Here is a 72,089-nt window from a genome sequence, read left to right on the forward strand (position 1 = left end):
CATTCCATTGTCTGGCTTTGATACAAGGAATGCTCACACCAATGTGCCAAATGGCACTTACAATGACAGTCACTTAATCTGATTACAGGATGAATTTGAAAATAAACAAAGCTCCTCAGGCTAACAAACTATTTCACTGACTCTTTTGACCTGACTGTCACCTGTACTATTTCTCCCATACTAGGCAGCTTTGCTTTAAGATTGTTTGTTTAATTAAGCACTTAAACCCAGCACAGCCTTGGAGAAGTTTGTGATGCAAAGGATGAAGTTGACAGGCTCTGTTCTGTCAGGCAGGTTACCACCCTGTTCCATTTACTGCTCCTCGGCTCCCATTCCCATTCTATAAATTCACTGACTCCCATGCCCACATTGACTATACTTCCCCTAACCTCACTTCCTCTCTCCCAGTTCATTCTCAGAGTTTCTCTATCCCATTCCCATCTCCCATCCACCATGACAGAGGTAGATAGATAATCTGTGAGGTGGTCCATTTCCTCCAATGCCTATGCAAGGCATCTGTATACTCTCAATACACAGCCTCGAGGTTCTCAATACAATCCCGAGCACTCCTTCTCCACTTTGAGTGCTCATGGGCCAGAGATGCCCAGAACTCAGTGGGAGTGTTTCTTCAGACTAAGAATGAGCTGGAGGACAACGTGAGGAGCAGGGATCAAGGAACGGGTCCGTGATACTGACGGGGACAGTCAACAGGAGACTTGTAGACCGTGGATCACAGAGCTGAAGCACCCTATGAAGCTGTGAGTGAGGGCCACTGAATATCAGAGAAGGTTTAATGCTGCAGATTGAATCCTCAGCCAGAGTTTGTGTGAATGAGCTGGAGCTGCAGGCAGGAGCTGACCACACAGAAGAAGTTACAAAAACAGGATTCGGCGATTAGACTCATTAACAAGACAGGAAAAGGAAACAATTATAAGAGGTTGATGAAAGGAACGAACAATAAAGTGGTGAACTTTCTCAGACTCACAAAGAAAATAGCAATGCTTCAATCTGTACAGAAAGAAGCAAAGAACAAGTGCTGGGATTCCAGGTAAATAACTCTGAAAATACCGCAGAGACACAAGGGATTCTGCAGATGCTGGAATCTGGAGCAACGCATGCAAAATGCTGGAGGAACTCAGCAGGTCAGGCAGCACCTATGGAGGGAAATAAACAGTCGATGTTTTGGGCCAAGACCCTTCATCAGGACTGGAGAGGAAGAGGGCAGAATAAAAGGTGAGGTTTCTCTAACTTGCGGTAACCCCTCCCCTCTGTTTCTCCCACCTTCACCCCATTTGTTTTCCCTCATTCCTGTGGCCCCCTCACCCCTTCTCTTTCCCCTCCCCCGCCCTCACAACCTGCCCATCACCTCCCTCTGGTTCCCCACCTCCTTCCCTTTATTCCATGGTCGACTGTCCATCTCTATTGGGTTTCTTCTTCTTCAGCCCTTTGCCTCTTCCACCTATCACGTCTCAGCTTCTCACGTCACTCCCTTTCATCCCTCCTTCCCACCCACCTACCTTCCCCCTCTCACCTGGACTCACCTATCACCTGCCAGCCTGCGCTCCTCCCCCTCCCCTGACCCTCTTATCCTGGCTTCTGCCCTCTTCCTCTCCAGTCCTGATGAAGGGTCTCGGCCTGAACCGTCGACTGTTCATTTCCCTCCATAGCTGCTGCCTGACCTGCTGAGTTCCTCCAGCACTTTGTGTGCGTGTTGCTGAAAATGCCACAATTAACTTTCAGGAGTTCCTCAACAAACAACCCAACCCACTTTCACTAGCATTTCAACCCTGCCATCATACTGAAGTATCAAACTCACAACCCATGTGACTGAGAACCAGGTGGAAGATCCCAGAGGTTTGTTATTACCTTCCTGGTTTGCCAGCTACCCACCTTCTCTGGTGAACAGTGCTGGAGACAAAGGCAGTGCCAACCACAACAGGCTAGAGGCAGCTCACTGGCCTCAAGGGGCACCAGCTAGGAGTGGCAACTGGAAGGACCCAGAGGAGCTGAAAGGAAGCATCCAGGCTCTGGGGGCATGACCCAAAGTCATGGTGAAAGCAGCAGCAGGCAGATCAAACCCTCCACCACTCTGGAGAGACCACTGCCACTGCTGTCACTGGGCTCAGAACGAGGGATGCTGGGGTTCCTGGAGATACAAGAGACTGCAGATGCTGGAATCTGGAGCAACAAGCAATCCGCTGGGGGAGCTCAGTGGGTCGAGCAGCATCTGTGGAGCTGGGGGGGGGGGGGGGGATGAAATTGGCGACGTTTTGGGTTGTTACTTTTCATCATGACTGGGACAAGGTTTCGACCCGAAATGTCGACAGAGGGTAGTGATGGCCAGTGTTTCCCTGACTGGAGGTCTGTGACCAGTGGTGTTCATCAAGGGTCAATGGTGGGACCTCTGTTGTTTGTAATATATATTAATGATTTGGATGAAAGTGTAGGTGGAGATAGGTTGGATAGTTTGAGTCTTTTTCCCATAGTGGGAGGGTCAAATACCAGAGGGCCTAGTTCAAAAGTGACAGTGGGAAAGTTTAAAGGAGATTTATGAGGCAATTTTTTTTACACAGAGTGATGGGTGCCTAGAATGCGCTGCCAGGGAGGTGGTAGCAGCAGATACAATAACAGTGTTTAAGGAGCACTTAGAGAGACTATGAACAGGCAGGGATAGAGGGATACGGACCATATGCCGGCAGATGGGATTAGTTCAATTTGGCTTCATGGCTAGTCCATACATTATGGGCCAAAGGGCATGTTCCTGTGCTGTACAGTTCTATGTTCTATGTTCTAGTCCCTTGGCTGTTCGTCCCTTGGCTCTACTTAACACAAAACCTGGGCAATTAACTCAACTTTTTTCTCCATCTCTGCTGCCCCCAATATCACCAAGTTTACTGACTACATTGTTGTTCTTGATGAAGGATGTTGCAACTTCTAATTAACCACCCCATGCATTGCCAGACAGATGATCCCCGCAACTTGTGTTGAACAAGTCCATATTTCCTTATGATATAGAAGGAAGCCATTCAGCCCATCGAATGGATGCCAACTCACAGAGCAACCCCATTCCTCCATTAATTTTGCTTATAACCTATGCTCCCAACATTCCCATCAGCTCCCCCCACCTTCTATCATGTACCTGCACACTAGGGGCTATTTATGGTGGCCAATAAACCTACCAATTCATACATTTTGGAAAGTGGGAGTAAACCAGAGCACCAGGAGGAAACACACACAGTGACACAGAGTGTATGGAAACTCCACATAGATAGCATCAGAATTCAGGATTGAACCTGGAATGCGGGGACTCTGCGCTACCACCCCTTTGTCAGCACCCTTGTTTGGGTCTGTGAACCAATTGGGTGCCTTGCAAGCCGATGCCCTGGGTGCTGGCTCAGAGCTGCACATCCTCTCCAATTATAAACTCCCAATAAACATATTCTAAAGATAAAAGAACTGAGATGTTTCGGATCTGTCTCCTGGAAAGGAATTAATGTGTGATTCATATCAAAAGCAGCTCATTATCAGTAATTCTGGTAACTGACCCCTCCAAAGACATCTAATCTTCAAGGCAACATAATATTAATTATTTCAAATAACAGGAAGGCTGAGATATCTGTCAGTGTTTGATAATACACAAGCAAGTGACCGTGAACTGTCACTTAACAATGTCTTGAGCCAAATGCTTTGATGTTGGCGTGTGTTTACTATTGGTGCAATGTTGAGAAACCTTGAGATGTAATCTTACTGATTCTCAGTGGGTTTGAAAAGATGAAGACACGGGCCATTTCTGATCGTGGGACCAGCAGGCAGAGTTTCTATAAGGAGCCGCTCATTGAAGAAGGAAATAAGGACACAAAACATAAAGGAAAGTTTGGGTTGGGGACTTGGAGGTTGTAATTGGGGCCTGAGGGCACAGTTGGTTGGGCTGTGAGGGTGAGCGAGATCATGGTTTAGAGCCTGGTGGGGGCTGATTGGAGGCTGAAGATGTCTGCCAAGGGTCATCACTGTAGGTGAGGTGGCGGGTGTTAATACAGTTGGGAGAGGGTGGTGAGAGGGCCCAAGGAGAGTCAGGAAGTAATTAAGGAAGGCTTACCCAAATCAGGTCCCCACCTCCAGTCTGGGATGTGCACAGGGACATCCCCTTCAAATGCTATAGTTACAGAAGTTTATTAGAGAGTGTCCAGTGACCTCAAAATAACATGAGCTAATTTCCTAGCTATGTTCCAAAGCAGCAATGCATGAGGAGTGCACATTTGATGCAGAAACGTGTGAGAGCCATCGGCCAGGAGAATTTCTGAAGTGTTACCACTCAACCCAGTAATGGTCACAATCATGTTTCAATAATAATAAGAAAATCATTTGTATAATTCTGGAGAAAACAGTGCAGCCTCAGGTCACTGAATTTCTTGTTCTTACTAATATCAAGTCGTCATTCTCATTCTGTCCTTATTGCATCAAACACATTTGTTGTATTGCCTACAGTGAAGAAGGATAGAAAATATTTGTTTAAATACCTCACTCATTTACTTATTTTCTAAAATAATCTCTTCTGCCTCTGGCTGTAGTGGAACCAGATTCATTAATTGAAGAACCTCATACAATGCCTTTTTTATATATTTGTTGCTATTTTTTGCTGAATAATGTTCATCTATCTTTTTTTGCTCATAAATTATTCTTTTTTTAGCCATACATTGCTGGATCCTAAATATTTTCCAATCATAAAGCCTACTACTTTTGACATTGTAAACCTCTTCTTTTAATCTGTAATGACTCTTAATTTCTTAATTGGCCATGTATTAATTACTTTTCTCTTTGCCAATAGCTGGACTAACAAAAACAATTTTTGATATCCAAAAGCAAAATCTGAAATAAACCCAAAATGCTGAAAATACTCAGCAGGTCAGGATATCAGAAGAATTCTGATGAAAGGTCATTGACCTGTTTTGTTAACCTCCACAGATTAACCTGTTTACCAGTGTGTCATGTGAGAATGCTAACACCTGGTTCTGGAAACAAGCAAACTCGTACCAATACCCAGGCATGACCACCAATACCTGGCGTGTCGATCTCAACACTAAGACTGCACTTCAAGTCAGTTCATTCAATTAGTTCACAGCTGATCCACACTCTGCTCCAATTACATGCCTTTGCTTCATATCACTTTATATTCGGACTAATAAAAAGATCCAGTGAGAGTATAAACCGTTAAATATTTACAGAATCCATTGTACTGATACCAGATGTTCACAAACAGTTATCACATTATGTGATGGGGCAGTAACAAAACCACCAGAGTATTGCTATATGTGATGTGCTAAGACTGTCCACCAACTCCAATAGCTGGTATACAAACAACAATATCAAATGGGCAACTTATAACTACCTAATGTACCAGTGTCAGCAGTGGTACCAAGCATGTGAATACCTTACGTGCACCAGCTCCTGGTTGTAAAACTACAAACACTTTTTGCATCACCAGTAAAGCCTGCTACTTCTACCAATGGTTAGTGTACTAGAGTTCATCCCTTGTATGCTAAGTTTACTCAAGTATTAAATTGCTTCCATTAAAAGTCAAAAGAAAAGAACAAACTCCTGAAAAGCCAATCAGTCAAACCCTTTAAATCAGTCCTTTTGGTGGCTTTTGGTCTTCCAATTGACAACACTACACACCCTTCAAAGTAGTAAGTATATGAAAGGTTAAATCATTATCCTAACCATAGTCAAAATATGCCCATTGTTTTATTGAACCTCCACACTAATCTTCTATCCAAAGACTTCCTCCACAACCCACAACCTTGTGGCTTCCGTGCAGGGTGCCAGCAGAACTTGCCTTTGCTTTCCTTGCTGGTATTTCCTGAGTTCAGTACATCACAGTCTCTGTGCCTTCAATGGCTCTTTTGAGACCATTGCAAATGTGTAAGATACAACGAACACAGGCACTTCACATAGTAGTAGCCTGACTCATCTAATTCCCTTTACCTGTTGCCAGCAAAGACAGAGAGAAAGAGTGCAGAATGAAACCATCAGAGACACCCCTGCAGACATGGATGTGGCTGATACAACCACTTTGGAGAGTCCACATTCATTTTTCTCAGAAAGCCAACAATAACTTTATATTCCTTCTCAACCTTAATTCTAGATGGATTGTAATTTGACATATGGATCACACATGAGAGAAGAATGTACATCTGAGGAGCTGAGAATAATTTTGGTAACGCATAGCACACCTAAAGAGTTGGTGTCAGATCACGTTATATTTCTTTGAATGTTCATGGGGTGCCGTGTCGTCAAGTTTTTGTTAATTCTCCAAGATACAGGAGCCTGAGGGCACATATCACCAGGCTCAAGGACAGCTTCTATCCCACTGTGATAAGACTATTGAGTGGTTCCCTTATATGATGAGATGGACTCTTGACCTCACAATCTACCTTGTTTGACCTTGCACCTTATTGTCTACCTGCAATTCACTTCCCTGTAGCTGTGACAGTTCACTCTATATTCTGTTATTGTTTTTACCCTGTACTACCTCAATGCACTGTGTAATGAATTGATCTGTACAAATGGTATGCAAGACAAGTTTTTCACTGTACAAGTGACAATAATAAACCAATACCAATACCATACCATACAGCCTCTAACAGTCCATGCACTGGAAATGTCGGTATGCATTCTGAGGACAAATCTATTCCAGGAGTGGAAGTAGAAGCAACTGCCAAAGGGGAGACAGATGTCAGTAGTGGGTTAAGTCAAGATGTTGCACATTCATCAGACCAAGACTAGCTACAACACCAAAGACCCAAACACAGCTAAAAAGGGCTAAGCATCAGTGAAAGCCAGACTGAAGATGTCATTGTTGCCCATACACACAAAAAAAACTTCTTTAAAGAGGTATTTGTAGGTTAATAGGTAAATAAGTTGTGAGTAGGTAATGTAATAGTATAAGCACAAGTGTTAGTTGCTGTCAGACGTTCCAAAGCTCTTGGTGTCTCCCGGAAATTATTATGGACAGTACCAACCAGAAATACAAAACTCTCCATGGACACCTCCAAATGCATTACAATCAATGAAGCAGAAGTTAAAATTATTATTTTTAAAATGCCTATCATATTTATTTCCTAAAAACTGCCAATATCCAAAAGCGTGCCAACAGCTCAATGAATGGTGAAAGGACCTCAGATTACACAGAGCCAGGAGATCACCTAATTCCCATTAAAGGTGAATCTGATTACTGGCAAAATTCCATATATTTGCAACTGGAACTTTCCTCAGGACTGGAAACATCTCAAGTGTTCTACATATCCTATTAAAGAGAACAGCACACTGATTACGTTGGATATCATTTTCAGTATTGATGCAGTTGATAAATACATTTAGAACTGTGCAACTGGTAACCAAGAGTGCTGTAAAAGACAAATTACAAAATACAATAAACACAGTCAGCAATAATTTTCAGGCAACTTTGTGATGTCAGCAATTGTACACAAGTTTTCATTCACTCTTCAGCTAACTCCAAAAACCAACTGCTTTTAAGCAATGGGTTTGATATTTCTGGGGAGTCATGGAACCGTGATAGACTGAGCTACAATAATTACATTGGAATTAGGCTCACAAATGTACTACAGAAGCCTTACTTAGTTGTGTTATTATACTTCACAGGTTGGGACCTGTTCTGCAATTTTACATTCATCACCCACTCTCCTGCTCTTTGTGGTGACCTAAGTGTTAATATGCTCATGTTTCCAGCTGGCTAAATTACATTTCCCTGTCTCCCTGCTTCATATTGTCGACCCACACTTAGTATAAAATAAGGTACGGGGAATGGCAGTGATTGAGGGAGGTATAATCTGAAACAAGGACTTTACTAATGCAGTTGTCAATATCCTTTTGTATTTATTGTTGTTTTATATTATGCTACCTAATTGGAGGAGTTTTTTGTAATTCATCGTTTCCCTATATCATTTCACTCCTTAAATTTGTTTACGTTATGATATAGGAATGAAAAATTATGGTTTTGAAGAAACCCAAAATATTAGGCTTTGTTTAATGGAACATGAAAGGTCTTAGAGGATTTATTAAAAGTTTTAATGATTTTGAAAGATTTTAGGAGGATAAGTGAAGGGAGACTTTCCAACTTCTGCAGTGATGACAGGAAATATAATAATGTTGACTATGATTTTCAATCTCATGATTTTGCAAAACATATTTACAATTTTATGTAAGGACACTATCTGGAATCTCTCATCCAAAGATTGGAGTGGGATGCAGTTGGGATAGAGGACAGTCTTCACCCAGAGTGCCAAAAATGAGACAAAAATGTACACAAAGTATTTATTGAATAAGGCTGTTATTTTTGGATGAAATGTAAAGAACTGCTGCAGTCTCCCAGTGGCTAAAAAAAGACAAAATAATTCATCCCAGAATCTCTTGGGTTCAAAAATTACTTCCAGAGGTTGACAACAAAACAATAAACACATGTCAGTCCTTCAACATCTGGCAAATGTACTTTACTTTAGTGTGGAATTGAGGAATGACACCGGATTTCTGCTGGGCTAACTGAGTCACAACCGTATAATTCACCTTCAAACATGGTCCTTTCATATTTGTGACAGGACCTGCTTATTCAATGACTGAGTGAGGTCTGTGGGTGTATATGAACCTGACAGCTCTTAATTCAATTGGATCCTCAATGGAAAACTTCTCACAAGAATGGAATTCTTAAATTAAAAGAACAATGATGTGACTTGGGTGTGGTAATGCCATTTTACCAAGGGAAGTTTTCAGGAGATGCAACTGTAGACTTGCCTACCATGAAAGAAAGACACCCATTTCTTCATTATTTCCAATTATCCCAAAGCACTTTAGTGTTAGCAAAATATTTCTGAAAGGTGCTCACTATTTTTAAGTAGAAAACCTGGCAACCAATTTACACAATGCAAGCCTATACAGGTGGCAATGTGATAATCTATTTTTGTAGTGTTGACTGGGGGATAAATATTGACCTGGATTCCAGGGATTATTCCTCATCTCTTCTTGGAACTAGATCTACGGGGTCCACAGGAGAGGATAGACAGGGCCATAGTTCAACCTCACATCTGCAAGATGACAATCCTAGCAGTGCAGACCTACTAGGCAAATGTGCAAATCCAGCAAGTCTCTGAAAGTACTGATCCTGACCAGAAGTGCAATGCTTGGAAGCATAAAGTGGAGTGATGTGCAAGGCTAAGTGATTTGCGGTACCTAAGCATTCAGTTTTTTAAGGCATCGTTGTTGTTTCAGTAAGACCAGCCAACAAAATAAGGCTACTGGTGGATCTCTAAACTAAAGTAGGAAACTGTGAAAGCACCCATTGTCAAATCCTATAATGAGAACAAATATACAAGGACAAAGGAAACTTATTAATCATCATTCCTCATGGCATGGGAGGTCATTCTGTCCTTCAAGTCTATACTGGCTTTCAGGTCATTTCCATCATTCTCATTTGCTGACTTATTCTTCTGTAATCTATTCTCTCTCACATGCCTATTGACTGCCACCCCCCCCCCCCCCCCACTGATGCTCCTACCACCCACCTACACTAGGGGCAATTTATAGTGGCCAATCAATCTGCCAATCAAGCACATCTTTAGCATGTGGGAGGAAACTGGAGCACCCAGGGGAAACCCGACAGAGCAATCGGAAGACAAAATAACAGCCTATGAACCACCCCTAGCCTAACAAACCTAAACACAAGAAGGAAACTTTTAAGTGTTTTAATTGTCATATTTTGTACTGTTATGATTTCAGTGATTAAAAAGGGTAAATAATTTGCCATAATTAATGCTATGTGTCAGTTTCATTGTTCATCGGCCTTGATGATAAGACTCCAGTTTTCTGGTGTTATTTGGGAAAGTACATTCTTGGAACATGATTGAAATCTGACTCACAAAGGTTATGTCATAAGAAATAGGGAGTTAACTGTAAACGCATTAAAATGTTACCACCAAAACTGATTTTAACAGTGGAAAAATTAGACCATTCTTGAAAAAAATGCAGTGGGTCTACAGGGTAAAATATAAACAGCCATTGCAAAACTATTTGGACAAAGTTTTTGCAAAGAATCAAACTGTTGCTCCGTGGATGTTATTGCAGATCTACAAAACACATCTTACTAAAACAAATTGAATTCCAGATTAGGTTCATTTCCCTTTCCAAATAGTTTTGATGTCTGGAATAAATCATTTTATTCCAAAGGCAGCAGGAAAAAAATGGACTATGGACATTGATCTAAAATAAATAAATTCAGGCAGCACAGTGGTGCAACTAGTAGAGCCAATGTGAGAGAACTGAATTTAATCCTGACCTTGTGTGTTGTCTGTGCGGAGTTTCTGTGTGGAGTTTGCACGTGACTACATGGGATTCCTCTGGGTGCAATGGTTTCCTCCCACATCCCAAATATGTGGTGGTTTGTAGGTTAACTGTCCACTGTAAGTTGTCCCTAGCTGAGTAGTAGAATCTGGGGGAAAGTTGAAGAGAATGTTAGGGAGAACTTCAAAAAAGGATTGAGGTAGGATTCGTGTAATTGGGTGTATGATGGTTGGCACAGACTTGGTGGGCCAAAGGCCCTGTTTTTGTGTTTTATTTCACAATGACTCTATGAAAAGATAATCTAGTTAATCAGATCATTTTGAGCTGGCCACCTGGTTGATTAAAAGAACCTTAGTAATTCTAATCAAGAACAATTTTAATGACATGAAAAACAACCACCATAATTCCATGTAAACTTGTTTCAGTAAGTCAAAAGGAACTTCCTTCCATTCACAAAGAGGGAAAATTTAGAAAACAATCAGGAGCTAGAGGTGGGGTATATGTGTTGTAATATATATACGTATAAAGCCCATGAAGGCAGGGCTCAAGAGCTGGTGAGCCACAAGACCATGCTGGACAAACCCTCAGGACCATGATCATGGCAGGTCAGTCTCAAGGAATTGCCCCTGGTAGGTAGGGTCGAGGAGGGTTCCTTGGTACAACAATGGAATAGTAGGCTATTCAGCTTCTCAAGCTTGCTCTGCTATTCATTTAGATCCAGGGTGATTTTCACCTTGGCTCCATTTGTCACTGGATGTCCTTATTAAACAAAATACAGCTGCTGCTCATCCTTTGTATGAAGAAATGTTTCTTGACACTATTCCAGATATTGCCATTTTGTCATTGCTTTTTATTGCTTGCCCAGCTCCTCTATCATTTAGGGTTGGGTTATTCCAGATTTAAATATTATGTTGCAATCGGGCAGGTTTCCTGCCCAATCTGCTGAACCCATGCCCTGCCCCACATACACAACAATCTCCAATATAAATCACAGTTAGCATTTTCTGGTCCTTTGTTACTCTGTAAAGTATTTACTCCACAGAAGAGTTTTACAGGGAGAACCTACAGAGTATAGTGCATTTCAGCAACTGCAGAGTATAGCACCAGAACACATTGATCAGAATTCCTAAACCCAAATAATATTTTTAAGTAGAACAATTAAAATTATCGTAACTAAAAATAATGGTGACATGGGTTGCTACTTTTCAGACAATATCATGAAATGGTGTGGAAGTAAACAAATATTTAATTTCCTGTAAGTGATTAATGATGAATGTGTTTTGTAAAAATGGAAAATACCCAGAAAAGATGACTGAAGAATCTCTAATTCCACTTTTTGTGAGACCATTGGAACACAGGAATGTTGGCAGTAATCTTGCTATGTCGGAACTTTGAGTGGATGACGGATTTATCAGGAAAATCTGTACCAAAGGAGAGATCTGAATAAGTAAAAGGATTCTGAGAATCAAAGAAATTATCAAGTTTACAGCCCATTTGCAGCATGTGTATTGTTTGACGATTTCCAATTTATCATTTGTTTGTGTAATGTGCCGCCAGAGAGGAAAAATCGGGTCTCAATTTAATGCCGCATTTGAAAGAACTCACCTCAGATGGTGCAGCATTTCCTCAGTCCACTGCTTCAGTATGACATATCTTCTTGATTCATAATGACATCCAAGCAAACAAATATTGTGTTTGTTCCCTAAAAGGGATTGATTCAACAAGAAACAGTTTCCAAAAATCCAAGGTTGCAAACTTTGTGTTAGATTTGTCAATGAGTAAGAAATAAGTACAAGTAAAACTGGTTTCCCTCAAGCTCTGAGAGAGAGGTCAAAAGGACCTGGTTATATGAGCCACCTTGAATTTGTCTGCCCACCAATGAATGAGGGTCTAACACTATATCTCAAGCCCCAGAACAGAGCAATACATCACAGCAAACTACTACCAGGACATGAACAGAACCAAAGCTCAGCTTGATGACACAGATCATACCCTATTCTGCATCCATTGGGAAATATCTGTTCCTGCACTCCAAACCCTTACAGGTTACTGCAGATGCTGGCAATTAACTGCACTGATCAGACTGCCATGCACAGTCTGTTATTCTTCCTGTATTAACTTCCACCTGACTTAGTTCTTCCAGTGCATTCTGTTAAGTCAAAGCCACTTCTTTCCTGCCTGCTGCTCCTCCTGGTGGTGTATCAGTTACAAGCATGATTAATGGGGATTGAATTTCTGAATCAAAACCATCGATGTAAATTAAGATCAGCTGTGAAGCCAGCCCTGGCCCTGTGGTAGTCCTTACTTGGAAAGTCTAATGAGTTTGTATTCATGCTGTACTACTGAACTTTCTTGTTACAAAATAGGACCTACTGCCCCTTCATATGGGTGCTTTGGACTTACAAGTGTTAATGGACGGTAAGATTAGTGACCTCTATTACTGCCATATTAACAAAAAACAAAAGGAGATAAAATTAATCCTAGGTGGTTTCTATCCTTCAGTCAGTTTGTTATCCTTTCCCATAATTTAAGTTGAATTGCTATATTGAAATGCCTTCATACAAATGCCTGTAATACAAAGATTATTCTACTATCCTTCAGAATGCCTTCCATAACCAAATAGGTCTGAAGTTGTCACATCTGTTTCGTTCTTCTCCAGCATATCTTCCCAGTCCTAACGATTCATGATTACAACCAGGGGCTCATAAATTTACTTATGAACATCGTTCATGGAGTTCCAGTATAGTACCGCACACCTTAACTTACAAAATGCCCAGCCGCCACTGGTTGGAAATCCCCTTAGAGAGATAGACAAAAATCAGACAAAAGATAACACTACTCTCTGTTGTGAATACTCTCAGAAAATTTTCCATTAATACAAGCTTTAAAAAATATAATTTTCTGTGTACTATGATGGAAAACATCACTTCAAAGACCAACAGAGTGAAGCTTTTGGAAGTGTTCAATTTGGCAAATCCCAGGCCAGATTCTTAAGTTTGTGATCATACATAAGCTTGTTCTTAAACAATACTGCACTGTGCTGTGTGCATGGAGTGATGATGCTAGAAGGCAAATACATTAGGAATATCACATTGACCAATGCAGTGTTCAGATAAAATGTTAACGTGAATGCTAAAATGTTAATGTACCATAGTGTTTTACAATAAGAGCACTGGCACAATGTATGCACCAAGGAATGGGAGGAGAAAATGATGGTTGGCTGATGCATCATATTGGTCATGAGCCAGTAATAATGATGGATGTAGTAGAATTAGAGCACCCACAGCTCTCCACACAGCAATGGGAATGGAATGGAAAAAGAGCATTAAAATCCTGAATAGTCTTCATTCAATTTAGACTAAATAGTCAAATATATAATTTTTATTTTCTTACAAGAAAGAAGGAAGGCACTCACCTTGATACCAGAGATCATGAAGTCTCACCGCATCAACTCAAGCATAGCCAAGGAAACTTCATTATGACTTTTATCATATTTCCAACTACATTGAATGAGTCTGTTCAGCCCTTTGAGTCTATGCCAGTTCTCAGAGCGTTCCCCCACGTATTTCCTTGTAACCTATTCCCTAAAATGTGCTCATCAATTCAGAGAGAGAGAGAGAAAGAGAGAGAGAGAGATCTTTATTAGTCACATGTACATCGAAACACACAGTGAAATGTAGTGCTCTGGGGGCAGCCTGCAAGTGTCGCCATGCTTCCGGTGCCAACATAGCACCTAGCTATGGGTGGGGAAGTGAACTAGGTCCAATGAGATCCAATCTATTCTAACAGTTCCTATATTACAAAAGTGGTTAAACTTCAAAGGATTTTAATCAACCTTTGGGCATCCAGAGGTTGTGAAAGGGATGATAGAAATGTACATCCTTCTTTCTGCAGCGCATAAGGACAGAAGATAGAAAAGGAATGGCCTTCTGTCTCTCAAGCCTGCTCTACCATTCCATAAGATCATGGCTGACCTCCCTCACCATTTTCCTGACCAAACCCCATACCCGTTGATCCCTCTAAAGTCCAGAAATCTATCAATCTCTGTTTTGAATGCAGACAATAACTGCCCTCTGAGGTGATGGATTCCAAAGATTTCCCACATTTTCTCCTCACTTCAGTCCTAAATGACACCTCCTATTTTGATTGAGACTCCTAGTTCTAGATGCTGTAGTCCAGTGAAGCATCCTCACCATATCTACCTAGCTGAGCTCTCTAAGAATTTTGTATGCTTCACTAAGATCACATCTCATTTATTTATTCAGTTTTTTCTGGGATCTGGGCATCAATGGGAAGGACAGCGTTAATTGCCTATCCTTAATTACCTTGGACTGAATGGCTTGTTTTGCCACCTCAGTGGGCATTTAAATGTCAACCACATTGGTGGGTCTGGAGTCATATACAGAATGGATCAGGGAAGGATGGTAGTTCCCCTCTCCGAAGTATTATAGACTAAAAGAACTCCTACCTATTCTCTCGGTCAAGGCAGCAAGAGTTACAGTGTGGTGTAGAAAGAGGAAAGAAATACTAATTTGTTTTAAGTTGTTGTGAAAACAAAAAAAAGGCAAATGTTCAAACACATGAGCGTAAGAAAATAGGGAAAGGAGTAGGTCACTTAGCCCTTCAAGCCTGCCCAACCATTCAATATGATCACAGCTGATCTTCTGCAGGGCCTCAGCTCCTCCTCTGTGGTAGTTCCATTTTGGCCCCCAATTCCCCAATCTTTCAAAAATCTACCTCCTATTTCAATAACTCTACTGATCTAACTACCTTTATGCTCTGCGATACTAAACTCCATAGATTCACCACCCTCAGTAAGAAATAATTCCTATGTACCTCTGGTTTGAATGATGGCCCCCTTATATAGTAACTACATCTCCTTGTTTGAGACTCTCCCACTGGTGAAAACTTCTCAATTTCTACCCTATCATGCCCCTAGCTCCCTTAGGATCTCATATGTTTCAATAAGATCTAAACATTCTAAAAAAAAAGATTCTAAATATTAAAGAATACAGAGTATTGATATTATGTTTGTCACCAAAGGCTTTGGTGAGTCCAAAAAATCTACCTGTTGCCACCAAAGGACTATGATCTACTCCTCAAGGAGAATTTTGTGTGATCACTAGGTCCAAATTTTTTGTCTGTGTGCCTGAGAGAGAGGACATTTTTATGGATTATATGTTTTGTTCTGTCGTATCAAAGTGACAAATGGGGCATGGCATATTGCAAATGACAGAAGTTTCTGAGCAGCCAAGTGTGCAGCCTGAGGTATTTCAGTCAAGGTGACCACAGCATTTGACATTGTATTCTGCATTATATCATCGGTCCAACAAGCCAAGCCATTTCCTACAGAACTCTTGCTGCCCTGGATTGTTAAATTAATCCTTAAACCCTACAAAGCAGCAAAAATCAAAATCAGCAATGTTCTGAAACACTACAACAGTTCTTAAAGGATGTTAATATTTCACTTTACGTGGCTTTAACCATCTTGTGAATTTGAATTGCTATCTTACATTTCCTTCTATATTTTTTCTTCTATTGCTATGCATCTCTGTGTGTGGGGGAGAGGGGGTTCTGTGTATGTTGGGGGTAGTTTGTGTATGTGAATAAGTGAGTACACGTGTGTGGATGCAAATGTGTGTGTATGCATATCATGTGCGTCTGTGGGGCAGTGAGCAAGAAGGGTTGGTCATGTGAAGCTCTGCTGCAGCTGTGCATATAGGGGGAGTTTAGCATGTACATGTAATTTGCATGTGTGAATCTGTGTGAGAGAATGTGGAGATTGGATATGGCAAATGTGTGTTGTCTGTGATTGTATTGAGGATACGGTGAGGGTGAGGTGAAGCTTTGGGCAGGTTTGGTGAGGGTACATGTTTCATTACAAAAGGGTTTGGGGGGATACTACTCACTTGTGTACAGAGTTACTCAATGTAGTGATGGCATTAAATGTAACAGTTAAAATTGTAGGTTGGTCTATCAAGTGGCGCCGAGATAAATGTGAGGCCAATGCATAGACGAGATAACATGGTTCAACTGAACTGCTGATGTACTCAAGGCCAGGTGGTAGGGAGCTGTGGTAATCAGCAAGCACAATTTGCAGTTTGTTGCTGAGAGAGAAAGCAAATGACGAACAAAAAGCCATGGAGACAAATGAGACACCAGCAGAGATGGACGAGCTGCAAGCCATTCCTTAGCTTTAAAAGAACGGATTCTCAGCTACAAAGACTCAGATAGTGTGAGCAGGTCACTCACCAGATGGGTATATGACCGCATCATTGGTAGAACCCAGTCGGAGGCTCTGAGATGGAAGGGTTAAGATGGAAAGAGAGAGCGAGAGAGAGAGAGAGAGAGCGAGAGAGAGGGGGGGGGGGGGGAGAGAGAGAGAGAGAGAGAGAGAGAGAGAGAGAGAGAGAGAGAGTATTGGAGGTCGAATTGTTACCTCTCAATTCAGGAAGCAGAGTAATGAGTCGGAGGAGGAGGAAGGATCTAGAAAGAGGTCAGAGGAAGTGCATGAGGATGACAGGGAAAATGGGGTCAGCTAGAGACCATGTTAAGTCAGTCTGTGAACAATGAAAATGATGGCAGTCGGTATAAGCAGGAAGAAACCAAGCAGCGAACTAGGGTGGGGATAGCTGAGCAAACAGCAGAAGATTTAAAGGCTGCCACCAGGTGCCGCAGAAACAGAACAGGGGGGAAAGGAGCAGTCACGCATGGAGCAGGCAACAGACTGGGGATCAGCAGAAACAGTTCAGGGTGCAGAGAAGCTAAGTGTTTGTTTTCGGGCTGAATTCAGTGCCAGTCATGTGACCTGGATGATGCAGAGTCTGGGGCAGAAGGATGCAGCATTCCAGGGAGATGAGGTCCATAACATTGTGAGTGTGCCTTTCCATGCAACATGGTGGAACCAAGACAGGAAGCAGTGACCATGCCAAAGTGCATTATGGGGATGGATACTATTGGACACTTTTTAGATGTTGTTAGGTAGAAGCACTGAACGAACTTGAGGAGGAAGAAGGGAATAGGCTGCCACTGACTAACACCTATGCCTGATACATATAGGAGGCTGCTTACTGACACCAAGTTGGAAATAGGAACCTTCAGAATATAGAGGATCAACCTGAGGGTGTGCATTGAGGGTTTGCTGAGGTTAGGGATTGTGCTGAGGGTATAGTGAGGATTTGATGAGGGTTTGGTGGGGTGCGTGTGGTGAAAGGAGGGAGTGTTATGTGTGACCATGAGTGGTGTGAAGTCAGTACACTAGTTGTTACATGGGTTTGTATGAGGCATGTGTGAGTGAACGTGGAGTATATATGGACAATGTTATGTGGGTCTGCTTGGTAGTATTGTGATGCGTATCTCTATGTATCTGTACATGTGTGGGTGTCTGTGTGTGTGTGAGGGGCATATTTGTGTAAGTCTGTGCATGTGTGTGTGTGCTTGCATGAGAATGTGTGTCTGTGTGTATGTGCATGTACTTTGCTGGCATCTATTTATTTGTATTCATGTGTCTCTGTATGTGTCTGTATGCATGTATACATTAGTGCGTCTGTGTACATGTCTGCAGCTTTGTGTTAGTATATGTGTGCCTGTGTGTGGTTGCATGCATGTGTGTAGTAATGTGTATGTGTTCTGTGTGTATTTGTGTGACTGTGTGTGTGTGGGAGGGGGGCCAGGGGGCATGTGTGTGTGTGTCTGTCTCTATGTATGTGTGTGGACAGTCTATTTCAAATGTACTCAATGACTGAGCCTCCACAGCCCTTGGGGTGGAGAATTCCAAAGGTTCACCATCATCTGCCTTCAGAAATGTTTCCACACCTCGGTCCTAAATGACCAACCCCTGACTGTGATCACTTGTTCTAGATTCCTAAGCCATCTTCCCAACATCCACCCTGTCCCAATGACAACCCACATATTGTTTTCCCATCACCACACGTGTGGCAACGGTGCTGTGTTTTTTGTATATAAAAAGGTTGCACTAAGAATTGAACTGTGCACGAATGTAAAGGTTTGAAGAGTTTTATTATTGTATATAGTTTCTTTTATTATGAATAAAGTTTATTTTGTATTAAAAAAATCACCTTTAATGTTGTTGCGAAGGAAGAAATTTTGAATAATCCGATCTCTGTTTAACAGAACTGCTTCATGAAGTACAAATAAAACAGAATGCTGGAAGAACTCAGCAGGTCAAGCAATATCTGATGCAGGGTCTTGATCCAAAACATACCCCTTTTGCCTCCACAGAAGCTGCTTGACCTGCTGAGTTCGTTCAACATTCTGTTTGTTATTCCAGCATCTGCGGTCTCTTTTGTCCTTGGCTTATAAAGTATATTGTAAGCTTTAGAATATGTGGCTGTAAAGGAATGTGTCAACAATAAAATAAGGTAGGGAAATATAAGGCTTTGATTTTTTTAAAAAAAGAGCAAAAACTATAGCAGATGAAAGGTTAATACAAACTTTTTCTCGGTCAAGCTTTTCTGCTAAACATTATTTTGTATTTTACATTTTATATTGATGCCTGTAGAACTCTTTTGACCTTCATTATTATTCACTGTATCCTGATTGAGAAGATTAGTCAAGAATGAAGAATGGCTTCAAGAAATGTTGTGCACAAACAGGAACTAGGTGTCTGTGTCTCATGAATTTAAGTGGTTACGCTTCAGTGGGAATCGATCTGTGAAAGACTATAAAGTTTTTTCAGGCCTTGTACTTGCAGAAGTGGGTGTTAACTTCTTATTACTTCTGCCTTTATGTTACTTTAATTTGGTACCGTTAATTTGGTTTCCTGAATATGATAAGTTCTCGCAAAAGCTGGAGGTAGCACATTCCAGACAAGTTAGAAGTTTACCAAGCCAGTTTTTAGTGTGGATTGCTGTTGTACTGGATGTCATACTTATACAAGTACTCGTCATTGTTGACTATTGAGACACTGATGGTATGTGGTATAGTGATTTGGATTCTCATTGATTTCCAACTTCAAATTCAGCACGATGCAGATAACCTCAATGTTATACCACTCCAACCCACCAGTTACTGCCCCAGCCAGTCACATGAAGAAGTATAACTGTGTGAAGGAATGAGTTCCTTTTCAAGTTCCTCTTTCCTGGTTCCTGTTTCTCACATTCCAATGGAAGGGAAGGCATAAAAAGACTTGAATTTCTCAAGCACTTATCATAACCTCAATGTATTCCAAAGCACTTTACAGCCAGTGACGTGGTTTAGAACTGTCATCAGCAGCTCCAGTGTAGGAAACTTGGCAGCCAATTTATACAGAGATTCCACTTGAGGAAGTAAAGGGTTAAAAACTGTAACCATACCTATAGATGATAGAAAAAATACCTCGCAAGCAAGAGCATGCAAGCTGCTGACTCAATGGATAAGGTGTTAATTGCTGTGTCCGGGACCTTGGTGGCAGACCAATATAGGAGACGATAAGGGTGGTGGGTGCAATAAACTGACTGGAGGAAGCTTGTTTTAAACAATGTTTAAAACAATTAAATTAAATTTAAAATTAAAAAATGTTTAATACCTGTCTTTGAATCTCTTGATTATAACTCAGTTATGTTGGACAATAGGTGCGATGTCTGTCTTTGGTTCTCTGAGGTCTGAACGAAACTCGTGGAGCCGAATTCATTAAGTGTGTGTGACAATATCTGTATCAATCACTGCCTGCTGCTTTGGACTGCAGAGAGCACCGATAAAAACACTGCATGAGAGTTTTAGGAGAATTCTCCCGTAATATACTGGTAAAAAACGCGTTTTAACAGAATTAATCTGTGGCACTGTGTTACTTTGCAGCAGACAGGAGTGGGAACTTAACATCAGGACAACACACTTACAGCAACTTTAGAATAACCAGATAAATGGAGAGATAAATATTGGCCAGGAAAATGGGGGAGAATGTCCTGCTCTTACTAAATAGCACCAGGAAATCTTTGTTTTCCAGAAGGACTGCAACCTCGCTTCAAGTATGCAGAACCTCCAACAATGCAGCAGTTTCTCAGTGCTGCATTGGAGGGTCAGCCTAGACTTTCTTCTCAAATCCCTGGACTGGTTGAACCACAAACGTCTGACTCAGATGTGTAGGTACTAACAACTGAGCCACAGGTGGAGCATAAAGGTCTCAAACCGAAGGTCTGAAACCAGAGTCTCAATAAAAAAGTTAAAAGCAATTCTCAGGGGCTTTTTACCCTGCTTCTGTGAAAAGAATACAATTAGTTAATGCTGTCTGAGCAAAAACCAGACATTTAATTTCCTCATGAGTAAGTAAAAGGCAGTTTATCACCATTTAGTAATCTGATGCCAGGCAACCGAGTGGAATTATTATGGGTGTTTTGGGTAACAGTTCTGTTAACTTGGACTACTGGAGCTTTGGGCAGCTGTAACATGGAGAAGGTCTGAATAACTCAAGGCAGGAATATTTTATTCCTTAATTCCAACAAATTTTGGAAACTGTTAATTTGTCAATATATTAACTACTTAAGTCAGTTTCCAGGATTCGGCATCAGTGGCAAGGCCAGCAGTTATTGTCCATTGCTAACGGCCGTAGAGATGGTGGCAGTAGTGAGTTGCCTGGAGGAGGGATCAAAATATAAGGTTTCCAAGGCTGCTGATGATATAAAAGTAGGTGGAAGAGCATGTTGTCATGGGGACATCGTGATTCAGCAACAGGGTACAGAGAGATTGAATGATTGGGCAAAAAGTTGGCAAATAGAGTTTAATGTGGTGAACCACAAAACATATACCATTGGTCATGCACTTTGATAGGAAGAATCAAAAGGCAGGTCATTATCTAAATGGAGAGAGACTGCAAATGAGTGAAGTTCAGAGGTTCAGAGGGATGGAGGTGATTAAGTGTATGAATCACAAAACAGCTAGCAGGCAAGTCCAACAAGTAGTTAAGAAGGCAAACCTTGGAGTTTAGAAGAATGAGGGGTGACCTTATTCAAACATATAAGATCCTAAGGGGGTTTGACATGGTAGATGTTGAGATATTTTCACTGGTGGGAGAGTCACGAACAAGGAGAGATAACTACAAGATAAGGAGCCAGTGATTTAAAACTTGAGATGTGTAGAAATTTCAACTCTCAGGGGATAGCGAATCTCTGGAACTCTCTGCCCCTGATGGTTGTGGACGCCACATGATCAGATATATTTAAGGCTGAGATCAGTAAGTATTTGAAAAATTGAGGAATTGCAGGTTATGGGGAACTGGAATAGGAGTTGAGGCCAGTGTAGATCCTATTGAATCGTGGGGGCAGGTTTGAGGAGCCTAGTGGCCTAATCCTGCTCCTATGTTCTTGTGTGCTCTTGTGTAAAGTGAGAAATATGAGAAAAATAAAATAAGGTTTCCTTGTCTATGTTTGAACTGATGTCATGAGACTTATGGGGCCAGGAATCAGGGGGAGGACTCCCAGTGATACACCTTCCCACCTGTATACCACCACGTCATCCCATCTGGTGGGTCTGTCTTACTAGTGGGACAAAACATTCCCAGGAAGTGTTAAGCAGCCTGGCTTGTTGGCCATAAGGCACAATTCTGTGAAATTGACTATGTCAGACTGTCACTTGACTAGTCTGTGCAACAGTTCTCCCAATGTAGACACCAATCCCAGAAGCTTATGAAGAGGACTTTGGAAGGGTGATGGGCTGGGAGTGACATGTCCAACGTCAACGCCTAGGTCAATGTTGAGGGGTCTGTACAGCTTCATTCTTCCTCTGTTTCAACAGAGCAAGTCTCGTTGCTGGTAAATTTCACTTTATCGGAGCGAGAGCAAGAGAGGGAAGCCATTAACAGAGCAAGTCTCGTTGCTGGTAAATTTCACTTTATCGAAGCAAGAGCAAGAGAGGGAAGCCATTAACAGAGCAAGTCTCGTTGATTAGCTGATTGGCCTAATTGGGCAGCAACAGCCAATAAAAAGGTAAGATCAAGTGAAGCGGCCATTGTAGAGTGGCTCAGTGTAAGAGTGGGACCTTGAGGCTTTGGATCAAGAGGCTTCAGCGTGAAGAGGCGGAGGAAATGAGCAGAGGCTACAGTGAGGTTCTGGTAAGTTCTCTTTCTTTCTTTGTTATTGCACAGTTAGGGCAGTGGGATTGACAGTCAGAGCAGTAGTATGCTCCTCTTGCAGGATGTGGGAAGTCCTCCAGTGTCCCTGATGGCTACACCTGCATGAAGTGTATCCGGCTGTAGCTCCTTACAGACCACATTAGGGAACTGGAGCTGGAGTTGGATGAACTCCAGATCATTCAGGAAAATGAGGAGACGATAGACAGGAATTACTGGGAGGTAGTCACACCTAGGTTGCATGATGCAGGGGATAGTGAATCTCTGGAACTTTCTGCCTCTGAGGGTTGACAAAAGAGGTGAAACATTTAGTCAAGATGAACAAGGAAGCGTTCTTAAGATTTAGGAAGCAAAAATCAGGCAGGGCTCTTGAGAATTATAAGGTAGCCAGGAAGGAGCTTAAGGAGGGACTTAGGAGAGCTAGAAAGGGACATGAGAAGGCATTGACGAGTAGAATTAAGGAGAACCCCAATGAGAAACCCACAAATGTGAAGAGCAGGAGGATGACTAGAGTGAGGGTAGGACCGTTCAGGGATAATGGGGGTGCCTGGAGGTGGAGGAGGTAGGGGTGGACCTTAATGAATATTTTGCTTCAGTGTTCACCAGGGAGAGGAACTTTGACAAATGTGATGTCAGCGAAGAGCAGGCTAATGTGCTGGAGCGTGTTGAGGTTAAGCAAGAGGTAGTGTTGGAGCTTCTGAAAAACATTAGGATAGATAAGTCCCCGGGGCCAGACGTGATATACCTCAGGTTACCACGGAAAGTGAGGGAAAAGATTGCAGGGCATTGACATTGATCTTTGCATCCTCCCTGGCCACAGGAGTGGTACTAGAGGACTGGAGGCTAGCAAATGTCATTCCATTGTTCAAGAAAGGTGATAGGGATAATCCTGGGAATTATGGACCAATGAGTTTTACATCAGTGGTGGGCAAGCTGTTGGAGAAGATTCTTAGGGTCAGGATTTACAAGCATTTGGAGAAGCATAGTCTTATTCGGGATAGTCAGCATGGCTTTGTGAGGGGCAGGTCATGCCTCACAAGCCTAATTGAGTTTTTCGAGGAGGTGACAAAACAAATTGATGAAGGTAGAGCGGTGGATGTGATGTATATGGACTTCAGTAAGGCGCTTGACAAAGTTCCCCATGGTAGGCTCATCCAGAATGTCATGAGTCATGGGATCTGTGGAAATTTGGCTGTATGGATTCAGAATTGGCTTGCCCACAGAAGGCAGAGGGTGATAATAGATGGAGAATATTCTGCCTGGAGGTCGGTGACTAGTAGTGTTCTGCGGGGATCTGTTTTGGGACCCCTGCTCTTTGCGATTTTTATAAATGACTTGGATGAGGAAGTGGAGGGATGGGTTAGTAAATTTGTAGATGACACGAAAGTTGGAAGTGTTGTGATAGTGTAGAAGGATGTCATAGGTTACAACAGGATATAGACAGGATGCAGAGCTAGGCGGAGAAGTGGCAGATGGGGTTCAATCCGGAAAAGTGTGAAGTGATACACATCGGAAGAACGAACTTGAAAGCGGAGTACAAGGTTAATGACAGGATTCTTAGCAGTGTGGAGGAACAAAGGGATCTTAGGGTCCAAGTACATAGATCCCTTAAAGTTGCTGTGCAAGTTGATAGGGTGGTTAAGGTGGTGTATAGTGTATGAGGCTTCATTAGTTGGGGGATTGAATTCAAGAGCCGCGAGGTAATGTTGCAGCTCTATAAAACGCTGGTTAGACCACACTTAGGTATTGTGTTCAGTTCTGGTCACCTCATTATAGGAAGGATGTAGAAGATTTAGAGAGGGTGCGGAAGAGATGTACCAGGATGTTGCCTGGATTAGAGAATACTTCTTATGAGGAAAGATTGAACAAGTTAGGGCTTTTCTCTTTGGAGCGACGCAGGATGAGAGACAACTTGATAGAGATGTATAAGGTTATGAGGGGCATAGATAGAGTGGACAGCCAACACCTTTTCCCCTGGGCAACAATGGTCAATACCAGAGGACATCAGTTTGTCAGAGGAGGAAAGTTTAGGGGAGATGTCAGAGGTAGGTTTTTTACACAAAGAGTGGTGGGTGCTTGGAATGGACTGCTGGGGGTGGTTGTAGAGGCCGATACAAACGGGGCATTTAAAAGACTCTTAGATAGGCACATGCATGTAAGTAAAATGGAGGGTTATGAGCTGTGTAGGAGGCAAATTTAGATTGATCTTGGAGTAGGTGTTTATATAGGTCGACACAACATCGTGGGCCGAAGGGACCATACTGTGCTGTACTGTTCTATGTTCTATAATACAACAAGACTCCATTAATCCAGCATCCAATTGTTCACAAATCCTGAGTAAAACATCTGGTTCACTCTGTAATCTGAAATGTGAGCCAGGTCCAGAGTCCAAGTGGAGTTTCAGCCAGAGTTGTGGATCTGGATTGTAGCCGGGGCTGGAATCCGGACTGTGGACTGAGTATGCGGCCAGAGCCAGGATTCAGATCTAGAACACCAGGGGTCAGGAACGTGGCTCGGATTGTAGCTTGAGCCGGGGTCCAGAGTGATTGTACATTTCCCACTCCATTTAAACTCATGGGTTCACTGTAAAATTTTTTATACTACTGTGTAACATGTAAAAATAAGTGAAAGAGAAGTGTGTTTTGGTATTAATTGGAGTCGTCTGGAATCAACAAAATCCCAAGGGTGGATTATCAGAGTTTTACTTAATATGGTAGAATTGAGGGGCTTACTGGACCTGTAAGAGGGCAGTCAAGGGCCAATTCTAGCCTCCTTTCCTTCACACCAGGTTAACAGTGAACCAGTAATACTAGTTATATTGCAGCTGGTGTCACAGTTTTCTTCAGAGACTCTCACCATGCTCTCCTCCGGATCACGTCAGGATTCTATTCCAATTATAATATTCATTGCTGCATTGCCACCTGCGTATTAGAAACTGCTTCCTAACAACACAAATGTTGCATTGAAACCGTACCCTAATTGAAAAGTATCACTCATATCCCTTAAGATAATAAAAGAGCATTTACTTTTATGGGCATAATGCGATCCTCACAGAAGTACATGTATTTATATTCCTTTTTATTTTCAGACCTTTTAATTAAAAACACAGACACTTTTTTATTAGCAGTCTTTGGGAGGTAAAGTAATTGGAGAGACTCTTCTTCAGGTTTCGTTTTCTCTCTTTGAGTTAAGCTGTGAACAATTCAACACCTCTCACACATGGAGCCATGAGCATAATCTACAATCACTTGATTAACTGGCATTTCAAGTTCCAGACTAATACTATTTGACATTCTATACATCCAAGGAGTCTCTCCTTTGCTCCGACATACCAATCACACCGGATAATTTATCACCAGCTAGCTACTGATGGACTGTGCTGATTTTGCCCAGTGATGCCAGTCCTTAGATGACTTTGAGCAGTCCTATATCAATCATTAGTCTACAGACCATAACCCAATTACCACATGAATAAAATAAATTCAAATGAAAACCATTTCGATGGCTATTGGTACAAAACTACATAAAATATGAACAGCAATCCATGTTAACGTGGTGAGATGAAGTAAGGTGGAAGGAGACGCACGCAGAACATTAACACGGGACAAAAGCCCTGTTTCTGTTCTCTAAAAGTACCATGCCACACCAACAGAATATATTTGAGGTATTTTCAGTACCAAAAGAACTTACTGCCTCCTTATAGAGTAAAACCTGACACTAATTTAATGCAATTTTTATTCTTTTCTTTGGAAAGTTTAGAGCTTAAGTCAAAGAGAGTAAATGAAATCTGGAATAGTCTCTCCAAACTACTTACTTACCTCCTAAAGACTGATAATTATTGCCATTCACCCAGACACATGGAGAAGGTGGCAGTGAGCTGTTGCAGTCCTTCTAGGTGAAGGTAATCCCACAATACTGTGGGTTACGGAGTTCTGAGGTTTAGAATCAGCAACAATAAAAGAATGAGGGAGAAAAAGTGATATATTTCCAAGTCATGATGATACGGAACTTACAGAGGAACCTACAGGTGGTCCCCATACATCTGTGGTCCTTGTCCTTCTTGGTGGTGGAGGTCATGGGTTTGGAAAGTACTGCTGAAGTAGCCTTGGTGACTAACTGCAGTATATCACGTAGATGGTACAGACTGCAGCTGTTCTCTACTTTTGGTCGAGGGAATGAACGGATGGTGGATAGGATACTGGTCAAATGGGCTGCTTTGCCTTGGATAGTGTTAAGTTTCTTGAGTGTTTTTGGAGCTGCCCTCATCCAGGCAAGTAAGAAAGTATTCAAGCTCCTGTCTTGTCTCTTGTGGAAAGGTTTTGTGCATCAGGAGGAGAGTCACTTGTGAGCTGTCGCTGTTTACTCTTCATGGATGTAACAAAAGAAACAATAGAGACACATCTCCAGCAGATTATCCTACAAGAACCTCTACTTTTTAAGGCAACAGGTAATTTAAAGTCATTTTGATGCTCACATTTTGAATTACCCAACAAATTAAACACATAATTTATAAAGAAATGTGGTAATTAACTACTAATTATGATATGCTGTTTAATTTTTATTAAGCAATTTAGTGGTATGTATTCAAAAAACATGAATCTTTATATTGTGTAAATGTGGGTTGCTTTTATGATTCATCCCAATATATAAATGAACTTCTGATGCCACCTAGTGGTGTGGCTTCATCAGTAATAAAATTAATAGGATGTAGATTACAACAAGAAAAATGTAGATTACACCCTCAGGTCATTTATTCATTTTCCACTAAATGGACATTTTAAGATTCATTTAATGAAGGCAGATGTTAAAGTTTTAATCATCATCAAGTTTAATATGTGGTTACCATCTAGCCAAAATATACCTTGTTCAAAACTTTTGCAGTGTTTGAGCCATTGACACCCGTCATCTTCACACTTACACCGAGAACTTGAACGTTAAAATGTCACAATTTGTTAGTTATTCCTCTTGCCAAGGCAGTGCTCCAAAGAGAATTCTGTTAAACTACAGCACTAGAATGTCACTATATGCTACTGGGAGGCACTGTCATTGTTTACCCATCGGGTCATTGTTTACCCATCATATCACTCAGCGCTTTTAAACAACGAGATGGATCGTGTTGACAGGGAGCTGGTGGTTTCATTGAACACATATGTCATTGAGTTCTGGATCGATGCACTTGTGCATTGCAGCATGGAAGATGCTGGAGATTAGGTGTTGACACATCTAATCTCCTGCTCTACCCCTGGCCTCACCATAAAGTTCAGGAGCTTACTGAGCCGGGGACTCAGGTACCAACTCATATCTGGTCCCATCAGCTTTTACACCAACCATATGTAGCATACCTAGCATTTATTTCTCAGTACACTTATGTGCATATTTTAAATTAATTAATAGTACTTTAATGTGCATTAAGTATATTTTTTCTTTCTCTATGAATAATTATTAATTTTATAATTACTTAAATCAATTTCAGCTTGTGCTGTTATATCAGAGACATTTAAAATCATTGATACAGGCCTATGACAGCACAAGCCAAGGTCCATCAGGACATTGCTTCACCCTCTTCCTCTCACCTCTTTATATTGGCTATCTCCCCTCTACTCTTTCAGTCCAGATGAAGGGTCTCAACCTGAAGCATTGGCTGTCCATTTCCCTACAATAGATGCTACCTGACCCATTGAGTTCCTCCAGCAGTTTGCTTTTTGCTTCAGCATGTGTTGGTTTGCAGCCTGGACACCAATTTGCTGATAGAACTGAGGTCTTGAAGTTGTTGTCAGCCTCAAGGCTAGGGAATGAGAGCAGGTAATAGTTCAGATTAAGTGCAATCCAGTCCACTCCACTCCTGATTACATCTTTTTCCTACTAACTGAAATTTCTAATGTTCAAAAAAAGGCTTCAAACAAAAATTAGAAAGGAATATTTCATAATACATGATTAAATGTTTTCATTTTTTGTGCTTTCCAATGCAAGAACAACATAGCTATGAATTTTGTCCATTTTATTTAATATTCTAAAATCAAATTAGATTCTCTGATTTGTGAAGTGCTTTTATATCAGGAACGTGTTTTGATAAATAACGACATTGCTGAAGCTTGTTATATATACCCATTGAAAAAAAAAGGGAGGAATCAAAAGGATGGCAAGCAGTTTGATGGAAGTGGGAAATGTGAAATAAAGAAAATTAATGTTCATTAGAAAGAAAAAATATAGAGCGAGGAGCAGATAGATGCAGATGGAGTATGCATGGAGAGAACAGGTTGGAAAGGATAGGAATGGTGGGATTCTACCTTATAGCAGCCTTAAAATAGAATTATGGAATGTCATGGCACGGGAAGGTGATTATATTGAGTCATGATGGATAAAGGAGCAGTTCTGGAGGAAAAAATAGAGGAATGTGTGTAAAAAAAGAACTTCTTTACACAGTGTAGACTTGCTACCCGCAAGGCTTTTGGAAACAGAATATATCAAAGATTTCAAGAGGAAATTGGATAGGCAGTTGCAGGAGTGTATCTTGAATGGACTTTTGGGAAAGAGTGGGGGAATAGATTACACCATAGGGAGCAGCATTGGCATGATAGGCTGAATGGCCTCTTTCTATACCATGCCATGTTATTTCCTAGCTCTCAGTTTAGAATCCTGTACGTCACAGCTTTTCAAATGCTCATTCAAGCACTTTTTAAAACATGGTGAAGCTTTTAGCTTCTACCACCCTTTCAGGCAATAGGTTCCAGATACCAGTTGAATACGGTGTTACAAAAAAATTCCTCTACTCCCCTCTAATCTTTCTACCAACTTTATTAAATCCATATTCCTTAGATATTGCCCACTCTGCTAAGGAAAACAGGTCATTTCTGTTTTCTTTGTTTAGGCTTTCATAGTCATAATCAATCCTCCAGGTCTCTTTCATTCCAAGAAAACCACCCCAGCCTGGACAGTCTTTCCTTGTAACTTTAAAATTCTTCAGTCTTGACAACACATTTGCAAATCTGTTCTGCACCCTCTCCAGTGCGTTCATATTTCTCTTGTAGTATGGTGACAGAGCTCTACACAATATTCCAGCTCTTGCTCCACCCCTTCCCTCCACCATTTCATTCTGGCTCTCTCGCCCTTTCTTTCCAGTCCTGATGAAAGGTCTCAACCCAAAACATCAACTGTCCATTTGCCTCTATAGATGCTGCCTAACCTGCTGAGTTCCTCCATTGCCTCTGTTGTATTGTACAATATTCCAGCTGCAGCCCAAAAGTTCTAATTGGACCTCTGTGCTCAGCAGAACCCATGATTTCTCCCCCCCCCCCCAAGAGAGGTTCATGAGTATTTGGAGCTCTCTACTCCAGAAAAAATAGTGGAATCAGTGTCTTTGAATAGTTTTAATTAAGAGTCATAAGATACTTGATAATCAAGGGGTTGAATGATAGATGGGAATGTGGAGTTGAGGTTACCATAAAAGCAGCCAGGATCTTATTAAATGAAGGAACAAGCTTGAGTGACCCAGCAGCCTATAACCTATAATTTGCATATCCAGTGGTGCAGCACTTTCTCAACATTGCATTTAAGTATCAGACTTGACTTTTGTGCTCAAGTCTCTGGTGTGGGATTTGAACTCAAATCTTCTGATTCAAGAAAACACTATCAATTGAGGTATGGCTGATACAACTGTTTTAGAACCAGATTTTATTTTTTTGAAAACTTTTCATTTAAAAATAAATGGTATTGCTTTGATGTACCTTTGCATATGAAGATTCGCAAACCTACTACTATCCCCATGACACCCTAACGCACTTTAAGGTTGGAACTGCTATCCATAGTACATGAACATTGTAACAATTATACAACCAATGGCAATCAAAATAATAATTCATCATGTGGCAGTTGCTATAGAAAAACAACCAAGAGTCAGTACCATAGGTACCTATTTTCTTTCTGATCCCTTCAACATTAAATTCAAGTTGTATTCTTGCAGGTAATTTTAGTGCTAACACTTGCACTGTATACTGGTGGTAAATAGGTCGGGATATCTTCATTGAAGTTGGATTATCATTTGAACAATGCATCACCTACTAGATTAGAGATCACAAAGGAACAAGTGGTTCCCATCGATGTATATGGAAAAAAAACACCTGATCAATTTCAGTTTTTACATGTGACTATTTGATTTGGATTTAATGTGTCTATCCTTAACTTATATGAGCAATGAAAGCATGTTCCATTCTTTCACTCTATTTCAAGTCCATTTTTGGAATGCAATATATTTTTTCATGTAAACAGTAAAAATGAATGTCATATTATAGTTATGTGTGGATAACATTCAAACATTTCTCCAATATGTTACAAACATTAGTGGTGAGCAAATTAACACTGGCTATTAGAGCTATATAGAGATCCATCAAATGAAAAATCATGGGAAATCTGCTCAAACATAACATACACCATGCACACATAACATACAGCACACACACAGATAGTAGCACTGATCCTGGAAAATAAATCACTAATGGATTTTTATTACATCAAAATTACAAGAGGAAAATACACCAGTGAATCTACTGCACAAAGTGTAAACATACTCCCTAAAAAACTAATTTGTTTCATTAAAAAATTGTAAAAATACATCCAAATATCACTTACGTAAAACTGCAATTTCCAGAATCACATTAAGCCAATAATTTCAAATGACAGCTTTTAAAAACAGTTCCATAGAATTATTTATATTAGTAAACACACAAGGTGCTGAATTCTGAAAAGAAACTACAGTTGTAAAGCTCATTTAGGAAAAATGAGATTCACCTTTATTATATTTTACAAACTGACCTTTGATATACACAATTGCTCTCAAAGTCAACTATAACAGCACATGTATAGTTCTGTGATTGAAAATATATCTGTATCAAAGTTATAGCACCTGGAATAATTCCTCTCAAATGGGTAAATTTCAGAGAAACATTGACCAATGTTGTTGAAAGCATTCACAATAAACAAGATAAATCCAATTTAATCAAGCAAGGAAAAATCATATGGTTGAAAACCCTCTCTGAAAGTCTTGGCAAATCCTTCTTCATCTTCTCGGCTATATTTACATTCTCGCCAATTTGCTTTATCAGGTATATTCAGAACAGCTTCACTTGCCAAAACTTCCCTGTGGGAAATTCAGAAAACATTAAGTACTCTAACATTGTTCAACCGGTAAATTCTTAAAGATATCACTAGTCAATGTTGTGTAATGTGTTAAGAGAGTGCACAACAAAATATGCCACAATTATTGTCACATGGCTATCTACAAGATACAAGTCTCCATAAAAACACAAAGCCAATTAATAATTATAAATCTGCATAAATACATACACATTTACTTTTCTTTAAATTCATGCTTTGCTACAATCAAACAATAATTTTCTTCTTTCTGATTGGACCCCACTATATCAGGATCCTTTGTAAAAAAAAGGGCACTTTTTGTTTTAATTGCGAGACTTCACATCTGCACATTTCAAGTGGAACGATTTTACACAAAAAAAAACGGTACAGGAGTCCTGAAAATGGATATGTAAACAATCCTACCTATCATCTCTCCTCTATCATCTCCCTTCTCATGCAATCTGCTATCAAACAAACTTTAGTTTTCAGTAGATTGACAATGTATTTTGATACTGCAAACAGTAGGCTTCTGAACAGTCCCTTCAACAGCTGAGAAGCTTGTATTATTTAAAACAAAAATCACACAGAACTTATTGCTAAACACTCAAAAAAAAGAATTCCCTTAAAGTCTGCACCTTGCCTCCAATACAGATTCTGCAGCAATTGGGTAAAATAGAAATAATTCAATTGTTTTATTGAGGTTCTTTTAAACTAGTGGTGTCCACAATGGCTCTTTAATTCCCAAGCAACTCAGTTCTATGCACCTATATATCTTGCTTACATTTTTATTAAGCCTTTATTTTTTGGAGCTCAAATGTTCAGAAATTACCATTGCTAGTGATGTTACATATAAATTACGATCAATGACATTTCACTTTTGGTCTTTTTCAGTTCAAGGGCATGTTAAAAATTCTCCCACAGAAAATACTTGATGTTGGGTAAGGAATTTGAAAATTCAGTTTCTAAACATGAACAAAAAAAAAGACAAATTTCAATCACTGAGAGCGCAGCTCTATTGATATATACCACTCCAAATAAGATTTCCGTTTTTTCCCAAATAATTTATTAGCAATAGAAATTTTGGACACATGCATAGTTGTCATAGTTACCAATAGCATTACATTACGCAGAAACACTAAAATCTTGTTTGGGCTAGTATTACATGTAGGTTATGAAATAACTAATTACACTGGATGCATAAACACATATTACTCCTATCCTTGAAACTAATATTAAATGGCACAACAGGCTTGTGGAGTCAAGTAGCCACTTGTGGTCCTCATTCATATTTTCATCTGCAAGCTTACAATATGTTGGTCTTTATTGCAAGTGGATTTGAGTGGGGAGTTACTGAAATTATGTAGGGTGCTGTTGAGATTGCACCTGGAATATTATGAACCAGTTTGATATGCATGCTCAATAAAGGCCACAATTATGATGGAATAGGGGTATTGTCCTAAAAGGGAGATTATACAGATTGAGCCTATATTCTCTATAATTTATAATACTCAGTATACAAAATTCCTGTAGGATTTGTCAGTTTAATGCAGGAATGTCATTTCCTCTGATTGGGGTGATTAAAACAAGGGGTCAGCCATTCAGGACTGGGATGCAAAAAATTCTCTACAGCTAGAGTATGGTGAATCTTTGACATTCTCTACCCAAAAGGATCATCAAGGATAACTGTTTTCTCTCTCCCCATTCAGATGAAGTTCGCATACCTGAAATATTAACTGTTTCTCTTTCCATAGATAATGCCCAACCTGCTAAGTGTTTCCTACATTTTGTGTTATTTCAGGGCAATGGAGGCTCAGTCAGAGTACATTCAAGACAAAAGATTGATGCACTTTGAAGTCAAAAGGATACAAATTTTGTACAAGTGGCACCAAGGTAAAACGATTTTACTGAATGGCAAAGCAGGAGTCAGAGACCAAATGACTATTCCTGCTTTTATTCCTTTTGTTCTTTTGATGTAGGTAACGATTCAGCTTTATCATGATTTACCTTAGTGAATCACAAAGTCTGTTTCCCAGTGGTATCCCCATCACACCCCCAAACACTGCAACATTAACCCACACTAGCTCTTACTACTCATGGTTTTGGTACGTTTTGAATATGTCCTTCAATGCATTCTGCATAAATTGGAATTCAAACCCAGATGACAAGCTTAAAATAAATGTGCAGTAGGGATCAGTTTCAAAACTGGAATGAAAAATATACTTGTAAAATTTAAAGAATATTGTTTTTAATAGGCATGGGAAAATTTAAAAACCGTAAAAGCTGATTTAACTATGAAAAGATGGCAGTTATGATCCTCTTATTAAAACTGGTAAGTGAAGCAACAAAAATAAAGCAATGTCAGATTGAACTAAGAATTTTATTCAAAACAAATGGGAAAGACCTGTTTGATATCTGTTCTCTTAGGAATTACACAGGCAATTAAATATGTGCTGTTCATGCTTCTAAATCTAATCTGTGCTTGGTATAAACTGGTTGGGTTATGGTTGGAAAATATAAAATTATGCAGTCAGAAAAGATAACAATCTCTTCCAAGTCATTGACTTAAGATTGCAGTCAATTGGAAGAGTTGTCTACAACAGACAACTCTACCAAATAAGGAAAACTGATTTATGGCACTTCAATGGTCTGAATATTACAAAAAAAACATTAGTTCCTTGTATAAATGTTTGGAACTTCAGGACTCTGAGCAAGTACTTCATTTACACAACAAATTCATCATGAAGATCTATACCAGGATGGACTGAGCGCAAGGATAACTTTCCAGTGCCTTCAATGCAAGAGAATGTCACGATAAAATTGGAATAAATTAATACTTAGTTTAAGCTCAAACAATATGTATTTAAGCATTGTAGGTTTTCTTTACATTTTTAAAAATTGAGTCTTAAGTTGATTGAATAGCTTTTGAAATGTTCATAAACATTTGGGGTTTTCTCCCAGCAGGCCAAAGAGGCACAGTTTAACTGGCTGCTTCAGCTTTTGTTCAAGTATTGGGCTCATACAGCACCAAGCCCTCAGCCCACCCTGTGCTCCCATTGTATCCTGGAAGATCTGCCAGCATGCAAGACCTTGCTACATGGGCTTAAGTCAGCTAGGGAAGCACTCGAGGCAAATCTGGGCTGAGGCCAGTCACCGACAGCTTGTTACTGACCTTAAATTCTGGACAAGTAAGTTTAAATTGCCTTAGGCACTTTGCTGTCTGAAGTCAAATCTACCACCATCAAGGAAAATGCAATTGTCTTAACATACCCAATCCACCCATTCTATCTTGTTTTATTGAAGCGATTCTGCTCTTTTCAGGCTTTTTTCATGCACATTCATGGTAGATTTCTTTGTGGGTTTCATTTGACATCGTCCAGGTTACATTTGAGATCATATTCCACTGCAATTAATTGTTATTTTCCACAAAACATTCATAGATTTGGGCTTGAATCCACTCTTGTACCTCATGATGAGGGACGTCCAGATTCAGTTGAAGTACATTAAGCAACATACACCCACCAAAACCATAGATACTCAAGACTGACCATCTACTCATCTTACCTTCCAAACTGCAAAGGAAATTGTTTCTTTATTCGGTAGAATAACTTCTCGCCACTGTCCAGTTCAACATAGAAATATGCTGATCCAGGTTGAATTATCTGGAAAACAAAACAAAAATAGATGTACTTCTTAAAAAAAACACTGCAAACAGATATTTTCCCCAATAACTTTTAACATTATAGTCTATATTTATAGGCCCAAACAATGACTTTAGACAAAAAGTGGGAATTTGATAAATGGTGAATCAAACATTTCATCACTAAAGCCCTTCTCTAACTAATGCAGATTGATGGCTGCAGCAGCCCTTAATGAAATAAAACTGCAGCCAATTCATAACACTAAAAAGCTCATGTATGATCTTTATCAAGGCTGCTGCTTTTAAATATAGACGTGACAGGAAATTGCAAAGGGATTTGTCGGAATTTTACAATCACTACTGAACTGGACGTAGGTGTGCTCAGTTATAGATTCTAGTACAAAGTGAAATTTAATCACATATACACATAGGTTATGATTAAAGATTTATTTTTATAAACAAATTAACAAAAGCTGTTATTACTCCTATACCACCCAAAACACCACAATAAATGATGCCCAGGCTTCTGGCCTCCTCTTCTCCCCCCATTAAATCCCACAATTTATGCTTGCATAAATACGGCGTAGGTGTCATGTCCTTCAGCTACCAATATTCACGGATCTTTAGGAAACATTAGCTGCGTACACAAATCCAGCATTAACATTCCACAAAAGGTGGTGACAATGAGTTTTACAAAGCCACAGGTGCATTAGCCACAAATCAGTGATCTGCTATTTGCACCTTTCAGGACTGGTTACCGACATGACCTACAAGCATCATTCTGAAACAGCTGCAATAATATTTGTTGCAGGTTTCTAAGAAAATAAAATCATGGCCATCTTCCAATAATTGTCATAACTTTTTCCATGACTACATATACAAGCTCACAAATATTCATAGCATGCTTTCAAAGCTAGACTAAGAAAATAAAAATGCAGACGCTAGGGAATTTTTTTTTAAAAAACTTACCAGATATTATAGTTACTTAGAAACAATTCCCAAAATGACAAAGAAAGTAAAACACTAAACCATGTGTTATATACACTTAAAAAAATATTTTAATTGATTCCATTTCCTTGTCTTTTTTTTAAAAAGGCACAAATAGCCAGGGTCAGAGGAATAGAAATCAAGGAAAGAGATTGGGGTGGAGAGAAAAGTTGACAGTAGGGGCCAAATGTCTGAATGGAGTTTACAATGATATAAAAGGTTCAAAGTATTGTTTGTGAAAATCAAAATACTGCAAATCTAAAATACAGAAAATGCTGGAAATACTCAGCAGGTCAGGCCTCATCTGTGGGAAGAGAAACAGAGTTGACATTTCAGGTTGAAGACCCTTCATTAGAATGGCAAAGGAGAAAAAAAGAAGCTCATTCAGCTGCAGGAGGGGAATACCTCTGATAGGGTAAAACCAGGGTAACTGTAAACAAGGTTATCTGGCTAATGAAAGTTAGAATATAGACAAAAGAATATGAAAAAAAAATTTAGAAGTTGCAAAATGTAGTGCAAGAAGACATGCTCAGCAGGTCAAGCTGGGCATGTCCTCCACTCCCAGAATAAAAAAAAGGGAATAAAAACAAACAAGCTCAGCCAATATCACAGATGGACCTCTGATTCAAGTTGCCTGAAGTTGTAGAATTCAACATCAAGCCCAGAAGGCTGCAATGTCCCCAGACAGAAGATGAGGTGCTGTTCCTCAAGCTTGCATTGGGCCTCTCTGTATAGTACAGGAGGCCACAGACCGATAGGTCAGAGTGGAAGTGGGATGGACAATTAAAATGGCAGGCAATGGGAAGCTCAGGATCGCCCAGCAGACTGAATGTAAGTGATCACCCTTTCTGCCTTTGGTTTCTCCGATGTAGAGACCACCACACTGTGAACACAGCTTCACCTGGAAAGGCAGTTTAGGTCCCTGGATGATGGGAAGAGAAGGGAAGGGTGAAAGTACAAGTGTTGCATTGCCTGTGGTTACAAGGGAAAGTGCTGTAAGAAGGCAGGTGGTTGGTGGGAATGGAAGAGTTGGAAGGAGAATGGCGCCTGTGAAATGCTTAAAGTGGAAGAGCAGGGAAGATGTGTTTGGTGGTGGAATCTCTTTGAAGGTGGTCACATGGTTAGTGAAATGAGCTTGAATAGCCACTAAAAACATTAGAGTCCAATGCAAGGCTAGGTCATAATCAGACAGTGATGCAGCACAGAAGCAGGGCTTTCAGGCCACCAAGTCTGCACTGACCATCAAGCACCTATTTTTACACTAATCCAACCCCAACCCATTTTATTGACATTTTGAATAAGCTGTCCCTCAGTGCATATTGTATACACCGGAATTCAACCTGAGATTTTACAGTGGCCAATTAACCTACCAATCCTCACACCTCTGGGATGAGAGAGCAAACAGGAGCACTTGCAAGGAAACCCATGCGCTCACAAGGAAAACATGAGAACTCCACACAGACAGTACTGGAGGTCAGGATTGAACCTGGGTCACTGGAGCTGTGAAGCAGCAGCTCTACTAACTGCACCATTGTGTCATTCTTTGTTTTGCTGCTAGTACAAGAGAAGGTTGTGTTAGATAGACCACAGTATAACTAGAGTCTGGACCCAGCACTGGTTTACCATGCATGGACGTAAATTAAAAAAGCAAAGTAAATAGGGTTAGAAAGCTGTAGGCCACATAGCCACTTGTGATTTTGACGTTGTGGATGGATAGACTGGTGTAGCTGAGGTTGTTCTCCTTGGAAGAGGGAAGGTCGAGGGGATCTAAAAGAGACATTTAAAACTATGAGGTCTCTGGATAAAAGAAAAACTGTTCCACTGATGAATTAGTCAAGAACCAGAGGACACAGAATGAAGGCGATTAATAGAACTAAAAAAAGTGACATGAGAAATTTAATTTGTGTGTGGCTGGGATTAGAAAAGCACTGCCAGCAGGAGTAGGGGAGTCAGATCCAATTTTTCCCAAGTCTCATAAACCTACCCATAAAAGAATTTAAGTTCTATATCTCACCACTATGTATTTACCCACCATCTGAACAGGGGCTCTCCAAACCTTTATAGTAAAGACTTTCTGAAAACTATGGTGAAGTTTTGATGGATCAGTTACTTTATCCTACATATTAAGTCCAATCTAATTCTCTGTGAGAAATAAGATTTGTTGTATTTAACTTGAATATTTTGGGATCTGTTCTCAGGTTCACAAAGGTCCCCCAAACTCACTTGCTTGAGATCAGAATGTTCAGGGATTTCCAAGAGCTCCATCTGTTGTTCCTCTGCTTGTACAATATAAGCCTCTTTAATTTCATCAGTAGTACAACACTGAAATGGGACAGGAACCACCTGAATGGAAATGAAAGGAAATCGCATTCTTCAATAAAACTCATAGCAAATGTTGAAAAATCAGATATTTATACAAAAGGATACGTGTTCCAATTTATCCACCAACTAATCTAGTGTCAGGAAAAAAAGTACATCATTGGGACCTTGTTCCCTCAGGAAAGCTTGTCATCATACCAGACAGAAAATATCTGGGATTATTTCAGACTTAAACTAATGAAATAAAATGTACGAGCTGAAAAAGCTAAAGTTAAAGGAATATGCTGACTTGGCATTCCTTTACTGCAAATTTTTGTCCTCAATATTATTATATGTGGTGACTTTAGGATTGATCTGGTACTTTCAAAACCAATCAAGTTAAGAGCAACCACAACAGCTGTACAGTAAATACTTTCAAAAAGTACTTAAACATTCAAATAGCTACAGTTGATTCAAATTTTAAAACACTACAGGTGCAGCTTTTTTTTTAAAAATGAAAGCAGGCTTACTTAATGTATAAACAATTATTATTTTACAAGAGTAACAAAGCTTTATTCAAATATTTGAAGTGACTGGAAATTACCTGTAGCTGCAAGTGTTGACTTCTGTAGTTCCTTTCAAACATTACAAACCTTTTTCCAATGCTCTTGTAAAACTTCTTCAAAGCCAATTTACACTTCTCTACTTCTTCAATGACTTCTGAAGGAAGCTCTACCACTGACTGATAATGTCCAATGGGCAAAATAAGTACATGATCAGGGGATAAGCCACCTTTGGCAAGGGCAATATAACACTAAAAAAAATATTAAAATGTACTATTAATGATACATGTAGTTGCTAGAATATAGTTAACTATGTAGATTTCTATGCAAACAGAATTATCCTACACATAGATGGTAAAGAATGCATGAAAAAGCTATGCACAAGTAATTTTATTGTGCAAGTGTCCATTATGTAGTAGTGAATGTTTTTCTCCCCCCAGACACAACTAGCATCCCTTTAAGAACAATTCCAATAGCAGAAATACAAATAGAAAGCAAGTGGGATGGTAAAGATGCCATGAAAGAAAATGCGACCAAGTAAACCAATGAATATCTTAAAACATTTGTAGTAAAAGCCTTGAACATTAGTTTCTCTGATGATTAGCCATAGACATATACAACACTTTTATACAATTATACTGCACTTAGCCAAACTACCAACAGTATTGAACAACTGAGTTTTTAAAAACATTTCCATATTTAAAAAAATACTTAGTCCTCATCATCTATCGATTTGCTTCCAAAAAAGTGGCAATATTTGCGCATATGAAGAAACATATCTGCAAGTGCTCTGTACAGATGCCAACCAACCTCAAAGCCAGCAGAAGTATCAAACCCCGCCATCTTGCTCCCAGCAACCCTCTCCTTCTCAGCCTCCGTTTCCTAGGGCAACAGGTGTTGGCCCCAAGGAAAGACCAGATGTCACACTCCTTACCACCCCTCCCCAAAACATCACCAGCATTTAAGGGTTTGAGCACCACATAATCCTCCTCAAGATGATGTACATTTCAAGATTATATTAAAGACATGTGCAATTTTATGATATTTATATGTTATTTGTTAACTAGCATCATTTCCTTTTAGGCGTTTAAACCTTTTAATGTTTATTAAGCTGTGTTAATAATTTTAGAATATTCTGGAGCACATTTATGTTTATTTGGAGAGTGTATTGGGTAGATAGGAGAGGGCCTTAGTGGTACCTGCAGTTTTTTTGTTTTCTTTAGTAAGTTCATGGCTCTAAACATTATAGATAACGAGGACTTAGTGCGCATTACTTTAAAGAACTCTCTGCAGGGTCCACTTGTTGTGGAATCAAAGCAGTTTAAACCATCAGCAGCATGGGCAGCCCAAAGCCACAATTTTATTTTCTAATTGGTAGTCTATACTAGTATGTCAAGTGCCAAGTTTACATACAGCCTGAAGAGCTGATGAATACTACTACCAGATGCAAGGTCTCAGCAAATTAGGTTGTATTTTACCTGACTGTATAGTTAGAGACCAAGTGTTGGCCTTGGCAACACATGCAGGAAATTTCAAAATGGCAAGTACTCTAGTAATTAACTGTTATGTTTATAATGTTTTTTGTTTCATTGGCAGCCAACCTCAAAAGATTCGGGCAAAGGGCATTGAAGGAAATATGTAACACTTACATGTGTACCGATACTGATTATCAGGTGCTTTTCTACCTCAGGACTAGCAAGGCAGAACCAGCAAGGGCTTGTTGGCTTAGCTAAAAGAAGAAATAAATGGGAAGTTTAACATGGCTACATTAAGAACACATGCAAAATGTATACAGAGGGGGTTTAGAAACTCGGAATAACTGACATCTTAAAGTAATAAAGCATACATAATAGGCTTTATGAATTATACCATAATTCAGAGTGTTGCAATATTTTTATCCCTTCCCAATCGTCCAATCGTTCTTCACCATCCTAATTATTTATCCATTTAAGAAAGTAAAAAATTCAGTGTGTATGGATAACCATCCTCAGAGCACTATGGCTATAGATTGCAATGAAGAACTTCTCTGTGCAACACTCTTTCCTGTGATTACAGGAACAATGAAGCCAAAAGGATTTTAAAAAGCACTTATACCCAAGTGCTGTATTGCATGTCACTTAATTTCCATGTTGATCAGAATGAAGAAAGAGTACATATCCTCCTGCTGCAACATTATGAAGCTGCAGCTAAGCTAGTAACCATTACCACTATAGGAAATGTGGTTCACAGGTCAAAAACATCTGGCTTTGGAGATTAAAGGAACATTAAAAATATTATTCTCCCATCAAACTCTATATTTTCCTGTTTAAAAACATGATGCAAGATTTCCCAATCCAACAGGAACTACATCCTTATCCACAAAGGTATGATATTAAGGATCAATGAAGTCAAATCACAAAAATTAGCTGAAAAGAGGGCAACATTTTGCACTGAGGGAATATGTGAAGAACCATAAAAGACAACAGAATTACTGGAATTTCTCAACTGTCAACTATTCTGGCTTTGGCACTGTTCAAGCTCTGGCTTCCTTCCTCAATTCAAATAGCAATTAGTGCTTTAGCATTGCATTATTCCTGTGCCATCAATCTGGTCCTTTCAGATATCATATTATGCAATTGCCCTTGTTTAAAAAAAATGCTTTTTACCATACAAGCTGCTCAAAGTCTTAATCAATTGATCATTGAATTGACAGAGCCTCAGACTAAGCTGCAAATTCAGTAAGCAATTTGGCTCAGCTATTCCTCTTAGAACTTTTTGGCATCCTTGTTCTTTTGGATTAACTAAAAACTGGGATTTCTCTTTATGATTTAATTAGGGACATCACAAGTTACAGGGGTAAATACTCAATGCTTAATTTTCAATGGTGTAGACTGTAGAAAATGTTTGAAAGAAATACACAGATTTCCATCACTGCCAATAGATGAGGTGAAAGTAAAAGTTAATACTTTTAAAAGATTTTCCAACTTTTAAAAAAAACATTAGCCTCTCATTAGTGGAACATTATGTTATGCACAAGAGATACAAATATTAAAGTCTTAACATTTTACTTAGTCGTTAATGTTCCTGATTGGAATAGGGAAGAATAGGCTTCAGCTCAAGGTCAAAATTTACACCTACGTGGCTTTCGGGGCTGTTTTGATTGATGAGATGGAGGTCCTCCTTCTCCAGAGGATCTTTTCTTTCCCTCTCGTTTGCTCAAGTCAAAGAAGAACTGAGCATCCTCCTATAAAATTATAATAACAACTACTGAGCAATAAAAATAACAAGTTTAAAATACACGAACAAGAAGAAATCAATAGATAGGAAGCTTTTACAGAAAAGAAATGACATGAGTCAGTAGAGTTCATTTAGTCTTCCCAATCCTATCTTATGCCCTTCATTTTGCTCAGAGGCAGAGAAATCCAAAGATTCACCACACTCTAATGTCTCTTTATTTCAGTTCCAAATGGCTTACTTTGTGCTTCCAGACTGATCTCTAGTCCAAGATTCCTCAGCCAGGGGAAATATCTACCTTATCAAGCCCTTTGAGAATTTTGTATGTTTCAGCGAGGTTACCTTTCTTCTAAACTCTACAGAATAGAGGCTTAGTCTAACTAATCTCTCCTCAAATATCAGACCTGCCATCTCGGGTACAATCTGGTATATTTTCAAGTATACCCTTACCTAAAAATGAAACCAAAACAGTGAATGCTTCCTCTGGTGTGGTGTCGTCAGGGCCCTATATAATTGCAGCAAACCATCTTCTCATATTCCCATCCTTTTGGAATAAAGGGAAGCACACCATTTCCTTTCCTAGTTGGCTGCTGTATCTACACGTTAGCCTTCAGTGATGTGTAAAGGGCACCCAGGTCACTTGAACAATGTCATCCCCAATCATTCACCACATAAAACAACACAGTATTTTTATTTTTTTTCTACTGAAGTGGATAACCTCATTTTTTTTCCACATTATACTCCATCTGACCCATTGTTTCCTACTCAGCAAGTCTAATCTTCTTGTAGTGTCTTTACATTCTCATCCCTACTTACGTTCTCACTTAGTTTCCTGCCAGCAGCAAACTTATAAGTATTATATTTGATTCCCTCAGCCAAATCACTGATATAGATTGTGAACAGTGGAAGCCCAAGCACTGAATCCTGTGATACCACATTAATCACAGCCTGCTAACCCAAGAAAGATCCTTTTATTCCTACTGTTTTCTATCAGTTAACTAACTCTCAGTTTCTGCTTGTATATTACTCAATTCCTTTGTGCATCGACCTCTTTGCGGGACCTTAAAAGCCTTCTGAAAATTGAAAAAAACCCACACCCATTGGTTTCCCCATATCAATACTACTAGATATATCCTCAAGGAGCTACAATAAATTACTCAAGCACGATTTCCCCTTTTCTTAACTCAATGCTCAGTGTTCAATATTATTTTCTACTTGTCTTGAGATCACACACTTTACAATAAATTCCAGCATTTTCCCTATTACTAACGTCAGGCTACCACATCACTAATTCCTTGTTTTTCTACCTTTATCCATTCTTGCATAGTAGTAGGATCACATTTCCTGCACTCTAATCTTCAAGAATCATTCCAGAATCTTTAGCATTTTGGTTTCAACAAATATATCCAGCTGCTTAATTATTACAGAAAATTATAAAATCTCCTTAACCCAAGCTTTAGGAAATAAAATTCCACTTTTGATGTCTTTTTTCACAAATATAGGCTCTAATCCGAAGACACATCAAGAGAGCACTAGCCACAGAATTTGTAAAACATTAATTGGCCCTTATCGTCTTTCTATTATGTAGCCTCCACTTTACCAAATTACAAGATGGGTCTTGATTTTTTTTTTAAAGAACTCTTATTGCTCATGTCACATTTTGAAACTCCAAATTTATTACATCCATTGCATTCCAATGGATCTTATAAATAAGCAGCACGTTCATCTGAACTCTCTGAATAAACAATTTTCTCCAACAGCATTGATTAACACAGCACTATTATTTATCATGCAAATAAAAATATTTTCCATGTATTAATTTGGTTCCATTTCTAATGAGCTTTTCAAAAACTAATTTGGTGTCAAAAGAGGGATTAAAAGAGAGAGCCATTACAGAGACTTGGCTGTCACAAGGGCAGGAATGGTTACTGGACATTCTGGGGTTTAGATATTTCAAAAGGGACAGGGAGGTAAAAGAGGCAGGGAGTAGCATTGCTAATCAAGGATAGAGGAATAGATAGAGTAGACAGAGTAGACAGCCAGAGCCTCTTTCCCAGGGCACCAATACTCAATACAAGAGGGCATGGCTTTAAAGTAATGGGTGGGAAATTCAAGGGAGATGTCCGAGGGAGGTTTTTCACCCAGAGTGGTTGGTGCATGGAATGCGCTGCCTGGGGTGGTGGTGGAGGCAGATATGTTGGTCAAGTTCAAGAGATTGTTAGATAAGCATATGGAGGAATTTAAAATAGGGGGATATGTGGGAGGAAGGGGTTAGATAGTCTTAGGCGTGGTTTAGAGGTTGGCACAACATGGTGGGCCGAAGGGCTTGTATTGTGCTGTATTGTTCTATGGTATCACAGCTGAAGAAAGGGAAGACGTCCTGGAGGGATCGTCTACTGAGTCAGTTTGGGTGGAGGAAATGGAAGGGTGGGTTGGTAAGTTTGCAGATGACACAAAAGTTGGTGGTGTTGTGGATAGTGTAGAAGGCTGTCAAGGGTTACAATGAGACATTGATAGGATGCAAAGCTGGGCTGAGAAGTGGCAGATAGCCTTCAACCCAGAAAAGTGTGAAGTGATTCACTTTGGAAGGTCAAATTTGAAGGCAGAATACAGGGTTAATGGCAGGATTCTTAGCAGTGTGGAGGAACAGAGGGATCTTGGGGTCCAAATCCACCGATCTCACAAAGTTGCTGTGCAAGTTGATAGGGTTTTTAAGAAGGCTATTGGTGCGGGGGATTGAATCCAAGAGCCGCGATGTAATGTTGCAGCTCCATAAAACCCTAGTTAGATCACACTTAGAGTATTGTGTTCAGTTCTGGTTGCTCCACTATAGGAAGGATGTGGATGCTTTAGAAAGGATGCAGAGAAAATTTACCAGGATGCTGCTTGGATTGGAGAGCATGTCTTATGAGGATAAATTGAGTGAGCTAGGGCTTTTCTCTTTGGAGCAAAGGAGGATGAGAGGTGACCTGATAGAGGTGTACTGATGTATAGATCGAGTGGACAGCCAGAGATTTTTTCCCCAGCATGGAAATGGCTAACACAATGGGGCATAATGTTAAGGTGACCGGAGGAAAGTACAGGGGGGATAACAGAAGCAAGTTTCTTTTACTACACAGAGAGTGGTGGGTGCGTGGAACACGCTGCCAGGGGTGCTGGTAGAGGCAAATACATTAGGGACATTTAAGAGACTCTTAGATAGGCACATGGATGATAGAAAAATGGAGGGGCACATTGGAAGGAATGGTTAGACTTATCTTAGAGTAGGTTAAAAGGTCGGCACAAAATTGCACACTGAAGGGCCTGTACTGTGCTGTAATGTTCAATGTTCAATGTTCCAAACTTACCAGCTGTTTGCTCAAATATTTCTTTATAATAACAGGGAAAAAAAAATCAGTGTATTAACAGTGACAGAGAAAAATGCCAATAATGATATCAAAGATCTAACCAGATGAAATAATGGAATTTCCCATCTGCACACAAAAGCAAATGACATTTGAGCAAGTTGAGAACAATTTTATTTCAAAGTTCACAAAAGTATGTAAGCTATTATGATGCTTGAATATATAGCAATATATAACCATACGGACAAAGAATATATAGACTTGGGGCTCTGAGGATGAGAAAGGTTTTAATTGCCATTAAAATAGGGATCACATTACACTGCCAAGAAGTTGTTTTCTAGACCACAAACAACTAAATGCTTATTGTCTTTCAGGGCCTGCGAGAGAGGAAACAAACTCAAAGCTTAAGTTCTGACAAAGGATTGTAGACCTGAAGCATTGACTATTTCTCTTGCCACAGATGCTGCCTGACATGCTGAGTTTTTCCCTAGCATTTTTTATTTTTGTTTAAGCTCAAAACTAGTTAATAGAAATTTTTTTATTAGAATTAAATGCGAAGAAAGGTTTTCCATATATACTTACAGATGCAGATTCCCCCAATTTTGTTCTTTGAAATTCCTTGGCCATTTTCTTGTATGGACTTTCCGTGACATCTTGAGGTTGTTTCACTAATTCGGTTGGATCCATGGAACTTATGGGTATGATATTAAATGCATACAAGTACTGTGAAAGTAAAAATAAACAAGTAATATGTTAATATACTTCTGAGCATATATAACCAATAGATCAAATGGGTCACACAAAAAAAAAACAGTAATTTAAACTGGAACTTATTCTAGCAATATTTTAAAATTTTGTACAGTGATTTCTTACTAGTAAGTACTTTTAAGGATGCATCTATCATCCACACCATCCTTGTTTTTAATGTCACGCCTCAGCAACTGCAACTCTCTAAACTGATTAATTGCCTCACAGAGGCTCTTTTCATGCTTACGCAAATGATCAAGTGACAAATTCTTCCTTAGCTTGACTAAAACCCATCAGTTTCCCGATTATTGCCAATAGGATCATTATTTTCAGCTTTGCACGGACGAGCCCATGACTCCTAGTTTGTGAAAACTAAATCACATTGCAAATGGAGAATAATTTCAACAGTTCTTCCAATGATTAAATTTAACCGAACCAAAAGATTCTGAGAGGTGGCAGTGAAGAAATAAACATGGGTTTGTTTAAACAGCAATTATTTATTACAAGTTTTAGATACAATTGAGATTTCACATGTAGTTTGAGTTTTAATAAAAGGAAATAACATTTATCACTTTGCTCATCTATTCAGGTCACTTTATTGAATTAGCCACTCTTATTTAAGATTTCTGGAAACAAACTTCCACACTTAAATGTAATTATTTGTCATATATTTTTACGCCAAATGCTGGAGGGCATCAGCTCACAAGATAAAGGGCCGGTCATTTAAAACTAAGACACAAATTTCTTCTCAGGGTGCTGAAAGCTATATTATTATAACTATTTTAAGTGGCGGTGAATAGATATTTGATAGGTTGAGGAACAGAGGAGTATGGAGAAATGGCACAGAAGAGGAGCTGAGGCCAGCATAGATCAGCCATGATCATATTAAATAGTGGGGCAGGCTAGAAGAGCCTGATAGCCTACCCCTGCTCCTATTTTCTTGTGTACCCCTCCCCACAAAGTCCCCCTGTTCATTAACATTCCATGGGGCCCTTCCATTTATTGTGTACTTTTTAAAAAAATATTTATTTATGCTTGTTGTTTGCCTTCCTAAGATACATCACCTCATAATGTCAGGATTAAATTCCATTTGTCATTGCTCTGCCCAACTTTCCAGCTGATCAAACTTAATCAAGCTTTCTATATCCTAAATGACACCATAATTACAGAATAAACAGCCCTGAAATTGCACCGAGTATATGCTTAATGAGTATATCTGAAGTTCCTCTCCACTATTTAAATTAATCCAAAATAAATGAGTTATACCACTGCTAAAAGAACAGAATCTATTTTAGACAAGTTTATTATTAGAATCAAACGAGATTATATATGCACTAATTTAGAAAAACAATAGGAAATGAACTTGATGAAAACATTCAAAATGTAAATGATAATGCAGATATGTTCTGTCAAAGTTTAATTGTGCTGGTAATTCAGGACCGAGTTTACTTGCCTTTTTCTTACTAGAATTGCTGATATTTGCCAGTGCTATGAACCTGGTGACGTGCTGTGCATTTTCCTGTAGTATCACATGGTTTCTAAGTTTAAGAAAAACAAAATGTCAATTTAATTACTTTAAGTAATATGCACAGTAAACTCCAATTCTAAGTCATACAGTCCAACATGTTTTTGAATTCAAGCAATCCTGTTTGCAGCTTGCTATGTTGGTTCATGTACTACAAGTTTTGTTTGGACTAGAGAAGAAAAAGGACCAGTCATTCCATCCCATCATCCAGTGACCTATAATGTACAAAAGCTCTGACAGATGGTTCAAGGTCAAAATCAGACATGGCTGCATTAATCCTACAGTGTAAACCTGCAGCAATGCTCTGACATTTAAAATATTCATTTAGCTGAGAGACCTGTATTATTTTACTTCAGGTGGCGATATACCAGGCTATTTATCTTTAAGGATATACACCGTACATCAGGACAACCTTCTTTTTGAATAAAATTTGCAGATTACCATTTGTAGCCAAAATACTAATTTTATGGCTCAAGTTTATGCTTAAACTAGTTTACATATTAACAAATGTAAAACTGTCCATGATGCATTACAATTGACTATGCTTTAGAATGTAACAATATTTTCCCCTGCCTTTGTCCTACAGTTTTTCTATGTTTATTTGATGCAGTTTTACTATCGAGACTTGGGTTTAATCAAAAATTATACTCATGTGCAAGAATTTCTAATCTATTACCTTTGAATAACCCAACTTTAAATAACTTAAAATAATTTAGAAACTCATATCTAATAATTCCCCCAGCACCAAATGTCTAATGGTAGTTCAGTACCATTCTCAATCTTGGTTGGCAGGAAGTCAAATGCAGCCAGCCATTGTACATCCTTTAAACATTAGGGTAGATATATTGCAAGAATCTTTAATTAAATAACTACATCACAATTCAATGTAATAAAATTTATGAGAAGAATCCTTTCCTTCCCAAACAGCCCCAAAAGCAGAAATAATTTCATAAAATACTGCAATATAGAAGTTACAAGGTTCTCCTAGCTCTGACAAAAAAAAAATTCAGATGTGCAAGTGATAAATGCAGGAAAGCAACCATAATTAATATAGGGATTGACAAGTAGAACATTGAATAAGTGACGATACCTGTAAGGTAATCTTTCATAATTAGCTCCTTCCAATGCAGCAAAATGATATCTGGGTTTTAAGGTAGATGCAAGATCTGCTACGACAACAGAGCCACATAATTTTGTATCAACATCTTCCTGTCAAAGATATTGACATGGTTAGTCGGACATTTTTCACAATAATGCTACATTATATTGACAATTTCTAACATTTGTATTAAAATGTTTAAATTATTTCAATTTAGTTTCAAATGTAACCCCAGAAAGGGGAAAAACTGGAAGGACATGAAAAAAAGTCATCACTTGCCACAGTAAAACCATGATAATCTAGCATGCTCGGGACTTTGGTGGTGCCAGATCAGCAGGTTTTCCAGACTATTGAAGTGTTATTCTTATTAAAATTACAACACACTTTAAATTCACCCTGTTTTTTAAAAAAAAAGATGTTGCACTATATTATAAAAACACATTCTCGTAAACCTGGTAAGTATTAGGGGAGTGTCGGAAACATCGTATCCGAGCCAAACGCCGAACCCATCAGCATTTATGAATAGTCAGTCACGCAGCACAGAAACAGGCTCTTCGGCCCACCATGTCTAAGCTGACCATTAAATACCTATCTATACCAACCCCATTTACCCACTTGACTTTTCAAGTGCTTATCCAAATGCTTCTTAAATGTTGTGAGAGAGACTATTTAAATTAGCCACCACCAACAAATCAATGTTGACTATCCTCAAGTTTACATTAATGCTGTGCCTCAATTTTCTTTTCCACTAATTTTCCTACCTCTGACATTACACTAACCGGCCTATAATTACTTGGCTTATCACTGCTGTCCTTCTCAAATGAAAGTATCATGTTTGCTGTGATCCAGTCAACTGGAACCTCACCTACAGTCAGTGAAGATTTAAATATCTCTGCCCCAGTTGTTACCTCCCTTGGCTCCCATTGCAGCCTGGGATACACCTCATCAAGTCCTGAGGATTTATCCAGCTTTATGCCAGCTAAAACATCTAAAACTTCCGACTTAATCTTAACAAGCTCTCCAGAATTTCACCATTCCAACTGAAATGTTTTTTTCATTAGCAAATGCATATGAAAAGCATTCATTCAAGACCATACCCCATGCACAGATTGCCGTTTTGGTCCCTGAAGATCCCCTGGTTACAGCCTTGCTCTTAACATCCTTTCAAAATGCCTTGCAAATTTCCTTAATCTTATCTTCTAGTGCTATTTTATGGTTCCTTAATTTTTGTTTCTACTTCTATACTCCTAGAGGGTCTCCCCCATTTTTAGCACTCTATGCTTACAATGCTTCCTCTTTTCATAATAGGTAGATATATATACACATACATACACACATATATATAAAAATCAAACCTTCAATATCCAGGGTTCCCTGGTCTTGCCATCCTTACCCTTCACCTTTACAGGAATACTTTGGCCCCAAGTTCTCACTATTTCACTTTTCAAAGACTCCCATTTCCCAAATGTAGATTTACCTACAAATAGCTATTCCCAGTCGATATTTTCCAGATCTTGCAAAATGATACTGAAATCGGCTTTCTCCCAATTCAGACACTTGATTTCCAGATTTATCTTTATCCCTTTCCAAGGCTACTTTGAAACTTAACAAATCATGGTCACTACCCCCAAAGTGTTCAGCCACTAACTCTTCAGCCATTTGCTCAGCTTCATTGACTAGGATAACATGTAGTAGGATTCTCTCACTTGAAGAGCCTTCTTAGACATCGTCCCTCATTATCAGAATTTTATTGTAGGTATGCAATTTTCCTTAAACTTGGACTTAAGCCATTAGAAACATTCACAAATATAAAAGTAATTCTTACCATGTTGTAGACTAAATACTTTTTATGTTTTTTAATAAAGTAATTTATAAATATATTCTAAAATTACTAGTCAGCACTTCTATGAAAATACTTAAGTACATAAATACAATAAATATTTTGTCAATCTGCCTATTTCAATTTTCAGCTCCTTTTAAAAACAATTTTATAACATCTGATGGTAATAAACTGACCAGACTGTTTCCATAACGCCATACTCCTTTTGGCCACTGTGATGTCAGTAGGATATCCACACCCTTGAATTTGGAGCTAGCAGTTAATGACGTCTTTAACGTTGTCACATCATTAGAGGTAAAGCAGTAAGCAGGTGCAGGATCATTCTGGGCTTCTGTACCACTCAAGTAAGCAACTTGTAAACCTGACGCTCCTGTAAAAATACCTTTCCGACCTATAGGAGTGCAATATACCAACAATGAAGAAACATCCTACCAATTTGCATTAAAAACATTCAGTATGACTTTTGAAACCAAACATCAGTTCACCGGATCATAAAATACTAAACACTGTAAAGCATGCACACTACCATAACATGGACAATTCAACCTAAAAGAATATGAAACATACCTAAATATGTAATGTTCTCTGCCAATTCACATCCATCTATAGTAGGGAAATATTTTGTGGTTTCTTGAGCATTGGCACCCAATACACAAGTTTGTATTGGAGCTGGAAAAAAAAATCCATACATGTCAAAAAAGCATGATCCAAAAGAAAGCATTTTTTAAAAAAATTGTACAGGGAAGGAAATTCATATCTACCCAGTTTCTGCATTTTGTTCGATAATCTAACAGTAAAATGTTAAACAATAAGTTAAATGTATTAAAAAACAGGAATAGAAATCACATTGGGAGTGTGGTAAATTCATAGCAGCTTCTACAATACAGATTAGTGATGTAGCCAAGCAAACTTTACTCACTCTTACTACCAAATTGCACTTCTTAGTAGTAATTCCTTCCACCTTATTTTGATGTTACAAAAGTATTTATCTCAGCTATATGAACTTATCTGTCCCAGAATTTGCTGTCAGCAACAAGGTACCCACCCTCACAGCTGACCCACTGAAAAGAGTCTGGATTTGTCTGGTGTAGTTCGCTGAAGAAAAATGTGGTCTAAAGTGGGGTTCAACCCCCACAGCAAGGTCCTTCACTGAGGTAGGGGATTCTGCAGCATTATAGAATCATGCTCTGGATACCACTGCACTCCTCATAAGACTCACAAAAAAATACTGAAAAAAAGTGAGCTGTATCCCATGGATTAACAGTTGTCATGCCATCAAAAATCAATGTTTATAAGTACACAAATTAACAAATATTCTAACCCCTCACAGCTATTTCCCTTCTTTAAAGTCATGCAGAAGCTGCCTCTAACAATTCAAAATGCTGCAGAAGGGTTCCTCATCATAGCTGTTACACACATAATTGCCAACAAGTCTTCAAAGTTTTAGACTTGGAAGCTGCCAAAGGACAAAAACAACTTTCCACATTTCACTTTTCCCTTTATTTCGACAGTCCATCACATTTACAGCCAGAGTCATAGAGAGATATAGCACAGAAACAGGTCCTTCAGCTCAGGTCCACACTGACCATCAACCACTCGCTTACACTAATCCGACATTGATCTTTTTTTTATTCTCATCACATTCTCATCAACTCCCCCAGTAAGATAATGGTATACAAGAAAATATACAACAGTTCTGTCATTTAGGTTTCAAATGGCAATGTCACCATACTCTCTTGGTTATTCAAATCTGCATCAGGATGAAAATCATCCACAAATATTAATGCATCTTCTGTTTTCAAAGACTTCCAAGTTCCACAATATAGCCCCCAATATTAATAGCATACTAATTGGTGTTAACACAATATATCTGTATTGGGAAGTTTTCTTAATATTTTGGCCTGAACAGATTTCAAGCAGCTGTGGCACTTTCACGTTAATAAGATGCAAAGAGTTTATTAAACAGCTGAATAACAACCAAAAAATTGTCCTAAATCAGACTGTAAAAATTAGCAGACAAAATTGAAGTGTTAACAATTACTGTACCTTAGAAAAGCATGCTGTTTATTGAACAAGTCTGCATGAGATGGCCAAGATAATTAATGCACTGCAAGCACCACATTTGTTACAAAGTTCTTTGATAAAAATATCTATTGTTAACAGATGGCTACCTATGACAAGCACAAGTGGAGTGAATTAAATTTGCAACACCAAATGATTATTAAAATATATAAATAGCTACTAATTTACCTTTCTTGGCTCCAGATTTATATTCAGCCCATTCTGATTCTGCCTCTTCTGTTGTTCCGAAGAAGTTTCCTACACATAGTAGTAGCTACAAATATAAAAATGAACAAAATAATAAAAAATTATTTCCCCCATCCCCTCCAAAATGCTGATGTTAACAACTGAAGCTTTTGAACATTGGCTTGCAATCTTTTGCCACTTTTTGCTACTTCATGAATGTACATGAACTTCATAATTATTGAATTTCCAGTCCAAATTATATATCAAGTCATTAGCCAGTCCACCATAATAATTTATTATTTATGCACAAAGACTACTAAACAAGTTCAAAGTTTTAATTCCACTGCTGGTATACCAACAGAAAAGAGAAAAAAATCATCCATAGCTATCAGTAAAGTCCCGTAACAGAATATGTTAAATTTGAGTCATCTTAAAAGGATAATAAAACATCACTGCTCATCAGCTTCAATTCAAATGCAATGTATTGAACATGCATTTAAAAAAAAGAGATTGAAACTATATCTATCACTCAGTAGATCAGCTCCCCTTTTATAACAATTTATACTTTTAATGTAGAACCATGAACCCAGAACTCAAGTCATGCAATGTTTTCCAATTCAGGAAACAGTCTCTAGACTTGTATGCCAATTAAAGCTATCCCCTTCTTCATGTTTTGTTCTTAAAATGCAACTTAAATAACCTTTCAACCAATACAATGACCCACAAAAGGCAAAATTGTCCTAAACTTAAGTAAAATTCACACATTTAGCCACCGCCAGCTTAGTTTAGTTTAGCACAGAATAACAATAAAATGCACATAATAGCCAGATAGCTTGATAATACATGCAATCATTTCTATAATTATTTTTAGAAGTGTAGTACAAGATCACTTGACAAAACCAGTTTATAAACAAAAATTTTCTCACATCAAAATCTCCACTTTTCTTTTGAATTGATCGTACTCTGTTAAACAATACATTCAATTTCCCTTCAACATCGCCACAAGCAAGTCTGGAAAGTCAAAGAAATGTACACCATTATTTTGTTAAAACCAGTACAAGCCCTAGTCATTAGATAAAATTAAAACAGCCTATATTTCAGTCAATTACAAATGACTGCGGGGAAATAACAGAAATCTTATAGAAATTATTAGGATGCAGGACACAGGGAATGCTGAGAGAAAAGATCATTTGCCTCAATAAGCTTAAACCTTTTTTAGGTAGGCTTGAACCACATCTCCCCACTAGCGGTTAAAAACAGCTTCCTTCAACAAGATATTACTGGCTCGTCTATCCCTAGATGACAACATAATGAAGACTAAAGCCATATGCTTGAATCAAACACTTATTCCACTATTAATCTGGGTGCAAAACCATAACAGACATAATGCCACATTTTCCAGAGACTATCCCATGAGCAATGATCAAGTAGCTGAATTTTCTGATAGCTTTTTGTTTCACCATATTTCAAAGAAATTCCATCTGCTAACTAAACAAGCAACGTTTTGTTTTCTAAAAATATTTTTAATTCATAAAATTTGCAATTATGCAACACAGAACATTCACCTCTTGTCATCTGATGGGAAGGAGTTGTTCAAATCTACCAAACAGGATTAAGCTTATTGAGGCAAATTGTCCTTTTTCTTATCATTCTCTGTACCTAGTATATCATTACATGCACTTACATTATTTACATCATCAAAAAGTCATCATTATTTTCATTCCCAACATTAGAATGAGTGCAAAAGATTGTGACACATGACCCAGCCCTCCAATGGCAGGAGGACCATGCACTGTGGCCTTCCTCCACAGAGCATTGCAATGGCTGTATCATACACCCTCAGCTGTACTTCCCCCTCCTTGCAATGTGCCAACTGGCAGCATTCACTTGCTGACATCTCCCTACACTGGAATACCAACAAGTTTCAGGTAGACCAAAGTGCATCTTTCACTCAGTTGATGATCTTCTAGCAGCAGTTGATATTTGTCTCAGTATGCATCCTTGGCAACAGTCCACGGAGTACGGAGCCCAGTGTTATGCCACTGCTCAGGATTAACTTTGACAAAGATGGCCGCATCTCTCTCCAGACCTCTTTGGCAATGCACACTCCAGAAGATGTATGGGAGTCTCACCAACATCACAGCCACTATCAGTCAGCCTGCAGTGGGGTTGAGACTCCAGCTACTTACATCTGTGTGCATGAAGGATCTGTAGGGGAAGGCCCTTCTCACCACCAGCCAAGCTCGGTGCATGCTTTACAGCACACTACTAGGCTTTCTACAAATTTGCTCGGAAAACGATTGACAGGGTCCACTGTCTAATTTTCCTGGAAAGTCAAAAGTATATTTCTGCTGAAACTTTTCAATGAGGGAATGGTCCTTGGCAATGGCCCGGCCCATCTTCTACAACATTAGAACACAGAGGGAGTGAACAGAATCTAGGTACAGCTTGATGAAGCCACACACCAAGCCATCAGGATAAAGGCCTACTTTCTCTGGAAATTTGCACATTGCATTTCTGCAGACACAATCCATTTTGGATTTCCAGATATAATGGAAAACAGCTCAAGTAACTGAAGTGCAGGAGCAGGGTATGGACCAAACCAGTGCCACGTCCAGCAACACCAAGTGTACCTTACACCTGATGACCAGGTTCTTTCTCAGAAATGAGAGGGAGTATGACTTTCACATTCCCAGTTTCTATTAATTCTTGGCTATATGTTCCACCAGTTCTTAGTGCATGCCCAAACTCCTTGGACTATATCCCCAGCACCTTCAAGTAATTGGTCCTGACAGCAAGGATTGAAGATCAGTTGGACCAGCTGCCAAAAAAAAAAACCTCTTTTACCAAGATCAACTCTGGCCCCCATAGCCTATTTCAAACTGGTCATGGACGATCATCAAACAGCAGACCAACAATCCATCCAATCAAAATTCAGCCACATCTTCTGTGTTCAGTGTGCTCTTATGCCCACGTCCTTCATGATGCACTTGGCAAAAGGCTTAATATAACACACAAGACAAAAGAGGGGGCACCCTTGAAAGATTCCAGATTTTATCAAGAAGTTTTATGCTTTTCACCTGGTAACTTGGACTGTGCTACTTATGTCTGTGTAGAGCAATTGTAACCAATTGCTGTACACAGACATAAGTAGCCTTCTTATAACCAAAGATTCCCTTCTTAAACCCCATTTTGGGGAGCACATTCATCCACTGACAAAATTAACTTCATCCAGAGTTCCAAAGTTTTGTGCATCTATAACAAAGGCAGATTTCAAGTATCTTTTCCCTCTTTGGTCTCTTTGCACAGCATCTGAAGAGATAGGTATCTATTTCAGCACATAAGCAACATATGCAAAATGCAACTGGAAGCAACTTGAACTTTTCTTAAATGCAATTAACTAGCCTATATATATGCCCAGGCAAAACTGCCAATGTCAGAATATTTTTATGAATCAGACCAGAATTAATATTATAGCACTCAATTTTCCTTCAAATTTTCAAATACTCTGTCACAGCAAATTAATATTAATGATTGTATTGTTTTAAGTTGGCTATTTCACATCAACTGACCAAAAGCACCTTCAAACTTTGGGGTAAAAACAGATAAAAATGTTCCATTATGTGTAAAACTATTCAATTTTTCTAGACATCAGCTTCAAAAAAAGATCTTTGTCAGTCAATTAATAATTATATTTGCAAATCTGAATAAAGAACATATTTTCAGTAATTTATTTCACAATCTTAAAAACTTACATTTTATACAGAAACTGTCCCATAACTCAGATGAAGTGGATAATAAAATGCAATTCATTACTTCTCTCAATACTTTTTCTATTGGAACAGTGCATGCTGAAATTTCTGAACTTGGGGCATTTTCCAAAGTTTGCTGAATTGTCAAATGGTATTGGATGCAAAATATTCAATGGAGCCACTCATCTACTTTTTCTTCCAACTTCCTACAAGTGAAATGGTAACACTACCTTCTTGGGGAACTAGCAACAATCTTCTGTCAAGACAACCTACATTTCTTTAGAAAACCCAAACCATATTTTTCTTGTCGACCAAATCATTACATGGCAATTTCCTCCATTTTTTTTTCCACGTGGGGTAATAAAAATGTATGTTGCTTCAATTCAAGAGAAAACATAACAAACTTGCCACCTGATTTTTTTGTTCAGCTCCAACCTTGATCTTACCGAACATTTTCACTTGAATAGCATCAGGTCTCTGTGTCTACTCACCATTCAGTAAGATCATGACTGATATTTTACCTCCATACCAATTTCTTCCACTAACCACATGTCGCCCAGTTCTCTCTTTCTTCTTTCTTAAATAGTGGGGTTATATTGGCCGCTTTCCAATTTGTGAAACTGGGACAGCAAACCACCTCCATTGCTATCTCCTTCAAAATCCCAGGATTTAGATCAGATTCTGGGGATTTATCACCTTTCTTCAACAATTTTTTTTAAACAAGGGCCAATTTTGAGTTGCTCGTTCATTCCAGACTTGCAATCCTCCACCACTTCTCTGCTGACATATAAAATATTTGCTTAATTTCTTTGCCATTTCTTTATTCACCAATATAATTTTCTTGCTTCAATCCTTATGGTACCCAAATTAAGTCTGGCCAATTTATGCATAGTGGCCCAGGCATATCACTGAAGCTTCTCACAGAAAAACCTAACCCTCAAATATACTCAGGATCACTGAACATAACATTAACTCTGTTTCTCTGCCTACAGAGGCTCACTGGCCTGCTGAGTACTTAGAGCATTTTGATTTTATTAAAGACAAGGTTGTTTTCCCCTAGAATCAAGAAACAAAAGATTAAGTTGATGCAAGTTAAACTTAACATTTAAAATTTGTTCAATATAGAAGTCAAAATACTAATTTGGTAACAGGGCTCATATTCATTAACTATTCAGCATACTATTAAAACATTAAACAAAATGCCCACTCAGCAATATCTATATAGCTACTACAGAATACCACGTCAAAATAATCCTAGCTTTTCCCTCTCAGAAGCTGACGAAGCAGAAATGCATGTCATTAACAGGTCCATGTGCACGTAACAGAAACATGCAATGGATTCTTCGGAAAACAAGCAGTAACAGAAGCATGCTTGTTTCCCTCAAGGCAAACGAAGATACTATACCAATTATCATTTCACATTCAGGTGGTTAATTCAACTAATTCTACCAGCCATGCCACTATATCTCTGAGATGCCGACCTGAATAACTGCAAATCAGGGACCGAGTGAACGTAGGTTGCATGGACTTTCTGGCTGAACAATCCTACACAAGAAAGCTTTTAATTTGTTGGTAAGATCATGGACATCTCCAACACTTGCCGATCAGATCCACAAGTCCCTACCTTGCTGCTTCCAATCACCCATCTCGGGAGGAAAAATTGTGTTGAACCATGTCCAAATTTTCTTTAAACACATCAGTTGCTAAGAGCAGTAGTAAGAGATGTTAATCCTCAAATCGTGGGGACTCAAATGAATGATCCTACTGTCCCCACCTCCTGTTTCCAACATGCAAAGCATCGATATTGGGCACGGGGGGAATCCAGTGACCCGGGCTTGGGGTAGGAAAGTGTCACCGAGTTAAACGACTGGCAGAGCAACGAGGGCCGCATGGTCTACTCTTATTGTGCTCGTATAACTTAAATCTTCCAACAATAAACCACACAACCTGCCCGAACTCCAGTAAATCAGAGGAACGGCACTTCCCGCCCACTATCCCGAGCAGGGCTTTGCCCGGATCCCAGGCCGCCAGCTCCCCCCCCACCCCCCCCCCCCCCCACCGTGCTGCCGACCCACGGGGTTGGTCACCAGGCAGTCGCGGCGGCGGCGAGCCCTCCAACCCCAACCCTAACCCCCACGCATCCAACCCCAACCCCCACGCATCTAACCCCAACCCCAACCCCCTCCCCTCCAACCCTAACCCCCACCCCTCCAACCCTAACCCCCACCCCACGGCCCAGGTTACCGCCTATCCCGGCGGAGGCCCGGACCCGCACGCTGCGCACTCACATCCTCAGCGGCCCGGCCGACATGACACCACCTTCCCCCGGCTCCCGCCCGCCGCCCGGGTTTAAATTCACGTCGGCAACGGCCGCCGGCCCGCGGCGCTGTGGGTGAACGCGCAGGCGGTGCTGCCGCCGCCCAGAGTTACAGCTTCGTTCGAGCCGCCGAACTGCAGATGTAAAGGCCGGGACTGTTGTGGGAAGTGCGATGGCGACGCTGTGAGCTTTATTTGATGTAGCGCCGGGTTTCGGTGCCGGGGGAGATGCCTGGGTCCCGACAGGGCTGCCGGCCTGGTGCTTCAAAGACAAGATGTAGCCCGGGTCTGGTTGTGGTCTGGGTCCCGGGGGGAGGGGGAGGGGGGGGGGGTTGTTATTATGTAGTTATAATAAAGAACTACTGTTCCCAGTAGGCAATGCAAGGGGTCACATGCGGGAACAGGAAAGGCTGTAAAAAGAGATTGAAAGCAAGCTAGTCTGGTGTTGGTTAATAAAATGTACAGATGTTAAACCCACGTGAAGTTTGTCTCTTGATGAAGAACAAATATAACAGTGTGGTCAGGGTCTGGGTCCGATTGTGTGGGTGTGGGCTGGGTCTGTTTGTGGTCTGGGTCCGAATGTGTTGGCAGGGCCGGGGTCTGGGTCCGACTCTGTCGGCGTGGGCAGGGTCTGGGTCCGACTATGGAGGAGTTTGTGAACAGGCTCTGCCACCTGAGGCTGCAATCTCCAATTGGTGCAGTTCGGAAGGGCTGCACTCTTCAAGGTTCTTCTGGCATCTCTCAAGACCTTTGGCTTCGGTCATCCTGTCAATTTGATCCTTCTCTGTGGCTGAAGATTGTTAAACAAACCCCCATGATGATTGGCATTGTGCCAGAGAGATGCCAAAGGACAGCCACCCAGAAATTCCATTCCCCAGCTGCCGTTTGTGTCCCTCACCTGTTCACTTATCACTCCTGGCCTTGATGGAAATAACGGTGGAATCTTCAACAGTGCAGTGCTCCAATACTGAATACAATTTCTCCTAATGAAGCACCACCTTCCTTGCTCACTGATGGTCTGAGTGGCACAGAGTCTACCACAGGGACTGTCACCATGTTTAAGGCTTCCAGAAGCCATTGAGCAGTAGTTCAAATTATAGTGTGAAATATTTTCATTGCAATTTCAAACTCATTGTTGAGAGGCTTGGTACAAGTAGACACCTGGTAGTAAGTGGTGAGGGACATTGTTACTGTAAATAGTATGTACTTGATAGATTTCATTGAAGTGTTCTAGGTTACTGAATGTAAATTAATCTTCTAATATTGGCTACTGCATTTCATTCTGGGCATGAGTTATGAAGCTTTCCAAAAAAATGATTCATTATTCTGACATTTAGTAGTATAATTGCACAGCGATGTTCAGTACCACTCTCTGTTGGTTAGATCTTGTGATTCAGTCATATGGCACTGCAAAAAGAAATAAAGCCTCAATCGAACCAGCAGTTTAAAATTATTTCAGCTATTCTACATCTGTACATGATAGAATTAACATCACAGAAGGATAACCATAGACATGCAGGGCCTCACTGCGACAAAGGGAGTTAGCTTCATAAGAACATTAGAAAAAGGAGCAGGAGTAGGCGATCTGACCCATCGAGCCTCCTCTGCCATTCAATAAGATCATGGCTGATCTGGCAGTGGACTCAGCTCCACCTACCTGCCTTTTCCATATAACTCTTAATTCCCTTACAATGCAAAAATCTATCTAACTATGTCTTAAATATATTTAATGAGGTCACCTCTACTCTTTCCCTGGGCAGAGAATTCCACAGATTCACTACTCTCTGGGACAAGCAGTTTCTCCTCATCTCCATCCTAAATCTATTCCCCTGAATCTTGAGGCTATGTCCCCTAGTTCTAGTCCCACCTATCAGTAGAACCATCCTTCCTGCCTCTTATTTATTCCTTTCATAATTTTATATGTTTCAATAAGATCCCCTCTCATTCTTCTGAATTCCAGCAAGTATAGTCCCAGGCGACTCAATCTCTCCTCAAGGGCTAACTCCCTCATCTCCAGAATCAACCTGGTGAACCACCTCCAAAGCCAGTATATTCTTCCTCAGGTAAGGAGACCAGAACTGCACACAGTACTCCAGGTGCAGCCTCACCAATATCCAGTACAGTTTCAGCATAACCTCCCTGCTCTTAAGTTCAATTCCTCAGCAATGAAGGCCAACATTCCATTGGCCTTCTTGATAACCTGTTGCACCTGCAAACCAACCTTTTGCAATTCATGCACAAGCACTCCCAAGTCCCTCTGCACAACAGTATGCTGCAATTTTTCACCATTTAAATAATAATATGTTCTTCTATTTTTCCTTCCAAAGTAGATGAATTTGCATAAAACAACATTGTACTCCATCTGCCAGACCCTTGCCCACTCACTTAACCTATATATATCTCTCTGCAGACCCTACGCATCCTCTGCGCAATTTGCTTTTCCGCGCAATTTAGTGTAATCAGCAAACTTAGATATGGTACACTCTGTCCCCTCTTCCAAATCGTTAATGTATATTGTGAACAGTTATGGGCCCAACACTGACCCCTGCAGCACCCACTCACCACTGACTGCCAACCAGAGAAACACCCATTTATCCCAACTCTCTACCTTCTGTTGGTTAACCAACCCTCTATCCATGCTAATACATTACCCCCAACTCCATGCCTCCTTATTTTATGGATAAGTCTTTTATGCGGCACCTTATCAAATGCCTTCTGGAAATCCAAGTTTTCAACATCCACCTGTTCCCCTCTACCCACTGTGCTCGTTATATGCTCAAAGAACTCCAGTAAGTTTGTCAAACAGGACCTGCCCTTCCTGAATCCATGCTGTATCCGCCTGATGGAACCACTTCTATCCAGATGTCTCACTATTTCTTCCTTAATGATAGTTTCAAGCATTTTCCCAACTACAGACATTAAACTAACTGGCCTATAGTTACCTGCCTTTTGCGTACATCCTTTTTTAAACAGTGGTATGACATTCGCTTTCTTCTAATTTGCCGGGACCTGCCCAGAGTCCAGAGAATTTTGGTAAATTATCACAAGTGCCTCTACTATAGCTTCTGTCATTTCTTTCAGTACCCCTGGGATGCATTCCATCAGAACCAGGGGGCTTGTCTACCTTTAGGCTTTAGTGATAGTGATTGTATCAAGGTCCTCACCTCCCATCGCATCCATAACATCTCTCTTTGGTATGTTAGATGTTCCCTCCACAGTGAAGACTGACCCAAAATAGTCATTCAAAGCCTCAGCCATTTCTGCATTACCCAATACTAATTCCCCAATATCTTCCAAGGGACCTATGTTCACTTTAGCCACCTTTTTTGCTTTATATAATTATAAAAACTTTTACTCTCTGTTTTTATATTTTGTGCTAGTTTATCTTCATAATCTATCTTCCCTTATTGCTTGCTTAGTGGTTCTTTGTTGCTCTTAAAAGTTTTCCCAATCTTCCAGTTTTCCAGTGCTCTTGGCAACTTTGTATGCATGAGCTTTTAGCTTGATGCCTTCTTTTATTTCCTTAGCTATCCAAGGCTGGCTCTCCCCACTCTTACTGTCCTTGCTCTTAACTGGAATATACTTCTGTTGAGCACCATGAAAAATCTCTTTGAAAATCTTCCGCTACTCCTCAACTGTCCCACCATATAGTCTGTGTTTCCAGTCTGCGCTAGCCAACTTCTCCCTCATCCTGTTGTAGTCTCCCTTGTTTAGGCATACTATTACTGGTTTTAGATCGAACTATTGCACCCTCCATTTCTATGAGAAATTCAATCATACTAATGATCACTCTTTCCGAGAGGATCCCTAACTACAAGATCGTTAATTTTACCTGTCTCATTACACAGGACCAGATCTAAGATAGCATATTCCCTTGTAGGTTCACCAATATGCTGTTCAAGAAAGCTATCACAGATGCAGTCTATGAAGTCCTCCTCAAGACTGCCTCGACTAACTTGATTTGCCCAATCTATGTGCAAGGTAAAGTCCCCCATAACAACTGCTGTTCCATTCTTACATGGATCAAATATTTCTTGGTTTATTGCCTGTGCCACTGTAATGTTATTATTCGGTGACCTATAGACAACTCCCACCAGTGATTTTTTTCCCTTTACTGTTCTTAATCTCTACCCAGCTGAACTCAACATTCTGCTCCTTGGATCTTATATCATCTCTATCGCCCTGATCTCATCCTTAACGCAGAGCACTACCCCACCTCCCTTACCTTCCTGCCTATCCTTCCGTATTACCTTGTACCCTTGGATGTTTAATCCCAACTCATCTCCACCCTGCAACCATGTTTCTGTAATGGCCACTAAATCATACCCCTTTGTACTGATTTGTGTCACAAGTTCACTGACGTTGTTTTGAATATTATGGACATTCAGATAAAGTGCCCTTACACTCATTGTCCCTTTAGGATCTAGTGATCTTTGTGTCCTTTGCATTTGACTTTTCTGTGCTCCACTCTTACTTTTCTCTTTTCTAACTTTTGCTCTGGTCTCTGCTTTGCTTCCCTCTGTCTTTCTGCACGGATTGCCATCCCCTGCCATATTAGTTTAAACCCTCCCCAATAGGCTTCCCTCTACAAGTTCCCACTGGTGGAATCGTGAAATGCAAATGGAAACTTCTTTCTTAGGTCAGTGGTGACTGTGAGCGGCTCACCTCTGAACACGAGTTCACAACCAATATAAGGCGGGATTTTGCTGCATGTCACATTCACTCCTTCCCACCGCATGTTTTTCTTATCATTGTACTTACCTAGCTCTTAAACTACAAATCCTGTCCCCATATTCAGAGATATTTACAAGCAGTTCAAGTATTTTTAAATAAATATAAATAATACAAATTATTGAATAAAGTTGGAAGATATTTTTAAAATGTTAACGATATCCCACACGACTAAAAATTAATTAAACCTAAAGAAAAACCAAAAAGACCACTTGGTATTGGTATTGATTTATTATTGTCACTTGTACCAAGGTACAGTGAAAAGCTTGTCTTACAAACCGATCATACAGGTCAATTCATTACACAGTGCAGTTACATTGAGTTAGTACAAAGTGCATTGATGTAGTACAGGTAAAAACAATAACCGTACAGAGTAAAGTGTAACAGTTACAGAGAAAGTGCAGTGCAATAAGGTGCAAGGTCACAGCAAGGTAGATCGTGAGGTCATACTCCATCTCATTGTATAAGGGAACCGTTCAATAATCTTATCACAGTGGGGTAGAAGCTGTCCTTAAGTCTGGTAGTACGTGCCCTCAGGCTCCTGTATCTCCTACCCGATGCAAGAGGAGAGAAGAAAGAATTTCCACTTGTATTTTTTCATCAAAGTCAGATGAATGGGGTCACTCGACAGATGTGAGATGCAGGAGCTAGATGTAAGGTGCATCCAGCTTCTCAGTACAATTCAATTATGTCACTGGACTCAGCGAAGAGTCCTGTAGTTAGCAGGAGGTCAGGTGCATCTGGCCTCCAGCTTGTCTCTGACCTTTGGGTTTCATTGAGAGGACATGGAAGTCAGAGACGAGCTGACCTACAAGTTGTACATCTCCAATGGTTCTCCATAGAGCCAATGGTCAAAGGTAAGTACGTTTTAGCCATACTGAAGATGCCATGTTGTCTCATTGCTCCCATTTCTGACAAATGGCCTTTGGTATGAGGCAGTAACTCTGTTTCTTTCTACAGACACTGCCTGACCTGCTGAGTATTTCCAACATTTTCTGTATTTTATATTTCAGATTTTCAGCATCTGTAATTTTTTGCTTTTTATGTGTTTGTTTCCTCAGTAGTGCAACCCAGCTGCAAACATAACTTTGGAAGAGAATCAGTTTGAATAAAAACCTCCATTAATCACAGCTTGGCTTGGATTTATTCATGCCCACTTTAGACAAGCCCCTCTTCTAATCTGCCTGCTTTTCTCTGCCCAAGATTAAGTGTCTGGGAGTAAAGTGCAATCAAAAAAAGAGGTGCTGCAACTTGTGACAATGTGTACAGGCAGAGGATATTTCTGCCTTTGTATCTCTGTGGACACACTGGCTGATTGATGTATGAGAGAACAGATCACTCCTCACCAGGAACACATTGCTGTTCTGCATGAAGAGTAAGCTATTCATAAGATATCTTTATTAGTCATATGTACATCGAAGCACACAGTGAAATGCATCTTTTGCGTAGAGTGTTCTGCGGGCAGCCCGCAAGTGTCACCATGCTTCCAGCACCAACATAGCATGCCCACAACAGGTAGTTATGCTATCACATGTTTCCTAACCCGTACGTCTTTGGAATGTGGGAGGAAACCGGAGCACCCGGAGGAAACCCACGCAGACACAGGGAGAACGTACAAACTCCTTACAGACAGTGGCCGGAATTGAACCCAGGTCACTGGCACTGTAAAGCGTTACCCAAGGGATCATTGAAATCCTTGGAGCTGATAGCTGCATTAAAGGATTTTGGCATTGGTACTTATCTGGAGGATTTAACAGTGACTGTGCAATTTAGGTCACAGCACATCTGCATTCCAATATTTTCCTAATCCTGCAAGATTCCTCGTGCCTTTTTGAAACTTGAAACTATTATTCTCCCTCTGGATGTCAGCATTTTCCCTTCCACCAATGGTTACCTGTGTCATGGTGGAACATTGAAGTTGGAAGCTCACCTAGTGCAAGAATTCTTCACGGGTGCACGGGACTTTACATCTAATGGCCTGCTACTAAAACAAAGTAAGCTTTAAGCACTCTGGCAACAGCCACAAAAGGAACATTGGAACATAGGCCTGTGAAGCCAATATGGAAGGAAGGCACAAAAGGGAAGCTAAGGTATTAATTAACTACCATGTTTCAGTTTGGTCTGCAATTTTTGTTTATGCACCAATTAAAACATTCTTTTTAAGCATTCTGGTGTCAAGAATTAAATGCTGTTGCCAATGCAAGGTCTTGAGGGATGGATTAGTGCATTGTACAGTACTGCACCTCATTCTAATGTGAGCCCTCATTTGGCCTTGAAAACATGGAAGCCCGGAACTCATTGAGATGTAGATGCCAAGACCCTGTTCCATTATACTAAGTAAAAGAGAATGCAGCATTGAAGGGAATAATATGAGATAAAGAACTAATAGAGAGGTCATGATACTTGTTAGATGGACAACTTGAATGGGTTTCCTCCCATTTCGGTCTCCCTAACTCCTATTTGATTATGCTGAAAGACTCCAATGACATTTACACAGTCACTTGTGGTTTTTTGAGTTCTCCCACAGAAATAGCTGATTTTTAAATTCAGCCTATATTTACACAAAATTCAGTTTTATTTCCTTAGCCTGATATGGTGTTCACTCGCACTTTGTCAAACTCAGATGTGCTACCAGTCACTCGGATGACAAATTTCAAAGGAAAGGAAGGTTTTAGCCTATATTTTATCACTTTGATATTGGATCTATTTGACATAAGTTTTCAGTGCAGATATTGATCAATTAAATAGCTCATCATTTGCCCACTGGACATTATGGACATCAATCCAAACAAATAAATATTTTACAAAAATCTCCTGTTATTGAAATTTATTTGCTTTGTGTGATCTGTGGCTTTATATTGGTGTTAGTTGCATTGGAGAGAAAAGGGACAGAAGCCAGGGTCTGCCCTTAGGATGTGTGGGTGTGGTTGGATGTGTGGATGGAGGGTGGGAGTTGATTCTCTGAAATATGTTAGGCAAAGTGGACTGACTGGCTCCCTGAATACTTGTGACTGACCACAACAAGGTTTCTTTCATGATCAAACACACCTTGAATATTGAGTGACTGGTTGCCCTGGAGATTCATAAAGAATGTTAGGTTGTCACAGGGAGTCTGATGCACATCACAATGTGGCGTATTCTCACCTGAACCTAAGATAAACCTGCGATACCGGCAGTTCTGTATGTCTAAGCCTCACATCCTCTGCTGAATAAAAAACAGAGGAATAAATGTCTCAGTTGTAGAGCTACCGCCTCACAGCATCAGCGACCCAGGTTCAAAACTGACCTCTGGTGTTGTCTGTGCAGAGTTTCCGCATTCTCCTAGTGATTATGTGGCTTTCCTTTGAGTGCTCTGGTTTCCTCCAACATCTCAAAGATATGCTGGTTGGTTGGTTAATTGGCAACCGTAAATTTCCCCTAGATGAATAGTAGAATCAGGGGGAGTTGGTGGGAGTGTGGGGAGAATTAAATGTGATTTGTGTAATTGGGTGCTTGATGCTTGGCACAGACTTAGTGAGCCGAAAGGCTGAGCTGTATGATTCCATAAGTAGCAAATAGTGAGAAATGGTATAGATCTGCAGCAGCCACCTGCAATGATCCAGAGGCTTGGGTATTGAGAATCGCAATGACCTTGATGATGGCTGCAGAAGCATGGAGGTTAGGCTGGAGGCTTGCCTGCAGAAGATTGTAGATCTCCATCAGGACTGACTTCAAAAGCCTTAGCCTTCAGATCACCCTGACCTATGTAGTAAGTACATGCTTAAGCTTTGCAGATCCAGTAAATTAAATTGTTTTTTTTATGGATTTGCTGTTAATTGCAGCCCTGACCCTAAATAGTGCTTTGCTGGAGAATAACAGCAAGTTCTAGCTCTGCTACTTGTGTCCGTGTGGAGACTCATGTTAAGAAATTGCTATTGTGGAGCAGCCAGCAGGTGCAGGACTTATGCATTCACATGGGAGTCACAAACTTAGTGGACTTGAGAGAAATCCTGGTATTTCCCAGCAAATTCTGGTCCATTTTATCATGATCATAAGCTGAGCAAAAAAAAATTACTGGGAGTAATATCAAACAAGTCTGCCTAAACAAAAAATGTGCATAAATATAGAGGAACTCAGTCCATTTTCCATCACAGGGATTACTTGTCTCAACCAATTTGAATCTGAAAGTAGTTTGTTGCTTAGATTTTATAATAAACCTATTCACTCTCCTCCAAATGTATTGCAACAATATTGGCCTTGGAGTGCAAGGCAACCTTCTTCTAGGCATTCTCTCTCCGTGCTTTGTTGATAATACAGCTAATTTTTGCAATTCATTAAAAAAATTAAGTATTTTTGCACATTGTTTTAATTATCCTGTAATTTAAATTACATAATTTGAAGTAAGCAATGCACATAATATAGATGAGTAGGAATTTTGTATCAAAATTCATTACATTTATTCTGAAAGGAAATGGATAGACCATATTGTTTTAAAACAATCTACTAAGAAGAACAAAACAATATTAACCATTTGTTTACCCTCCTCCACTATTCTTTGCATATATATTCTTGAATATAGACAACCAATCAGTTCTCACAAAACAAATTGCACAAATGCTACTTTTTTTTGGCTTTTAAATGCATTTAAAATCCTTGAATACTGCTGATACCTAACAGTATCTTTAAAGTAATGCAGTAATTGAATGTGCTTTATAAAAGATAACAGGAAAACAAATTATTACCTTCAGAATTATTTTTTGAGTTGAAGATAGAAACATTTTTTTGAAGTATTGAAAGCCATATTTATATGAAAGACTGGTGAGGAAAATTGTGAATGTTTAACATTTACGTTTTCTCTTTGTTAAAAAAAAACCTAAGGAAGAATCAGTAAAAGTACTGGGAAGGAAGACTTGCATTTAGTATTGTGATCTTCAGTGTAGAAATATTCTAAGATAGCCTTAATCACACTTTACTAGCTAACATGCATGTAAGAAACTTTTTGAACTCTGCTAATTCTTCACACATCAATATTGATATGGTTGCTTGACTGTTTAAGATTATTAAAACTCCTGACATTTTCCAGTGAATCAATTCTCTTTATGTTGGGCTGAATGCCCAAAGCTAAAAAGAACAGTGATCTAGATTTAGCTTCACATGGCAGGATTTCAAAGTTAGTAACAATGTCGACACACTGCAATGTGCCCTACCCTCACTAGAATAAAACTACCACAAACACAGTAGCTTCTAGAAGGTAGCCAGAGGTCATATTTGGAGCAGCTGGTGCAGTTCAGGCATTTCAGATACTGCTGAAAGCTATTTCTCAGATGACCTTCATTTTAGCTTCTGGTTTTTAATCCGTTGTGTGTTTCATAGCATGCATTGTTATAAATTCTTGAATAGAGTACATGCCCATAAAATTTTGCCCTAAGGTGACCATTTTTTAGGAACTAAGGGTGCTGGTTTGGTGCAAATCATGCTTAATCAATTATTGGCGAAGATGTCACCAGGTGAATAGCAAATAGATTGTGACATTCAGTATACATGCTGATTTGATATCCTAAGGCACAGGTAGATACATATTCATTAGTGGAAAGGACCACCCCCCCCCCCATCCCCATCCCCATCCCCATCGCCGTCCCCATCCCCATCCCCATCCCCATCCCCATCCCCATCCCCATCCCCATCCCCATCGCTCCTTCTTCCCACATCAGCACTATTTAAAGTTGCTAATTTATTTCTATTGGCTGCTGCTTTGATTGCACAAGTGTTTGTGCTTTTTAGACTTCCTTAAAGTTGTTAAGTCTATATACCGAAGGCCATACAAACCGGTTACTCACTGATGTGTGTGCTTTAGTAGGTATTCCCTATTCAGCATGTTTGAGTGAATGAGCAAAAGCTATACAAAGTAGTTCAAGCTGCTGGAAAAAGGAGAAAGGAGAGAAGGTCTTTGTTGACTTTCAAGGTGACTATATAAATTGGGCTTCTCCAAACTAGAATTGGAGACATTAACAACAACCTGTTGTTTGCCATCCTCTGTTGCCTAAGAGACATAATACTCTCTATTCGAAGGGGATGAGTACATTTAATCCTGTTTTGTCAGACAACATCAGGTGAAACCAACATGGAGCATCGCAAAGTTGCAGACTTCCCCATGATGCAGAGTGCCATGGGTTGAACACATGGCACATTGCTGGTGTCAAATAGCTCTTAGCTACAGCACATCCAAAAAAGATTTCACTCCGTCAACTTCCATTGGTACAAAATACATGGATCAGTGCTTGGTATCCTTGCAGCAGTCATGTTGCCTTCACTCTTTGCAACTCCATGGTTTTGTTTGCATTCAAATCATCATGCCAACCAAGGGATGGGTATTGGGGAAACTAAGGACTATTTTCTGATACTCAACCAATCCAAATGTAGGCAATATACCTCATGCGAAAACTATACAGCCAGAATGTGATTTCTAAAATCATTGGCATGTTGAAGCATTGGCATGGAGAGACATGAAGGGAGAATGTAATCTATACATCTCCTTAATAGCCAGGTTGTCCATGAATAATTCATTCCAACTCAATATTCATAATTGCCACCTCAATTCCCTAATTCCCAACAATGCTTACCTTTCCTCTGATGCTTATCATTATAGTGACCATTTCACCACAAAGCAAAAATTAAAGCCAACAGAAAACCAAATCTGAGAATCAAAGCAAAAAGTTCTACATAGAAAAATGCCAACTATCTACCATGGTTGCAGGCCATTCATGCCCTGTGTTTCACCATGTACAGATCTTAGATAAGATAAGATCTTTATTAGTCACATGTACATCCAAACACACAGTGAAATGCATTTTTTTGCTTAGTGTTCTGGGGGGGCAGCCTGCAAGTGTTGCCACGCTTCTGGTGCCAACATAGCATGCCCACAACTTCCTAACCCGTACATCTTTGGAATGTGGGAGGAAACCGGAGCACCCGGAGGAAACCCACACAGACACGGGGAGAACGTACAAACTCCTTACAGACAGCGGCGGATCTGCATCTAAGCTGACACCTAAATTGTGAACAGTCTTGCATTGTTGGTCGCTTAATTGGTGGCAGCAATTTCTAACTTGTGCGATAGTATTTCTAAACTTCACTGACTTCTTGCCCTTTCACCACTGTTTCATAAGTTGGCAGCTCTTGGCTATCTGAAAGGAGAAAGGATCAGGGGAGGCATATGATGAGGGGAGGGAGAAAAAGTAAGAGCTTGTATGCTTAAACCACTGTAATTTGGAAGAGAAGTGGGATATAAGAAAGTGAAAGTTATGGAGGATACCATCATCTATCACTTCAGTCCTTTCTCTGGCCAGGGCCCCAACAATGGCCACTTCTATGATAGCTTACGTTATCTTTTCCATCAAGGTAAGGGCATCTGGCCATTCTATTCCCTTACTGGTTCGCTATTTTTATGTACCACTTTTGTGTAAGAGGGAGGGAAGTATTTCAGAGCACTGTGTTTGGATGTGTTGTGCTTGTCACAACAAAGTAGCTGGTGTTGTGCGCAAGCTCTGAGATACAGTTGTAAGGATTAAAATAATGCTAAGTGTGTGAGTATGTGGGGAAACTATGAATATTAGCCTTGATTTTTTTATAGATACAAAATGTTGGTAGGAGGGTATTGGGAATGTGCACTGAGCTCTGTCGAATTGGGCAGCGTTATGAGACTGGTAGTGCTTGTGGTACAATAAGGCATTTGAAAATGAATTCACTGACCTCATGTCAGTTGATTGGGCCAGATCACACTGGACTTGCCCCATATGTATAGTCATCCCTTGCAGTAGTCCCAAGGCCACATGGCTCCTCATGACCATAAAGCCTATCCTATAGTTCTCTGCAAAGCAGAGCAGGCTGCAAGTACCAGCTTGGCTCAAGCAACTCTAACTGAGGTCCTACCCAAAGATGGCCCTAATAACCTGATAGATTATAAAATCAAACCTTATCATTATTTCCAAATGTCTCTAATGATCAGAGATATTTGGAAACCTTTCAAAAAAATTGTATAATTACAAAAAAAAGTTATTCGTAAGTAATAAATTCAAAAACACAGTTAAGATGTAAATTAGTTAAAACATTAATATTAATTACATAAGACTTCATGAAAAGCAAGCCAATTACTTTTACTTATCTTTTTAATGAAAGTTGGCAACCCCACAGGTACACGCAACAAAGGCCGTTTTAAAGCTGAGGGCCCAGATATGAAGTATATCTTCCCTCGCCACACCACCCCCCCTGCCCCCC

At 39.7% G+C, this 72,089-nt stretch overlaps 1 protein-coding gene across 1 annotated transcript; it reads right to left on the reverse strand.

Annotated features, from left to right (window-relative positions):
• Positions 1–30,240: 30,240 nt before the first annotated feature.
• cwf19l1 (CWF19 like cell cycle control factor 1) lies at positions 30,241–59,401 on the reverse strand. Its single transcript, XM_052033884.1, has 14 exons — positions 59,078–59,401; positions 53,964–54,048; positions 53,041–53,125; positions 51,358–51,459; positions 50,967–51,181; positions 48,942–49,060; positions 47,780–47,864; positions 46,162–46,302; positions 42,140–42,245; positions 40,672–40,751; positions 39,064–39,273; positions 38,385–38,504; positions 35,099–35,196; positions 30,241–31,541 (listed from the first exon to the last, which is right to left on the reverse strand). Exons 1-14 carry the CDS (start codon positions 59,098–59,100, stop codon positions 31,397–31,399), a joined length of 1,614 nt encoding a protein of 537 aa, XP_051889844.1. The 5' UTR covers positions 59,101–59,401; the 3' UTR covers positions 30,241–31,396.
• Positions 59,402–72,089: the final 12,688 nt, after the last annotated feature.

Source organism: Pristis pectinata, chromosome 19 (assembly GCF_009764475.1).
Source record: "Pristis pectinata isolate sPriPec2 chromosome 19, sPriPec2.1.pri, whole genome shotgun sequence".
Lineage (NCBI taxonomy): Eukaryota > Metazoa > Chordata > Chondrichthyes > Rhinopristiformes > Pristidae > Pristis > Pristis pectinata.

What these genes read in the sequence shown, in the direction of transcription:
- cwf19l1 (XM_052033884.1), bottom strand. Translation starts at nt 59,100, where the DNA reads ATGTCGGCCGGGCCGCTGAGGAT. An exon ending in TATGAAAGATTACCTTACAG is followed by an intron (nt 47,865 to 48,941) that starts GTATCGTCACTT and finishes TCTTAAACTTAG; the next exon opens with AAACCATGTGATACTACAGG. An exon ending in GTCAACACTTGCAGCTACAG is followed by an intron (nt 38,505 to 39,063) that starts GTAATTTCCAGT and finishes ATTTCCATTCAG; the next exon opens with GTGGTTCCTGTCCCATTTCA.